The sequence below is a fragment of the Odocoileus virginianus genome, chromosome 10 (assembly GCF_023699985.2).
Source record: "Odocoileus virginianus isolate 20LAN1187 ecotype Illinois chromosome 10, Ovbor_1.2, whole genome shotgun sequence".
In the NCBI taxonomy this organism is placed as follows: Eukaryota; Metazoa; Chordata; class Mammalia; order Artiodactyla; family Cervidae; genus Odocoileus; species Odocoileus virginianus.
Genome location: NC_069683.1, coordinates 49,764,226 through 49,836,314, shown reverse-complemented (window position 1 = coordinate 49,836,314; position 72,089 = coordinate 49,764,226). Strand labels below are relative to the sequence as shown.

The 72,089-nt window shown below is 44.9% G+C and overlaps 1 long non-coding RNA gene across 2 annotated transcripts; it reads right to left on the bottom strand.

Moving 5' to 3' along the window:
* Positions 1 to 20,437: 20,437 nt before the first annotated feature.
* LOC139037029 (uncharacterized) lies at positions 20,438 to 49,394 on the bottom strand. 2 transcript variants are annotated; one of them, XR_011489811.1, is made up of 3 exons: positions 49,166 to 49,394; positions 27,900 to 28,057; positions 20,438 to 21,411 (listed from the first exon to the last, which is right to left on the bottom strand). It is a non-coding gene; the product is annotated as an uncharacterized lncRNA (long non-coding RNA). The 2 variants fall into 2 exon arrangements; XR_011489810.1 differs by lacking the exon at positions 20,438 to 21,411 and adding an exon at positions 23,618 to 25,232.
* Positions 49,395 to 72,089: the final 22,695 nt, after the last annotated feature.

Below are 72,089 nucleotides of genomic sequence, written 5' to 3'. Positions count from 1 at the left end.
GCAGATGCGGGGTAGATGGAGACATTCACTGAAGGATCCACGGAGCAAGATCCCAGATTTAGGAGGTATATATCCCCAAACCATTGGAAAGCAGTCTCTGGGGAGAAGAGCTGGGTTGGGGCTGGATGGAGGAGGGCAGATTTTCTTATCTGCATGGGTAAAAGGAAGTGCCATATGTTGGTGAGAGGCTACTTATTGGGAATTTGGAATCTATTATTTCAATCAGGTCTTTTCTTAAATATCGCTTCCCTGGAGAAAGCTTCCCTGAAAACACCATCTAAAATGGAACTCTATTTTGTTCTCTGTACACTTTCCTACAAATATCCAATGTTCTATTGGTTTAGTACTTTATTATTAAATTCCCCACCAGACTATAAGCTCCCTGAGAGCAGGGGTTTCCTCAAAGCAACAATGGTCGTGTTGGACACTGGCTCCAATGGTTTTCTGCGCACCAGCTAACTGCTATCTTGTTTGAGTAATTTTACTTCACAGATCCCAGTTCAGACTGACCGGATCTGGTGCCTGGATGGGCTGGTATGATCTGAATCAGTCTGGCTCTCCTGGGATCTCCAATCAAAGCCCTGCTGAGTTCAGGGGAGGGAGAATGAGCTGAAGAAACCTGCCCCCTCCATACTGTTTCCTTCTTAACAGCTTGAAATGGAAGGAAAAGAAGGTGTCAGTTGTGGAAAGAAGGAAGTGGAAGGCTCAGTCCCTCTCGGCCTTCCACAGGCTGCCATCCAACCTGTTTATCCTGTTTCGTTGATTTTTGTTTTTTAAGCCTTGTACCAAGGAAAGCTCTGTCATTGGCTCTTTCTCCCATGAAAACACAGCTGCTGTGTCTTCCAACTAGCACCCTTGTTTTGTGAATGGCTTAAAGCTTAGGAAGACGCAGAGACATGAACTTGAGCAAACTCGGGAAGAGGGTAGAAGACAGAGGAGCCTGGCATGCTGCATTCCATGGGGTCACAAAGAGTCAGACACAACTTTTAGACTTAGCAACAGCAATAAGACACAGGGAAAGAGTCTCTGACTCTCTAAAGGAAGACGTTCCTACTTCACACTTAAATCCAAAGTCAGTGTGATCCTGGTTGGTCTCCACTGAGATACCTCGATCCCTAATAGCAGCCATCCACCCGTATGTTCTGATAACCTAAACCTAGGGTACCCCAGACTTGTGTACGAATTTTTCAAATCCACTTTATATAGTCTATAGTTGCTCTATCTCTATCTATTGTTGTTGTTATTAGTCGCTACGTCTGACTCTTTAGCAACCCCATGGACTGTAGCTGGCCAGGATCCTTTGTCCATGGGATTTCCTAGGCAAGTAATAACTGGAGTGGGTTGCCATTTCCTTCTCCAGGGGATCTTCCTAACCCAGGGATCAAACCCGAGTCTCCTGCATTCTTTACCACTGAATCACCTGGGAAGCCTTATTTCTATGTATACTTTTTTCTAATTTTATTTTTTTAAAAATTATACTCTTTTCCCCCTCATTCCCCACCAAACACTGAAAATTCCAGAAGAACAGGAAACTTTACTGATTAGTTCACTGTATCTTTAGACTCTATGGCTGGTGCATAGTAGATGTTCAATAAGCACTTGTTAAGTGAATAAATATATTTCTATATCATCTGGTCGTTTGAGATTTGTAGCTTTTAACCGTGGATACCCTAGAGTCACCTAATGCACTTTTAAAACATTCCTATACCTGGACCCCATCCCAGACCATTTAGTCAGCATTTCTGAGGATATGGTCTAGCTGTTGTTGTTCAGTCGTTCAGTTGTGTCCAACTCTTTGTGACCCCATGGGCTGCAGCACACCAGGCTTGCCTGTCCTTCACTGTCTCCCAGAGTTTGCTCAAACTCATGTCCATTGAATTGGTGATGCCATCCAACCTTCTCATCCAGCTGCTGTCCCCTTCTCCTCCTGCCTTCAATCTGTCCCATCATCAGGGTTTTTTCCAATAAGTCAGCTCTTCACAACAGGAGGCCAAAGTGTTGGAGTTTCAGCTTCAGCTCTGGTCCTTCCAATGCGTACTCAGGGTTGATTCCCTTTCGGATTGAATCAGTGTATATATATGCACGCACGTGCGCGCGCGTGTGTATATGTGTGTGTGTGTGTATAATATACATATATAATTGGTTCATATGATTATGGAATCTGGCAAATCCAAAATCGTTTGTGAAGGCTAGAAGGTGAGAGACCCAGGAGAGTACACAGTGCAAATGAAGTCTTGAAGGCTGTCTGCTCCCTGGAATCAGCAATTTTGAAAAGTCTCAGGTGATTCTAATCTGAGCAAGGATTGGGAGCTACCACTCTAGATGCATCAGTATGTGTTTGTAAAGAATCTCTAAGCTTAAGTGGGACCATGTTTCAGATATAGCACTGAACACAATTGTCATATCTTGAGATTCTGTGGCCATGGTTCAATATACAGAGTGGGTCAAGAGGGATGAGATTTTACCAAGACCTACTCTTTGGAACTTGTGATGGGGGACCTAACTTATTTACAAGAAAGATTGAAAAACAGTCCTTTTAATAGCACTGCAGATGCTAAGTCAAAAACAGAGGGTCCATGGGAAAGTTGCAAAGTTACTTACCTGTCAAAGGAAAAGAATATGGTAAAAACAAGATGGTGAACTGGAGTTGGGTGTTAAAAATCAGACAGATGGGCATCAATGAGGTCTCTCTACAGGATTCGGGCATCCAGACAGCGGATGAAGTTTAACATAGAACTACTTTCCTTGGGTGGTTAGAAAGGGACTTATTAACACAGAGTCTTCTAGAACATGACTGAAGTGACTTAGCAGCAGCAGGGCAACTGGAGATTGGTCAGGAGGTGGAACAGGAACCCAGGGTGGAGGTGAAAACAGAGACCTATATACCAGAATAATGGGCTACCAGTGAGCTGAAACTCAAAAATAAAGCTGGAAGTATATAATTATTCTGTTGGGTAGCTCAGCTGGTAAATAATCCATCTGCAATGCGGGAGACCTGGGTTCAATCCATGGGTTGGGAAGGTCCCCTGGAGAAGGGAAAGGTTACCCACTCCGGTATTCTGGCCTGAAGAATTCCATGGACTCTGTAGTCCATGGGGTCACAAAGAGTCGGACATGATTGAGTGACTTTCACATTAGGAAAGTAAACCTGAGTATTAACGTAAAGGGATACTCAATACTAAAACCATCAGTTAGTTAGAAGAAGGAGATGTAAGCTACTTAAACAATTCTTGCTGTGTCTGTTCTGTTCATCCATGTGTAGCAGAGTACCTGGCAGATAAAAAGTTCTCATCGAATGAGTAAGGAAGAAGCTGAAAGAGTCTTGAATCTGCCTGCAGCTGAGGGTCATTAGTAGATTTCTTTTTTTAAAAAAATAGCTTTATTCCTATGTAATTTACTATACCATAGAATTCATCTATTTAAAGTATAGAATTCAATGGGTATGCTTCAGTCTATTACATTATTATTTTTCTTAATTGTGAGATATAGATAACATAAGATGTGTCATTTTAACCATTTTCATGGATACAATTCAGTGGCACTAATTATGCTCACAATGTAGAATCATCATGTGCATTTCCAAAACATCATCATCAACCCAAATAGAAGTTCTGTAATGTTAAGTAATCACCCACAGGCCCCCCAGGAACCTCTGATCTATGTCTGTCTCTATGAATGTGCCTACTTTAGATATTTTATGTAAGTGAAATCACACACTATTTGTCCTATTGTGTCTGGCTTATTTTGCTTAGAATACACAGTTGTGAGGTGTCAGGAAGGCTGGAGGCATGGTAGGACTTTGAAGCTGACAAGTCCATTTTTTCATATTGGCGGTAGTTTTGCTCTTATTGCTGAATCTGCTAAGATCTTATTTTGTTCTGCTAATGCTCTGAGGGTTAGCATTAGCCCCTTCCAACCTCCCCGCTACCCACCACCCCAATCACCTTGGACTGGATTTTCTCCGCAGAGTTCCTTTTCAAGCCAGTAATAGAGCAAGTATTAAGAAGCTGCTGCAGCCTACCAATTAATACACATCTCCATAATAATTAGTTGAAGGAATCCTTTGAAGTCCTGGAACAGAGTGTTGAAACCATTCTCTTTCTGAAGGAAGGGATAGGGCTTCCTCTGCATTATCAACCCAGAGGGAGAGTTACTCTCAGCTCATCACAGGCTGCTTCTTCTGGAAGGTTCTATCACAAGGACCTCTTCCCTCCGCTCTACCTCCCAACCTTCTGCCTGCAGCTCTGTCCTGCCCCTTTGGCTCTTTCTGTCTCTTAGGATAGCAGCCAAGTTCCCTTAGGTCTGCTGAGGGCCCGGCTGAGCTGCGGGTATTCATCCTGGGTGCTTTGATGCAGAGCTGTTCTCACAGCAGTTGCTGAGGCCTTAATGGGCAGGAGGGGTCATCATGGATAGTTGTCAGTTACAGCGGAAGGTCAGGGTCCTTTGTGGCAGAAAGGTGTTCCCATTTAGTCAGGTCTGGTACACTGGGACATATTCAATGTGATATAGATTAGGAGTCCAAGGTCATCCTTTCCAGAATCTCTAGACAAGGAAAGCCAAGGACTTGAGCTGGAGAAGAGGATGGGAAAGTGAGAAGGAATCTGAAAGATGGGATTACTGGGGGAGAGAAAGGAGAACAAGGTAAGAAAAATGAGAGTTGATAGATGACTTTCTTGGAATGTAGGTAACACTTCCTAATCTTACTGCCCAAATCACATTTATGGCTGAGACATTTAACTGGGCATTCTACAAAGGCTATTTGTGGGGTAAGAGCTTTGATAATCTAGAGATTTTTTAAAGAAATTATATAATATGTGCAACATACTCGCAGAATAAAACCTGGTAGTATTCTCATTCTTTTAGAGTGCTGTGGGGTTGAACACAGGAAACCTGATTGCAATTTTCAGCCAGGTCCACGGGTTCAAGCATCCATCTTGAATGATACCTGATAAAATTAACTGTAAACATGCCTCAAGCAGGATGTCATGTTTAATGTGGTTCTAACTCCACTTCCCTTTTCAGGAGGAAATTTAAAAAAATCTTTAATCAAACAAATCCTGTTTTGGTTTGAATTTTTTTTCATCTTCTTTTGTTCTGGATCTTTGACTATATTCCTTGCTACTATAGACAGTACACCTCATTTTGAATGGTTGTTCCCTTTTATACTAATTGTAAAAAATTCTCAGTCTCTCTGGCAGCAACTTCTTAGTTTTCTCTGTAAGTACAGAATCTGCATTCACTCTATTTCGGTAGGTCTAGCTACTGCTGCTTATAATAGCCACTGTGTTGATCCATGCACTACAGAACCATTTCTATAATCATTCTATGAGTTTTCTATGAAATTACCTAAAACCCCAAGAATATTATCTTTTTACAGACCACAGCTGAACTCTGTGCTTTGTGCGCTCCATGAGCTAATGTGAGGAGCACTGGGGAGAGATGATGGTCTCTGACTTATTTTGGGGCAGGGCATTTGGTTAGAAGCGAATCTCTGCTCAGTTTAGCTGTAGCTAGACAAGTTTCCCCTGACATCTAGAACTCACTGACTCTATGTTATGTCTCCTGTGAGTTCGTTTGTTGTTGTTCAGTCGCTAAGTCCAACTCTTAGTCGCTAAGTCCATGGGCTGTAGCACTCCAGGTTTCCCAATCCTTTACCATCTCCTGGAGTTTGCTCAAATTCATGTCCATTAAGTCAGTGATGCTATATTCTGCCACCCCCTTCACCGTTTACCTTTAATCTTTTCCAGCGTCAGGGTCTTTTCCAATGAGTCAACTCTTTGAATCATGTGGCCAAAATATTGGAGCTTTAGCTTCAAGTCTTTCCAATGAATATTCAAGGTTGACCTCCTTTAGGATTGACTGGTTTGATCTCCTTAACAGCCCAAGGGACTCTCAAGAGTCTTCTCTCATTTGTTACTTCATCCCTCGGTGGTTTTTCCTGAATAATTTCATGGTCACATTCATGTGAACATTTATGTGCAGCAAAAACAGAATTAAATGACTTGTTTTAGTTGCTTATTTCCATTTAGAGACTTTATTTGTAATTCCATCAACTGGGCATCAGAACAGGCAATCCAAAATGTTCCAGAAGAGATAATGAGGCTCTTCTAAGTTTGAGAGGGAGTGGTGGAATCTATATTCTTCCAATGGGAGAATGTTCAGGGAGAGAAATGGGCATTTTATGCACTGTGGTGCTGCTTCTCCTCTGAAATCAGACAGCCTGGCATAGAGTAAGACTCTTCTTGGGGCTTTTTGGAGTGAATTTGGTGAAGGCAAGCTGTGTATTAGCTGGGATAAGTAGGGCTGGCTGCTGTAACAGATAAGCCCCCATATCTCAGTAGTTTAACCAGAGAAGTTCATTCCTCACTCACACTATATGTCAGTGAAGCTGCTTCTAGTCTAGGTGATCATGAAGGGACTAAGGCTCCTCCGCTCTTATGGAAGGAGAACTTCAAAATCCTCTTCACGCAACTGGAGAAAGGAAATGGAGACTGTGGATTACAGGAGAAGAGGTCTATGGGTCAGACCTGTAAGTGGAAAACATATTCTCTGTCCACATTTCAGTGCTGGGAATTCAGTCGTATGGTAGTACCTCTCTCTAAGGAGCTGGGAAAATCTGCCTAGGAGGAAAAGGAAACAAGATTTGCGAGTATAGAGCAGTCTGGGCTGCAGGCTGGGACAGGCTTTCCCACCCCGTTTATAATTTACACATACAAAGGAAATCAGTGAATTGCCATCACTAATCCCGATCATCTGTTTTGTCATTGTTGTTGCTTTTTTGTTTTTATTTTCCTTGAAACTTTTCACTTCAAGTGGTGACCCTCCTTCCCTCCAGCCCAGAGTTACCTGGCAGGATAAATGATCTGTGACTCAGAATTCTGCATCCTGGCACGTGCCATGCATTGACTGGCCATGGAGGGTAGTGAAAAACCAGTCCTTCCCAGCTGGTCAGCGCGGCTTTCTCTGCAGCCGTTCCACATTCTCACAAACACATCCGGATGGCTTATACCTCAGAGGGAGGAGGCAGCCTCGGACACGTGCATGTGGAGCCTGATTCTGGATGTGGGCTTTGCTGCCTTCACTTCATATGCAGAGAAAGGAGGCTCCATCATAGAGACCAGAACTCCTAGTCCTGCTAGGCTGGTCCAGGTGCCTCTGGGCACTCCAGAAAACATGAAACATGGCAGAAGGTTTTCTTCATGAAGCCTGAGAAGCAGTCTACACGATGACTGCAGAACCATAAGTTTCTTCCTTCTTTCCTTCCTTCCTTCCTTCAGCAAATCCTTATTATGCCTAACTATTATAGACATCGAGGTTACAGAAATCAAGGAGGCCCAAACCCTTGCCATCTTCTAGTGGGAAAAAGAGAAGCTGAGCAAATACACTAAAAAGAAACATAAGAAGCCACATATAAAATGATTTCAGCAAGTGAGAAGTCCTTTCTCAGTCTTGATGGAGAAGTCACATTCTTCCCACAGATGGTGGACTTACCTTCTTCTGGGTCTGAATCACAGGTCTCTCAGATGATAAGGCCCTCTCAGCCCCTCAGGACATCTAGACACTCTGACAAACCCACATTCACTTCCCCCTCTCCTACTCCTGACCAGAAGCAGCTACCTTCCAAGGCCCAAGTCAGCTCACTCCTCATCCTTCCTGAACCCACGAGCAAGAGGTCAGGCTATCAGAAAGAGCCGGAGCAGAACTGGCACCCTTTGCATCCCATCAAGCCTTCCTGGTTCCCAGACTCGGTGCCCCTCTCCTCCCAGTGTGGAATCCGCTTGGCTGCCAAGTCTGCAGCCTCAGCTCTGCCCAGGTTCCGGGAGCAATTCTGACTTCAGGCTGGGAGAATTCAAGCTGCTGTCATCCAATAATGTCGATTTGCTCTTGTCACCCTGGCTACTTGCTTGTTTTCCCACATCTTGTGACTCATTCTGACAAGTGGATAGTCTGACGTATACCTCTGTCCCCAAATCACTGCCTTGGTTATTTTCTTGGTTCTCAGGCCTCAGAGGCTGAGGACATTCATTCCTTGCTTGAAAGCTCTGCCCTGGTTTCCAGTCCCGTTTGGGTCTGCATCTTGCCTTTTGCCCTTGTACCTGCAAACAAACATCTCCAGAGATGGCCTCCTGTCTCCTAGGACTCCTGAGTGCTGCCCTTATTTATTTCTCAGGTGCATCGCTGTGCCCATCCACCCAGGAGTTTGCACCCAGTATCTCCCCAGGAAGCCCCACAGCTAACTTCCTATTCCCACTGGCATGTGGCCTGTTACCACATCTGTCAAACTGTGCATTCTGTGTCCCCCGCACTGGGCTGGTCATTCTGCTCTCCCCTCAGTGTTTGCCCCACCTGAGTAGATGAACCTAATTCCAGATCTCAGCACTCCTGCTGTCTTCCCTGTCCTAATGTAGTTAATCAGTCCATGCCCAGCTGTGTCCTCAGATATGAGTCTGCCTCTCCCTTGGGACTTACCATCCTTCTTCTATCTTTTAAGTTCCCACAGAGGTCTCAGTTGGGTAATCAAGAGGTACTCAGGGCATCAGATATCCGAGGTACAGAGAGAGGGGCTGACAGAGTTCCTTTAGCTCTAGTTGAAAAAAAAATGTCAACAGAAGGCTAGGGCAGCTGTAAGCGAGACATGGCAGCCTTGCTAAGTAGGGATCTCAAATCCCTGTGGTGTGAAGGCAGATGTCCCATAAACCTGCGTGCAGCCTAATTTATATTGGATTGTTAGTTCTTCCATGGGAAGGTTATCTTGCCTGGGCTGGAAGCAAGGGTGGCCAGTGGAGCCCTCCTCTCTAAAGCTTGCCCTGTACCAAGAAGGGAGCACCAAACCTTCCCTCCAAGGGATACTACTGCAATCCAGTATTTGCAGACTTTGTCTTAACAGCCCTAGCCTGATAGCCCTTGTTCCTTCTTTAGCTGATGTGCGTCTGACCCCAGGCTTTGCCCTTCTGGTTTCCTGTTAGCTCCAGCCAAGACTCCAGCTTTGGTGCCTCAGTTTGCCTGCTTCTCTTGCTTCCAGGTGCTGCTTCCTCCTCCCCGCACCCCTGAATCATGGCAATCATTCATTTGTTCAATCAAGATTCCTCCTCTCCAGGAGCTTATAATCTAAGAGAAGAAAATGATACAACTGGTTACTGGGTACGATTGTGTTAAATATTACATGGGGAAGTTTGAAGCTGTTATGGAGAGATGATCAACTTTATCTGGCAGATCAAGAATGCTTTGAGGAGGAAGGGAGTTAGGGAGCAAGGTGAAGGGATTCTGGGCGCTGGTGTGGGAGACAGGAGGACATGACAGTGTTTTAGGCTCAGTGGAACAGCATGGACAATTGCCCTGGGGCAGGTCAGTCCTCATCCACATCTTTCCTCCAGACTCAGCATTACTCACACTCTCTGCCCAGTAGCCGACCACTCAGATTCTTTGGCCCAAGAACCTTCCTTTTTGCACTCTGTTGCAGAAGCTCTGTTGGTACACTCTGGTTTTCCCAGGATGCATCATGGTCTTGACTTTGGCTCTTAGGGGTTGGAGTGAAGGTTTATGGCCTCAGGAAGTTCACCTAAGACTCTGACTTTCTTTACTCCCCCTCAATCTGACTGCAGTAGTCATATACAGATGTGAGAGTTGGACCATAAAGAAGACTGAGTGCCGAAGAAATGATGCTTTCAAATTGTGGTGCTGGAGAAGACTCTTGTGAGTCCCTTGGACAGCAAGGTGATTGAACCAGTCAATCCTAAAGGAAATCAACCCTGAATATTCATTGGAAGGACTGATGCTGAAGCTGAAGTTTCAGTACTCTGACCACCTGATGCGAAGAACTGACTCATTGGTAAAGACCCTGATGCTGGGAAAGACTGAAGGCAGGAGGAGAAGGGGGCGACAGAGGATGAGATGGTTGGCTGGCATAACCGACTCAATGGACATGAGTTTGAGCAAACTCCAGGAGATGGTGAAGGACAGGGAAGCCTGGTGTGCTGCAGTCCATGTCGTCCCAGAGTCGGACACGACTTATCGACTGAGTAACGGCAACAACCTGATTGCAGAGGCTCCCTCTTCTCTCTGCGTCTAGTGCACTGCCTGGCTCACAGCAGACACTCCAGGAATGCCGGCTGATTTGATTAGCTTTGATCTGGGTCCATGTAAATACGTACAGGAGGAGAAACAGAAGCGAGAATCAAAGGATGATGACTATAAGGGGAGCAGTGATGTAATTTTAACCTGAAAATTATCTGTGAATAGACTGCACAGTGTATTCAAACTTCAGTCTTTCATAATCTAATTGCATGCAAATACCTCATGTGGTCTTCCTTACAAGCTTGTGTACCTGGATAGAGCATTTTGGAGAATCCAAGCGGAGTTCCTTGGGGTAAGAAAACGTTAAAAACAGGAATTTGGAATCTTTGAATTGAAAGGCGGCAGCAGCCATTTAATATGAAGCCGTGCCACCCCCACCCCCCCACCCCCCAGCCAAGATAGTAGAGTCGCCTTCTTCAAACATCCCCTAATCCTTTCACTCGAATCACACACACTGCTGACTCCATTTTTTGAAATCTCTAATTGGTAGAAATGCCTCATCATGGGGCAAAGTCGTCATTTCTCTGGTTGGTCTGAGTCCGGCCTTTCACCGTCCCCCCCACCCCCACCCCCCGGAATAAATCTGATTCTTTTCCCATATGATTTCCATCCAAATGTTTGTATATCCCACTGTGTTGGGGAGCCCTGTCCTGCCAACTCAGCTCTGTTCAGGGGCTGGACTGCAGGAAGGAGCTCGGAGGGTCCTTGAACTGCAGGTCCCAATTCCTGCACTGCCCTTGCAGCCCCATCACTAGGTCATGTCTGCTCATGATGAGGTCTGGCTCCAGTGCCTAAAGCCATGTTTATTTTCTCATGCCTAGATGCCTGCTTCAGCTCCCTGCCTGGGACTCCCCACATTGGATTGGATCTTCCCTCACGAAACCTTCCTAGAGCAGGAGTCAAACCCCATCCCTGTGGCGGAGTCCCATTGTTTGATGCCAAGATTTTCTCCTTTGTCCCTTACCTGCTGCCAGACTCCGCTGATCCTTTCTGGCCTGGCTGTTGACATCAACTTCCTACTTGACCTCTGATTCCCTGTTTCTAGCCCATACATAGAATGCATTTGAGTATATCAGTGTTATAAAAACTAGCCACAACTCAGGAACAGCAGAAGCAAACTTTATGCATGTTTGTGTTAGTTGCTCAGTCGTGTCCGACTCTTTGTGACCCTGTGGACTGTAGCCCTCTAGGCTCCTCAGTCCATGGGATTCTCCGGGCAAGAGTATTGGAGTGGGTAGCCATTCCCTTCTCCAGGGGATCTTCCCAACCCAGACATCGCACCCGGGTCTCCAGCCCTGCAGGCTGACTCTTTACTATCTGAGCCACCAGGGAAGCCACAACTTAGAAACAGCTGAGGGAAACTTTACAGAGTACCAGTTTCCATGAGAAGGACTAGGATGCGGTGAATCAGGCCCTTAGGGTAATAGGGCATCACTCTTGGGGCCCACCTCTCACTTGTATGATCCCAAGAATGATATTTCCTTACATTTTGTGCCCCAGGAGTCTGGCTTGCCTCATCCTAGTCCCAATTCTGCCAGTGGCAAGGCCAACACCCAGAGATTCTAATGAATTTGGTTCAGGAAGATGCCCAGATACCAGTATTTTTTAAAACGTGATGCAGGGGGTTAATATGTGCAACCAGAGTTGAGAATCACTGGACCAAATGACCTCTCTGGGGTCTCTCCCCCAGAAGTACACACCAGCACTGTGGGGATCTCAGCTGCCCTCCCCAGCCCACGGTTAACCTTGGGACTTCACTGATCACTTGTGATGCGCCACTGTTTCCTGCTGGGTCTCTCTCAGCTGCAGATCCCAGCCAGGCTCAGTCTAGCCCATCCTCCTCCTACCGGGGCTTTGCTCCAACCGATCTCCTCTTCTCCAGGCAAAGCCTCTCTTAGAAAACCGAGGTTCCAAATTTAACACCCCGTTAGCTCTCCTTTGGAAATGTATGATGTGTGGAAATTCACAATGTGATCTGGAGAGTTTGTGATCCTGTTGTACTCTGGAGTGTTCTTTTTCATTCATTCAATAAGCATGCACTGAGGACCTGCTTTGTGCCCTGCCCTGTGCTATTTGATGAGGAGGACAAAGATATATAGAATATAGTTCATGCCTAGTGTAGTTTAGGATAGATCTGTCTTTCCCAAAGCCTGCTCTGGTTGTTAATAAATGTCACACAAAAAACTATGGTTTTTCCAATAGTCATGTGCAGATGTGAGAGGTGAACCATAAAGATGGCTGAACGCTGAAGAAATGATGCTTTTGAATTGTGGTCTTGGAGAAGACTCTTGAAAGTCCCTTGTACTGCAAGGAAATCAAGCCAATCAATCTTAAAGGAAATCCTGAATATTCATTAGAAGGACCGATGCTGAAGCTGAAACTGAAGCTCCAATACTTTGGCCACCTGATGCAGAGAGCCAACTCATTGGAAAAGACCCTGATGCTGGGAAAGATTGGGGGCAGGAGGAGAAGGGGGAGACAGAGGATGAGATGGTTGGATGGCATCACCAACTCAATCGACATGAATTTCAGCAAACTCCAAGAGATAATGAAGGACAGGGAAGCCTGGTGTGCTGCAGTCCATGGAGTGGCAAAGAGTTGGACATGACTTGGAGACTGAACAACACAAGAAACAAAACAAAAACCAAATAGACATTTCCTGGCAGAATAATTTAGGAAGGCCTTTATTACAGCACTTGTCACCACCTTTAATATGCTAATAAACTCTGTGCATCTCCTAAAGGGGAACCCAGAAAAAGTGAGTCTCAAAATATGTGACCATCAAACTCCCATGTAACATGGAATATTCCAGAAGACTTTGGAAAATTCTGTCATGGGTCATAAAATGCTGTATCTGGAATCAAGATTAAATCTAGAGAGAAGAACTCTATTAATGGGACTCAAGATTGCATTAGCTTTTCAAGCATCTACACAGTTCTGTGGACTTGTCATGAGCTTCAGGCTGGCTAAATTGCTTGGGTCTTTTTCATAGCCCATCCTTAAGGAGGTCTTTTTCTTTGAGAATCTGAGCTGTAGATATTTTTGGAACTTGAGCATAGTACCTATAAAATTTAACTTCATTGATTTTGGTCCATAAAATCTGTTGAGATCTTTTGATCTGAATTCTACCCTCCCACATATGAGAGAGGTTTCCCAGTTATCTGTTGCCTACAACTTAAGTACCTAAGTCTTTCTCCAAGGAAGGTCTTCATCTGAGCCTCTGAAGCACATGCTGAATGAGTCAAATCCCTCTATTAAACCACTGGAGACTTTCCTCGGCGTTGACCTTTTAATCAATACTATTTAGATTTAGTAATTTAACAAAAGTACCCAGGGAAGCCATCATTGAGTCCATAACTCTCCATCTAGGTCAAAGGATAACAGGGGAGGTTTTGAGAAACACTTCATGGAAATCCACATTCCCCTGGTTTACCAGTAAAATGATACTGGTTGTTTAGTCTCTAAATTGTGTCCGACTCTTTGTAATCCCATGGACTGTAGCCTGCCAGACTCCTCTGTCCATGGGTTTTCCCAGGTAAGAATCCTGGAGTTGGTTGCCATTTTCTTCTACAGGGGATCTTCGCAACTCAGGGATCAAAACCATGTCACCTGCATTGGCAGGCAGATTCTTTTACCCCTGAGCCACCAGGGAAGCCCACAATGATGCTTATAAAGAGAATAAAATGAAGTCAGTTTGTTATGACTCTTTCAAAGAGGATAGTATTTTTTATTTCTGTGGTTACAAAAGCAACCTAGTCTTATTATAGAAAATATGGAAAATAGAGGGAAAAAAAATCCAGTATTAAGAAGAAAATTAAAACCAACCAAGCTCTAACCACCCAGGGATAATTTCAATTAATTGTTGCTATGTTTCTTTCCAGTATTTTATTATGCACATAAATTGAGTTATTCAAAAATATTTATTGAGTACCTTCTATACTCCAAGCATTGGTTTTAGGTGTAGTAATGAACAAAATAGGATCCCCCCACCCCACAAAAAAAAATCCCTGCCCACATGAAGCTTACATTCTAGTAGAGGTTATTAATGAATGAATAGTATTTTAAATACAATCTTTAGTAAAGACGCTTTAAAAAGCATCCTGCTTGTTTCTTCCAACTTGACATCCTATCAGAACAACCATTCCTGGAATGACTTTGTGTTAATGGCCCCAGGCCAGTGTCTGAAGCTTCTTGTTTGCCTTACTAACTGTTCCCAATCTTCTCTTTAATCCTGCAATCTAGAAGTTTGTGAGGGGTTGGTTATGAAGCTCAGCAGTTTGTGGTTTCCAGCATGCAGCATTTCCCTCTCTTTGAAAATTGGGACAAATGTGCTTATTGCCAGTCACTTGGCACCTCTTCCTTTAGACTATTTCTCTAAGATTACAGCTTGTAGTTTCCTCAGTCCCTCCTGTCTGGGAGGCAATTTTTCTAGGCTTGAAGACTTGAACTCTTTTACTGTCTCCTCACCCATTGTAGGTTTCAGACTGTTTCTACTTGAGTTCATACTACCCTTCCCAGACCTAGATTAGTCTTTGTGGAAGAAGAGAAGGCGGAAATAAAAGGAACTGAGAGGTTCTGCTCTCTCTCTCTGCTGTCAATTGACATGATGTCACTTGTTCCTCTTCTCCTTTTCTTCCTACGCTGAATTCAAAGATGAAAGATTATGGAGGAGCCCCAAGGAAAAGCTTCTTAATTTTCATTAGTCTCAAACGACTCTCTTTCCAAAAAAATTCCTGATCATGTTCTTGTTGGGCTGAGTGATTTGTGTTTTCCTCTTGGATTTGCCTTCTCTGTCATTTTACAAATAAGGAAACTGAGGCTTATGTTTATAAATCTGATCTCAAACTGGAATTATAATATCCATTTGAGTCAACCTTGCAGTAGCTGAGAAAAAAAAAAAAAGTCTTGCAAAAAACCAAATCACTAGGGGAGAAAAGGGAGCACAGAAGAAATTTAACTGAGAACCCCTATCATGGGGAGAGGACAGTGGATTTCACTGAATAAGCCCTAGATTGTAGCAAGTTTTCCCTGGTTGTAGACGTCCCATGGGGCCCATTCTGGTCCATTCTGCCTGGGGGGATGGCAAAGCCCAACCCCTTTACCTTCAGCTCTGGGGTCCCACCTAGAGGCCAAACAGCTGATTCTTCCCCACATGTGGGCTCCCCAGCCTTACTCTCTGCATTAGTTGAAGCCCTTCCTCAGGGGAGCCGCTGACAGCTCCCTTGGACTGGCTATTGATGATCATGCTGGGGCTTCTAAGCAGCTCCTTGTTAACGCTGAAGGGTGACTATTTTAATTTTTTTGTTTATTGGAGTCTCTGTCACCACCTGCAGACTGAAGCAAATGATTTAAGAGGTGAGTGAGTAGGAATTCTGTGACCTTTAAACAGAGAGCCCTAGAATCAGTGGACACAGCTGAATTGCTACCTGACTTGCCTGTCTATATGCCCTGGCTCTATCCCCAGTTCATTGTGTTAGATAAGAGGTTTTCTGTTACCCTCCGAAGGGCTGAAATTACCAGGCAAGCTCAGGAGACATCTACAACACCATTCTCTATAAACATCCTTTGCAAGTGCTGTGTTAGTACCAGACCTGGGCAGATGCCATCTTGGCATTGACAGTGCCATCGTTTAGGGCAAAGGGTGGGAGGGGTAGGAACACAAAACATAAAAGTCGAGTTAATTTAGTCTAGTTAAATGTATCAATAAATAAAGCGGTTTTGCTTGTGCATTTTCTAAACCAAGATCAGGAAACATAAAATTCTCTGTGATAAATAATAAGAGAAAAATGTTGGTTTAGTTTTATAGCCAGAAGAGTCAGAAGAAAGCCAAGAAAAGGAGAAAAGATAGGGGTAGGGAGAAAAGGGAAGGAAATTGGAGACTGTGTGGGACAGGAAGACAGATGCTACGTTTTTAATCTTCTGTCTTGGAGATTATATCCATCAGCTGTTAACACTTGAAAGGTTTTCCCCCCCAAACTCTAAACTCTTTAAGAACAGAAACAAGGAGCATCAGTTCAGGCTCTACTTTGTGGAAAGAATAATATGGTTTATCTCCAGGTAACAGCTCTACCGAGTACACCAGTAGAACTCTGGTTCCATCCTATGTCTGATACCCCCAGACCCCTGGTCCTGATGCTCACTAAATTGTCTTCTGCTGGATCAGCCCTGGCCACAAGTCCCCTTCTGCATCCCCAGCCAGTGGGATTTGGACCCATCCCTTCCTTGTGGCAGAGTTGATAGGGCAACTGCAGAACTGTACTCAGCTTCCAACTGTTCACTCCAGAGTATACAGATGCCTGAATTTCTTCCACTTTAGCTCTTTCTGCTCCTGTTTGCTAGTGCACGTATTCATGCAAATGCAGGAATTTCAGGAGATGCAATTGTCTTCCAACCTAAACTTGTTCCATGAATGCCTTCTGCAACAAAATGCCTCTGTGAAGTGTCTGTGAATGTCTTCCCCAGCTGTTGAAGAAGGGATTTTATCATCTTCTGTGGGTTTAGACAGGAAAAGAGTTAACTTTGGGGTACAGAGCTGCCTGAAAAACTCCCCCTTTTATCAGTAACAGTTTCCATCCCCAAGAAGGTTGAATCCTGCGTCCAATCATGGACCTCAGACACAACCCCTGTGGCTGAAGCTTGTTTTGTTTTAATTAACTATCTCCTCCCCATTATTTGTACTCTTCTTTTACACTTTCCCCTGATTCCTGGTCTTGTTTGCCACCCTTCATCATTGGTTCTATCAGGCATTCCCTCCTTTCCATCCTGATGGCATCCATCTTTGATACAAACCCAGGCCTCAAGACCTCAATTTCTTTTCCACTGGCAGCCTCGAGTCTCCATCCACCTCTCATTAATACTCTGATGCTAGGGTTGTCCTGGTACTCCAGGTTCCAGGGCTTTAGCCAACGCCCCCTGCCCCCAACCACATTAATCAAGCAGTTGGCTCTTGCAAGATCCCTTCACTCCCTTCCTTGCACTTAATTCCAGACTGCAGCTGGCCCAGTATCCCATGAACTGCAAGTACCAGGGACTGGGTTAATGCCATGGACAAACCCCTCCTCTTTCTTTCTGCCTCCCCCCGTCCTTTGTCAAAACCAACTGCTGAACATTTACCAACATCGTTCACAGCTGTGCTTCCTTTGAGCAGCTGAGGATGAAAGCTTCTCTACGCAGTAGAGATAGGTGTGCATGCAATCATATTGCTCTTAATCTCCATGAGATTGTCAGGGGCAGGGAGCAGAGAGAGAACAGATGTATTTAGCAAAACTTAGAGGCATTCTAGGGGCAATGAAATCAGGAGGATCCTGAGGTTTGACTAAATAATCTAATTCCTTAGGCCAATGCTTCTCCAACATTCACTTGCAGACAAATCACCTGGAGATTTGTTAATAGGCAGATTCTGATTGACAAGGTCTGTGGGAAGAAGCTTTGACGTGATGATAACATCAGAGGTCCCACCAGCCTGTGGACCAGGCGTTCAATAATAAGGGGCTAAGTCTCCTTCCCTACTCAGTTCTCAACTTGTTGCCACTGCTGGTTCCTCTAACCTGCCCGAAATTCACGATTTGTGAAATGAGAGTATAGAACTGCCTGGTCTCTCAGGCCTATGAATATGAAATGTTTGATATAATGTGTTATATTTTGGTCAGCTCACATGTCACTTCTTCTCTAAAATCTTTCCGAATTCTCCAGTGGACGTTCTCACTCTGAGCTCCCTTCATGCTTCAGTTCAATTCAGTTTAGAATAGTTCAATTCAATATAACTCAGAAGCCTTCACTGAACATGTCAGGTTGTAAGTTTCTTTCTTTGAGCCTGAAGAGATGATGATGCCATTTACAGAAGTGGAAGATTTGGTTATACAAATGGAAGAGGAGACTTGGGGAGAAGATAACCAAGTTTATTTTTTCCCCCACACATATTTATGTTATTTCAGTCCATAAATTTTCTTGATAACCAATTTATACTTGCCTAATATATGTCATATTCCTGTAATATGTAGAGGTGGAGAGGCAGCTTGGCATGACACCCTCTAGAGCCAGACCACATGTGTTTGGAACTCAGCCTCAGTGTTCCCTAGCTGTGTGATCTTGGACAAGTTACCTAACTTTTCTGTCCTTTAATTTCCTTGTCTTTAAGGTGAAGATAATAATAGCACCCACCTCACAGGGTTGTTACGTTGTTAGAGTTGACATTTGTAAAGCACTTAGAATATTACTGATATTGGTATTTTAAAGAAATGTTTGTTCAAAAAATATATGCCCTGGAGGTGTCACCCAAGAAAAGTGAGTGTAGGAGATATAGATTTGGGAACTGTCAGTATATACATGTCAGGACTTAGGAGCAAAAGATATTTCCCAGGAAGAATGTCAGCTGCAGAATGAATGGTAAAGAGAGAAAATGGATTCTTTAGGGAGTACCAATATTTAGGGGGTCAGCAGAGGGAGAGGATTCAATAAAGGAGACTTAGGAGTGGTTTCAGAAGTAAAGATAACCCAGGAGAAAGTGAAATCAGAAACTAAGTAGGTAGAGAATTTCAAGAAATAGGCTGTGGTCAGCAGTGACAAACGCCATAGCAACATCCAATAAGATAAGGAACAAAGCAGGGCCAGTTGTTCATACGGCTAATAAAGCGTGTTTCAGGCTACGTATAATTCCTCTTTCTGCCTGTCTTCACCCACTAAGCTTTGAGTCCTCAGCGTAAAGGTTCGAGTTGATTATTCAGCCTCGTCCACCCAGGGGCTTGCACATGCCTGCAGCACAGCAGGGCTTGCTCTGCGTTGCTGAAACCTTATTTTCGTAGCTAGACTTCCTAATGACCCTGGTTCCTTAGTAGCCCACGTCACCCTGCTTGTCTACTGAATAATGGGACAATAAACAAAATGGAGAGAATTTCAATTCTTTCTTCTTGAGGTCTGCAAGAACAGTCTTGCTCAGTACTGGGTATCCTTTGCATTGAGCTTGGACCATTGCAGAAATTGAAATGAGGTCTTAGGAGGACTGGGGTGGGGAAGAACCGGGGGGGAAAATCTCAGACAAGACCATCTTAATGGCATTCCTAGCATCTCCATGCAGTAACTGCAGCTCTCCCTACTCGCCCTGTGTGCACTAGCGTGTTCTCACAGCTTGAGTGCAAGTCTGGACCTGAAAGTCTGTTTGCTTCCAATGGCTTTCTGGTGGCTGCCATCTCTGCCCCATAGGAGACCAACTGACCACATATGGGTGGTGCTGACCTTTAAGGCCCCATCCAAACTCAAGATTCTGACCCGGGTGGCAACCTGAAGGTGATAGTGGAACAGAGCCCAAGAGCCTCTCTAGGTGGAGCCCGACGATGGCTAAGGGGGATCTTCTGGGCGTGCAGCTCTGCGCTGGGTGTTCCGGCTTCTGAAGGGTTGTAGGATTAATTGAGACAGGCAGGGAGGGAGGCTGGAGAGCTGGAAGAGGGCGGGTGGGGGGTGGTTGGAGTGTGTGGGTTGTAGGACTGCAGAGCCCCCTGCTGAGAAATTGTAAGGAATGGGGGTGTGGGCTGGGATGTGTGGGGAGCTCTGACTCACGCAAGTGTTGACAAATAGGCTAGATTCCTTTAACGCCGCTGGACTTTGCTCTTTCAGGATGTACAGCCAGCGTCAGCACACTGCTAATGGGGCTTTGAGAGTCTCCTTTTGATGAGCGCGTCCCAGAAAGCAGGTATTAGCCATTTCTGCTGGGGAGGCAATGAAGGCATTTGCAGCTGAAATCGGCTTTCCTGGATGCCCTAATAAAGCAGAGACTTTCAAAGCCCCATTAGCAGTGTGCTGACTGCAGCTTTACATCTGTACTAGCCCAGTTCAAGAGCGGAGCGTTGGACACTCACATCCCAAACCCCTAGGAATGAACTACCTTCAGACAGAAGTCAGCTGTCCATGAGCTCCTTGGGAGAGAGACTTATTCTCCCTGTCTTGGGGGATGCTAGTCTGGTACCTAGCCCAAAATAGACTCTTAATAAACACTGACAGAATTGGCAAACATCTTTGGAAGGTGGGGAGTCTTCTGTTCAAGGGAGTTGGAGCATCACATTATGAACAGTTCCTAGCATGGTGTTGGCCCTTGGTAAGCACTCAGTATATGCTTATGAGATGAATGAATGCAGGGAGGGCTAAAGGGGAAGGGGAGGGCAGAGATGGGGAGTGATAAGGAAAAGTAGCTTTTCCCTTGGGCCTCCATCTGCCAGGGCGTGGCTGCGTGCTCAGTCGCTTCAGTCATGTCTGACTCTTTGTGACTCCATGGACTGTAGCTCTCCAGGCTCCTCTGTCCATGGGATTCTCCAGGCAAGAATACTGGAGTGGGTTGCCATGCCCTCCTCCAGGGGATCTTCCCGACCCAGGGATCCAACCTGTGTGTCTTACGTCTCCTGCATTGGCAGGGAGATTCATCACTGCTAGCGCCACCTGGGAAGCCCCGCACCTGCAGTAGGAAGACTTTATTTCTCCCTTAGCCAGAAATAGCTAAGCTTCTCTACTAAGTAGAGAGCCCCTGGTCTCCCTGTCTCCCTGGAGTGAAGGCAGTGGACCTTTCTCTAAAGGTGGGGAGTGGAATTCGGGCAGAGGGGCCCTTGTTGTCGGACTCTTTACAAATTGTGTGTGCCAAGGAATTAACAGAGATGGGGTGATATTCCTTCTGGATGAGATAACTAAGCCTCTCAGAAGCAATGTGCCTTGTCCAGATGAACACAGATGTAAATGATGGCGCCAGACTTGAAATCCAAGTTGGTCTGCCTTCCAAGCTCCCATCTCTCTAACCACTTCCCACTTTCCCTCTGACCACAGATCCCTCTGAGGCTGTCACTCTGCATGTCAACTGTTTCTAAACAGATGACCTTCTCTGCCTGCTTGACTCATGGGCACCTGCCCTTAGTTAGGTAGTGGTCTAGAGGGGGATCATCCCAGGTATCCATCAACTTCTTCCCTGTCCATGATCCAAAGCAAATTCTTGTGGGAGGGGGTGACAGATAGACCAGTGTAGCAGGCCTTCTAGTCATCAGTTTCCAGGGACCAGACAGTATTTCTCCAGGTGGATATGCCCTCCTCACCTCTCATCTCTTCTTTCTGAATGCATGCAGTTCCAGACAAGACTTTCCAAGAAGTTCTGGAGAGGAAAATAAATAATAAACAAATAAATGGACTGAAATAGATAAACACCTACCAGCTTGCCCTTGCATGCTCATTCTTTGACTCAGAACGTGCTGGGTCCCCGAAAGGTCTTGTGTCTGCCGCTGGTGTGTGACTGCGGCTCTGGGCCCCATCATTCTGCCACTTGAATATTTCCAGTCAGGCTTTAGTCACTGCACATCTTTGAGAGTCCTGTAATCAGAGAAATTAACTCTCATCAGACACAGGAATTAATCTTTGTTAGTGTTGTTGTCAGTCTAACTTTGCCTTCCTTGGTGCCAGAAGAGAGGGGTGTCCTAGGAGGTGACACTGCCACCACGGCCAAGGGCCTCCATGGGGACATCGGGGGCTTCACCCACAGAATAGAGCCTGGCTCCTCCTCCTGCATACAGGGTATGTAGTTCCCCAGAGGAGTTCTGTCCTGGGGCTCAGCGCTAAGCCGTGCTATGTTGAGTGACTACAGTATGCGAGTAATGTAATGGTGGCGGAGGAGGACTGGGGCTTTGGGAAGGATGTTCCCAGAGCAAAATGGCAACCAGCTAGGACTCTTAGATGATGATCCACAATGGAGGGAATTCTTTACCGTTTACCACTTTGCCAGACTATAGACCCGTCTTTTGAAGCCAGCCTTCAATGAATGTGTGTGTATATGGTGGGGACACCCTCGGTTGCATTTGTGAAGTTTGAAGCCAGCTTTGGGTTTCTCAGCATCATACCATCTCCAGGCACAGAGAAGGCACAAGGCAATGAATATCAGGTTGCTACAGCATAAACAAACATGACATGAACACAGTCTCCTGCAATATAGATTTCCTATCGTCTCATTTGCTCATGAAAACTGTATTATGGAGAGTCGTCTGTTAGCATCACACTTATTCACACCTCAGCACTTGCTTTTGTCAGTGTCAAGCTATCTGCAGACGCATCAGTAGTCACCAGTTGTCATCAGCGTTCTAGAGCAGATTTCCATTTTAAATTACAACATTCTCCAGCTTAAATGCTTCTTTTCTCAGGCTTAGAAAATCTCGGGGTCTTTGTTTCTGAGTGGGGGGTGCTACAGAAAGCACTGGGAATCAGAAAAGAGGACATTCATCTTGGTTTGTTACCATGTATTTTGTGACCTGGGTAAAGTCCCTTCCTTTCTCTGGTCCTCAGCTTCCCCATTCGTAAAATGTGGTTATTTGATGAAGTTTGCAGTGAGTCTTCGAGCAGCTACTGGGAAAGCAGAGCAGGGGAATGGCTTTAACTATTTGTGATGGGGAAAGAAGGGGGTCATAACTGCTTTATAATTTGGGGCACAGTGACTGGAACTTATGCCACTTCCAAGGCCACAGGAAGTAACCCACCTGGATACTTCTGTTTCACACTCTCCATTTCTTGGTTGATTGCTTTCTCCGCTACTGAGATAAAAAAGAAAAAAAAGAAAAGAAAAAAATTCTTCAAGACAAGTCACTTTCTCATTGGCCTGTGACATGCTACTGAACCGTCTACATTATGGATGCAACCATGGATGCCGCCAACGTTGATTCATACGTTAGTGACCTCACGGATCACTGACAGCCATGCCACCTGGCAGGCTGCCTGGAATTCACCAGGGCCTGTCAGAAGCCCCAGCTGTACCTCCGTTTTTGCAGGTGACCACAGGCCGCGTGGCCACCCTTGAGTTTCAAGCCTACCTACCATTGTCAGTCTGAGGAACAATTACATCCTCAAATCAAAAGTCAGGAATTCTAAGAGGAGCATTGCCGCTCATGGAAGTGAGTGGCAACTTGCAGAAGTACAATGAGATAACAAAGTCTCTTTCAGACATCTTTTCATAATTCAAAGCCCCAGGTAGCTGATAAACAATGCACCGCCAGCCTGCCGGAGTTCTTGCTATCTTGTTGACTGAAGCATTCATTGTGAGGCTTCCCAGGTATCTTATTATGGGGGAATGGAGGACTCTGACCACTTCTGCATAGTGTAGATTAATCTGCAGACGGCACGACATCTTTACTTCGTGGTCTTTGTCTCATCGGGTGTCGTGAGGGAGGGTGAGCAGCTTTCTCTGGTTTTGAACACTTGCTTTTTCATCTTTTTTGCTGCCTTTGATTTTTACTTTCAGCTCCAGGGAAGACAGGTTGTCATGGATAGAGCCTCATGCCCAGCGTAGCACGCTGTGTGCTGGAGGAGCATCCCTCTGAACACTCACCAGTGGGTTCAGTGCCAAGGTTACCAAATCTCCTTCCTTGGCCTTCATGCTCAAATGATCTCATCAGATCAAACAAGGAACACAGCTACAGACCCACCCAAAACAACCATCTCTGCCACCAGTGCAATCCTGAAACTCCTCCCACACGTCGAGTTTCAGGCAATGGAAGAAGGATCAAAGGCTGAGTAATAACAGATCGTTGTCATTTTCTGAGAACACGGGTACCACTGGCAGGAGAAAAAGTCACTATTTCCCAAACTTGCAAACTGACCCCTTGTTCACGGCCTGGGTCTTAAATAATGCTACAGATGTGAAATATAATAGCAATGGGACTAACATCAGTTTGAAATAAGCTTTCCCTTTTTCTTTTTCTGTGATTTTTGAAAATCAGCAAGCAATGCTATAGAGGAAAACAGTGGTTTTGAAATCAGAGTGGAAACTGTCTGAGTTTCCACCATCTCTGTGTCCCTATTTACAAATCTGTAAAGTGGGGATAGTAATGCCTTCTTTTCTCTTGTTTAGAGGTTAAAGTGTATGTAAAGAGTCAAGCACATAGTAGGTGCTCAGTAAATGGAAATGCTACTTGTATGGGAGCACAATGAGAATATATGATTCCAAGATATTCTGTAGTTTTTTGGTTCAGATTTGCCAAAAGCTACCAGTATAGGTTTAGTAATATATTTGGTCTGTGAGTAACAAAGTGGGCAGATTTCTCTGCCTGGGGGCTCCCTGTGATTTTTCAGGAAGATGCAACCAGTAAAGAAATCCTTCTATTTTTCTAGGTCAGAAGGACTATTGCTGGTGTGGGTCCTGCATTGTGAGATTTGTCTGATTTGAAAAAGAATATTGGCCACAATCCCTTATCAAACCCCCATGGGACCAGATGTGTTTCAGAATTCAGAATTTTTTAGATTTTTGAAAAGTAATATGCTACAGATCCTAGATGTTACATAAAACCTGCAGCAGAGTCAGGAGCAACAACTTGGAAGAAAACACTGTGCCGATTTCTGCAGCAAATATTCATCTGAAGTGGAATAAATGAGGTCTACAAAGAAACTCAGGTCAGTTTGGGTCAGGTTTTATTGCCAAATGAGTTACAAGGGATCTTTCAATATTCAGAGCTTTTGGGTTTCAAAATTGCAGATTGGTGGTTTATAATAATACTAAAGATGATGATGAATAATAACAACAGTTGCATGTAATAAGTATTCTTCTTGTACCAGAGATTCTAAGTGCCTTACATATATTTTCTTATTTACTCTCCAACAACAGTCCTGGCAGTTGGTATTATTACCTTCCTTTTAGTGAGAAAGCAAATCAACTCAAGACATAGTAAGAAACTTGACCAGGGACATATAGACAGTCAATGGCAGCCTTAGGATTTGAACTTAGATCCAACCTGATTGCAAAGTCAGTGCTGGTAGAAATATAGATTAATGCTTTTCTCTGCATGGTGGGAGGTTGCCTCACACTGGAGTGCAGAGAATTCATCTTGTGGATGATGGAATATTTGCAGGGCTATTTTAGCTCTGTGATTTGAGCCAGGCTAGAAGTGTCTTAAAGAGACTAGTGTGTGTGTGTGTGTATGTGTGTGTGCGCATACACATGCACTCAGTTGTGTCCAACTCTTTGCACCTCCATGGACTATGTAGCCCACCAGGCTCCTCTGTCCATCTGATTCTCCAGGCAAGAATACTAGAGTGGGGTGCCATTTTCTCCTCCAGGGGATCTTCCTGACTCAGGGATGGAACACACATCTCCTGGATTAGCAGGCGGATTCTTTACCACTGAATCAGCAGGGAAGACCTAAAGAGGCTAGTACCTGAGAGGAATAAAGGGAAAAGTGGTAAGTGGGGCATAGGTGACCTAAACCTGGCTGTTGCAATATTGGAAGCCAACTACGCAAGCCCATCCCAGACAGCTTTTGACCTTGGTCTGATTTCCTACCCTTAAAGAAATGCTTCCTTTAGCATCAAGTGGCCTTCCTGGTAACTCAACTGTTCAGAAAGGGTAAGTGACCTGCCTCAGCCTCAGCCCTGTGTGTGACCTCTATTGTGTGGGTTGAGTACTACAGAGGAAAAAAAAATCCTAATGAGCCTTAATGGGGGAGGAAATGGCCATCCTAAAAATAACGCTAGGCCCTGTGGAGTAATGACATCATTAGCCAACCCCAGCCTTGACGGATTCTAAGCACTTTTGACCAGACATTTTATTTTAGCACAAGATGTATCAAGCAGCTCTATTATGCTTGTCAGCCCAAGCAAGGGTGGTGAGGCAAAAATTAAGTGAAAGGCGCCTGGGAAGGGCCATGACACTTGCTTTAATCACATTTTACATAATTGGGAGAGTTGCTATTTCCGAATCTTTGGTGACTGTAGGTCTTCATGACCACAACAAAACAGATCTGGGAAGAGAAGAAATTCCATCCTCTGGAGAGGAGTTGATGTTCTGATTTAATTCTAGGTCTTGGGGAGGAGAAGGGGCCTGGGGAACTGGGTTAACCAAGAGCTGCTGAGACAGTAGTGGGCATCATGGTGATTTCCGCCTCCCCAGGGTTATCCTTCTCTATTTTTTTTTTAATTTTTAAAAAGATTTATTTACTGTGCTGGGTCTTTGTTGCTGTAGATGGGCTTTCTTTAGTTGAAGCAAGTGGGGGCTACTCTCTCTAGATGTGGTCCTTGGGTTTCTCATTGCAGTGGATTCTCCTGTTGTAGATCACTGGCTCTCGGCACGCTGGCCTCAGTACTTGCAGCCCGCAGGTTCAGTTGCTCCATGGCACGTGGAATTTTCCCAGACAGGGATCAAACCCATGTCCCTGCATTGGCAGGCGGATTCTTAACCACTGGACCACCAGGGAAGCCTTCTGTCTCTCTTTAGCTAAGAAGGTGTGAGCATCTTCCTGTGGTCCCAACCCTAGCAGGGCTCTTAGGACTATGCATGAAATGGCAGTTCGTTATTTCATCTGTCCTCCATGAGATCACAGACTCCATGAGGGCAAGATTGGGTTCATCCAGATCTTCCTTCCAGCACTCAGCAAAATGCCTGGCAAATAGCAGGATGCTTACTAAAATATGCTCATTTAGATTAGTGACTATGAATTCATTAATATTAATAAATGGTGATGGGTGATGTTGGACATCTATTTGTTCACCTATAAGGATGGAAGAGGAAGCCAGTCCTTCTCCAAGATGGTAGAGTGGTGACATATCCCCTGGGCTGGGAGCAAACAGCCTGGAACCTGTGGTTTTAGTCAAGTGGTTCTGGCAACTCAGGCTACCTTCATGTAAGTAATGATAAAACCCTTTGTGTCTCCCAGCTTCACAAGGGGACTGGAGGAATAAATGACATTCAACCTAATTATGGTTTCGAGAGAAATCAGCCTACTATTGAATCTCAGATCTAAAGGATCTTCCCTTTTCCATCAGCAAGCATGGCCATGGGGTTGTTACCCGGCCCGTGGGGCAGGGAAGGTGAGGAGTGGCCACTTTGTGTCTTCTAGCCACGTCCTTGTTTCTTCTCCCCAGAACAAAGCGACAGCTTCAGCGCCTCCCTCTCTCCCCGCTTCCTGTGCCCTCCTTTCCCACTCGCAGTCCTCACTCAGCCTTCCCCTCTCTTCGTTCTGGCCCCCTGGGGCCTGTCATAATTAGAAGAGGAGGAAGGAGGGGAGCCATCCTAGCCCACTGGGGCTTCCCAGGGAGTTAGGGCTGCGTGCTGGGGACACGGGGCTGCCAAGGTGTCTGTGTCTTTCTTCTTTTCCAGCCATGGTGCCTCCCAACACGGGCAGACCCTGTCCTCAAGTCAAGGAGGATCCAAGGCCAGGAACACATGGCTTTGCATATAGATATGTGTATAGAAAAATGTGTGTGTATTAAGATGTGTTACAACTGCGGGTGTGAATATATGATGTGCTGTGCCACTGGGGAGCCGTGTAGCAAAGGTTGTTTTTATCCGGAAACTTTAATCTATGTCAACTTTAGGAATTCAGATTCTCTAGGGAATCCCTATGGACCATCCCCTTTTTCAGTTTTCTCACTGCTCCCCCAGATCCTCCCTTCTCCCTTAATAATAAAGGAAGCAGTAGACAGAGTTGATGCTCAGAGCCACTCTAAATCTCTCCCCCTCCTCCCATGACTATGTGTTGGCCTGAGCCGAGTACATCAGGCGCGGTGAGTCACACGCAGGGACTGGGATGCAGGCTGTTAGAGCTTCCGCTGGACCAGTGTCTCACCCTTGGGCTGGCATTTTCCTGGGGGTGCTAAAAGGATCATTAATCTGTCTCCTTGCTATTTTTCTGCCCCAGCCAAGGGAATGACTCTGGCCTATAAATCAGCTCAGTACAGAGTGAGAAACTCAAGGAGGGATCCAGTAAGAAGGAAAATAACCACTTAGGAAGGATACAGACCTGAGCTGTGAGACCCAGAAAGTCAGAGGAAGGAAGAAGAGTGATCTTTTGAGGAAATAACAAGAAGAGAAAAAAAATTGTACCAACCCAGCAGGGCCAGATCTGGGACAAAGGAGATCTAGATTCTGGTCTTCAAGATGTTATTCTAATCTTCTTGTTTCAGCTAATCTCACTGGGCTACAACTAGGCCATCTGTTCAGGTGGGCTCTCTCCAGGTCTTGCTCAGCCTTGAGCCTTCATGGGAACTAGAGCATGTGCAGAGAAAGAAAACAAATTCATACATGCAAATGACTCCAACCCTACATATTTACTCCTGCAAATTAATTAATCAAGAGTACCCATGGTAAAGATTTCTAAGGTGCACTGGGAATGCTGGGGAGCAGTGTAGCAAGTAGAATGTGTCTGGATTCAGGTGTGTTCCTAGTTTTCTCTGGGTTTCTGGATTTGTTGTTGTTCAGTCGCCAAGTTGTGTCTGACTCTTTGCGACCCCGTGGGCTGCAGCATGCCAGGCTTTCCTGTCCCTCAACATCTCCCAGAGTTTTTTCCAAGTTCATGTCCATTGAATCAGTGATGCCATCCAACCATCTCATACTCTGTTGCCCTCTTCTCCTCCTTCCATCAATCTTTCCCAGCATCAGGGTCTTTTCCAATCCATTAACCCTTGGCCAACACCTCAGTTTCCTCATCCTTTAAGGTTAGTTTGAACTCCAGATTTCTGTGATGATGGCTGTTGTCTCCACAGTGATATGAAGCACTCACATCTCTCAGTGACTCTCCAGCATCTTGGCTGTGACTGACAGGAGCCACAGCTAGAAGGGAGAAGGGGAGGCCTTGATGGGGTCCAACACTCCACATCCCACTCAAGCTCATTGCTCTCCAGGCTGTATGGCTGGACCACTCCTTCCTGGGGCAAAGTCTGCTCTAGGGGCTGTTATCATCTGAGAGTCAGCTTGGTGGTTTAAAGAGCTCAGGCTCTAGAAAGAGAGGTATTTGGGCTTAAAAGCCACCCATGAATTATGTGGCCCCTGGGGAGATCCTAAGCATGCCTGATGGCCTGTAATCATATCTGTAAATTGAAAGTATTAGTCACTTAGTCATGTCTGACTCTTTGTGGCCCTATGGACTGTAGCCTGCCAGGCTTCTCTGTCCATGGGATCCTCCAGGCAAGGATACTGGAGTGGGTTGCCATTTCCTTTGCCAGGGGATCTTTCCAATCCAGGAATCAAACTCAGGTCTCCTGCATTTCAGGTAAAAAGGGTCACAATACCTGCCTTCTTGCTTTCTTGTGTTAGAGAGAAAGTATAAAGACCACCTAGCAGAGTGGCTTAAACGTGGAGTCACTCGAGGAACAATTATTATTACTATCATGGGAGTAGTGGAGTTGAAACTGGGAAAGAGAGAGGAATAATGGAAATGAAGGTCCCCTTCAGGCAGCTATGTCATAGACCAAGTAGTGTGTTCACAAATCTGTGCATGCCCATGGGTCTGACTGTGTGTGCAATTGTGTGTGACAGTGAGTGCATATGTGTGTTTGAAAAAATGTGTAAGAACAACACATACATGTGCAGGGAGCTTAAGTCGTGCTCTGTGACGACCTAGAGGTGTGGGATGAGGAGGGAGAGAGGCTCACGAGGGAGGAGATATATGTATACACACAGCTGATTTACTTCCTTGTACAGCAAAACTATCACAACATTGTAAAGCAATTATACTCCAATAAAGAATATGTGTATGTGTGCACACATACATGAATGTGTGAATACAAACTTGGCTCTGTGTGAGCATGTGAGTGTGTCTGTGTGTGTGCTGGGGAGGAGATACTTTCTAGTTCTCCAAATGGACCTCACCTCTTTACTCACCTCTCCTTCTACCTAGAGGGCGCTTTGCTCCCCATCCTTTTACTAATTTATCAAGATTCAACTCAGGCTGCCTCTTTGTAGCCATCTCTGCACTCATCCTTTCTTCTGTTTTCCTCTGCCTTTACCTAGGGAAGCAGCAGCAGGTGGAGGAGTTGATGGTACAGGCTCCAGGAGTGCAAATCATGGGTTGGAATTTCAGCGCTTTAACTTGTAGCTAAGTGATGGCAGACGAAAAGAGTTCCTTGACCTGGACCTGTGGAAGCCTCAACATCCTTATCTGCAACATGGAAATAATAATGCTGTCTTCCTCATGAGGGGGATAGGAAGGTTAAAGAACCGAGTGCATTTACAGCGTTTTCTAAGGTACCTGGTGCATCATAGGGGCTCAGTCCGTGTCAGGTGTCATCACTACAGTACTGCTGCATTTGTCATGTGGTATTGTACCATTAGGATGTTCCATTTACATATTCGTTTCCCCAAATCTGTGGACTCTCTGAGAGCAGAGGTTTCTCCTGTAGCATCCATGCTATGCTTAGTTGCTCAGTCATGTCTGACTCTTTGCAACCCATGGGATCTAGTCTGCCAGGCTGCTCTGTCTATGAGGATTCTCCAGGCAAGAATACTGGAGTGGGTTGCCATGCCCCGCTCCAGGGGATCTCCCCAACCCAGGGATCAAACCCAGGTCTCCCACATTGCAGGTGGATTCTTTACCAGCTGAGCCACGAGGGAAACCCAGCTAGCATCTACCTGGTAGCTTTACATCCAGGAGTAATGGAGCAGAAATTTAAAGAAAAGGAAAGCATTGCTTATTTTTTCTCATCCCTAGTTCTTAATTTTCCCCTCCCAGGCCTCTCTCCTTCATGCTGCTGTCAGAAGGCAGAGAGGAGCCTGGAGTGCAGCTCACTCCATGAAAGACGTCCTCAACACATAAAGATCCCCGCTGTGTCTATACTTAGCATTCGGTGCCCACATTTATTACATCACCAAGGCTATTTTTTCCTGATGTTGTCTTCAATGGACTCAATTGAAACACCAGAAAGCCCCTCCTGGCCCATCCATGGGTCCAAGGCCAAAACTTCTGGCAGGACAACATCCTTCTGTTGCTGCCCATAGAAAGTGCCCTGAGGCACCCCGGGCGACTCATTCCTCAAACATGTGACACCCAACCAAACTGCACACAGGGGGAGAGAAGGCCAGCTCACCACAGAGAGCTGACCCCCGCATGCCACAGTGCAGAACGCAGACAAGTCACCCATTGTAGGGCACATGGGCTCTCAGTCTCCCGAACTTGTTATCCTGTCTTAGTTCGCTCCCATCCCTCCATCTTCTAAAAGGGATTGCAGCCGAAGGGAAACTTCACTGATACAATGGCATCAGTCCGACCATCTGCCGAGATTGCTATTGATTTGTGTTCCCTTCAATGAGTCCTGGGTGCCCAGAAGCCTGCTAGTCAGAGCATGTCCTTATGTGTCTGCTATTACTCAGTCCATTGTCTAGGATTTCTGCTCTAATGCCACCCTTTGGCATCTTCTCTTCTGGACTCCTTGTCTGGAAAGACCAAGCTTTCTCCAACTGGGACCGCTGCCCTGAAGCTCATTCATGTTGGGGTCTAAAAGTTCTTGTTTGTGTTCTTTCCTGGGGTGGATTCCATCTCTTTACATCCCTCTGCCCATTACTAGAGTCTTGTCACATGTGGCTAGATTATCAGTGCTGTATCCCTTCCCTTTGGCCTTGCTGATCTCTGATCTTTGAGAGCCCTCAGCCCAGTTTTGTGTGAGCAGCCATATACACAGTAGACTTTTGGGGTCCATCTCAAATTTCCAGCCAGCAAGGTTTGTCCAGCTGCTCTCAGAGCTCTGGGGATTATGTGAAGCAGTGTGACACCTGCATGGCTATTGATTTTCTTTCTCCACCCTTCCCCTGTTTAATGGTAGCTGATGGTGTCATTCCTGAGCATGAGGTTTGGCTGATGTGGGTGTGTGCATGCATGTACGTGAGTGTGAAGAGAGCAAAAGAGGACTTCAGTTTGAGATGTAGTCAAAGTGACGTGGTTCTAGAACATTCACATAGAGATCATTCAATAGATGATTTGATATATGAGGGCAGGACTCAAAGCAGACCTCAGACCTAGTGGTCATCAAGGCATGGAAGAACATTGAAACCGGGTATCTGTTTGGGAAGACCACACAGAATGAGAAGAGGTGACTTCTGAGGCCTGACTCTTGAAGTTTCCCAGCACTTATGGGATGTGGGGTGGGAAGGGAGTTGCCATGGGATCTGAGAAGTAACTGGAGAAGTTGAAGTAGAATTGGAAAAGAATGGCTGCCCTAAATCCTTGGAGAAAAAGAATTTCCAGAAAGAGGAATGGTAAGTAACGTAAGGGTGAAGCGTGGCTGCTGGATTTAGTCATATGACGTCATTGGTGACTTTCAAAAGAGCTGTTTCAGTGGTCGAAGGGCAAAAGCCTACCTGAAGTCAGCCGTGGATTCAGTGTAAGAAGTGAGGGTGCTTTGGGAAAAGCTGACTGAGAAAAGAAGGGATGTTGGGAGATAGTAGCTGAGGAGGAGTTTAAACTACAAAGAGGGCCCGTTTGATTGTTTTGATTTTAATGGAAGGGATCGGTATATTTTTGAGCCCTGAAGGAAGTTCAGTTCAGTCACTCAATCGTGTCCAACTCTTGAGACCCCATGGACTACAGCATACCAGGCTTCCCTGTTCATCACCAACTCTTGGAGCTTACTCAAACTATGTCCATTGAGTCAGTGGTGCCATCCAACCATCTCATCCTCTGTCATCCCCTTCCCCTGCCTTCAATCTTTCCCAGCATCAGGGTCTTTTCCAAGGAGTCAGTTCTTCACATCAGGGGCCTAAGTATTGGAGTTTCAGCTTCAGCATCAGTCCTTCCAATGAACACCCAGGACTGATCTCCTTTAGGATGGACTGGTTGGATCTCCTTGCTGTCCACAGGACTTGAATGAGTTTTCTCCAACACCACAGTTCAAAAGCATCAATTCTTTGGCATTCAGCATTCTTTATGGTCCAACTCTCACATCCATACATGACTACTGGAAAAACCATAGCTTTGACTATAGGGACTTTTGTTGGTAAAGTAACATCTCTGTTTTTTAATATGTTGTCTAGGCTTGTTGTAGCTTTTCTTTCGAGGAGCAAGCGTCTTTTAATTTCATGGCTGCAGTCGCCACCTGCAGTGATTTTGGAGCCCAAGAAAATAAAATCTGTCACTCTTTCCATTGTTTCTCTATCTCTTTGCCATGAAGTGATGGGACCGGATGCCATGATCTTAGTTTTTTGAATGTTGAGTTTTAAGCCAACTTTTCACTCTCCTCTTTTACTTTCATCAAGAGGCTCTTGGTTACTCTTTGCTTTCTGCCATATGGGTGGTGTATTTTGAGGGAAGTAGAGAGTTAAATATAATGGTTATGAGACAGGCTGGAACCTGGGGCCTGGGGCCCTTTGCTGCAGTGGTTATGCCTGCAAGATAAATGTCTCCTTGAACAACAGAATACAAAGAAACTATAAGACACTAAAAATAACTGCATGCATGCTCAGTTGAGGCAAACTGTGTACAACAAGATACAAAAAGACCAAAAACCCAACTGCCACCTCTGAAGAGCCCAGTGCAAAAGCAGGGTGTTGAGAGCAAAAGCAGGGTGCTGGACATGACCTGTTCATACAACGCCATCAGAGAGGTGCGCAAACCACATAAACCACTCCTCCAACCCAACCTCTGGACACAGCCCTCCCCCGACCCTGTATAAGGAACAATGTCTCTTGCCCCACCTCTTAGGGAGCAAGGGAGGGAATCTGTTACTTATTTTCACTCCTTCCTGCTGCAGCAGGAGCCCTAATAAAGCCTTGCCTGAATTTCTTGTCTGGCCTTTTATCAATTTCTATTGATTAAGGAAGGCCAGGAGCCCTGGTCGGTAACAGTTAAAGAGAGCATGACTGATGGAGAGAAATGGTGCAGCAGCAGGCCTGGGATGCTGAGCACAGGTGATGAACTACACCTTCACCAGGAGAGGGCCACCTCCTTGACTTTGGACTCGACCTAGCAACCATTAGATGAAGCAAGGGACCAGAGGATGTCAGGTGGCCGATCAGCGGCCTACCGTTTGGCAGAGAGAATCCACAACAGACAGATAAGTGTGGTCTGAACTTGATATATCTCAAAGAATGAAACTCTCCAAGTAGCACATCAAGGACTCTGACCCACATTCACAGTGACCCATGCTGGGACAGGAGGGGTGGCAGGTACCGGGAAGTGCTCCATGGGACACTTGCCTGATGCTAATGGGAGACATCAGTCTCGCCAGGAGTTGAGGGTCACCGTGGGTGGCATAGCTCTCCTAAGGGAGGTGCTGGCCAGGAGGTTTCCCCTTGGGGACTGATTGCAAGGCTCCTCCATGGGGCCCTTCTTTGCTCGCCACCATTTTTCTTCATTATTTCTGCTATGTCAGCCGTCATGTTGTCAGTTTCCTCTCAGAGCGGCGATAAATGGCGCCTCTCATGTTGTGTCCTTAGGGGACACCTGTTATTTATTTCGATGATGGGCAAGATGCCATAGCTAATTAAGAAAAATTGTGGGCTGCCCACAGCCAAGCCACAGATTCATTTCAGTTCAGTCCCACAGTCCTTCACCCCACACTGGAGCCATTTTCCCCTAGAGCTGGTGGCAGGTGGGAGCATCACTCCCTCCTTGTATCCCTGAAAAGAGCCCCATACCCCTCTTCCTGCTCAAGGACATGGGGCGTCACGGGACCCAGCTGGGCTTCTCAGTCTTGGGCCTCTGTGGGGGGAGTCATTCAAGTCCATCCCTTCTTTCCCCCAAGAGGAACCTGGAGAGCCAGCCAGCAGAGTGCCTTCTCCTTCATGACTTGGCAGGACAGGAAAGGCAGCCTCTGTGACCAGGGTCACTCGGACACAGTGACCCAGATAACTGAAGTGACACCTGGCTCACGCCCCTGTTACCTCGGTCAGCCTAGTCTGAGCCGCTCAAAACAATGGATGCTGCTGGCCCTACCCGTATGTGGCTGGTTTCTTCTGAATGTCCCAGATTTCTGGGCCCTGTTACAGGTAGTGGAAACTTTGTGTATATGAGGGGAGACGATCTTACTCATGAGATGCTCTCTGGGATCAGCACGGTAGGGAGGGGGCTCAGGGTGAGAGGTGAAGGGTTATGTGGGGGTCGTAGGTGTTAGAATGGGGTGCAAAGTGGGGGTGGATGAATCTTTGTGTGAAGGCATATCACCAAGGTGTGTTTTTTTTTCCAAATATTTATTCATTTATGTGGCTGCATCAGGTCTCAGATGCGGCCTGAGGGATCTTTGTTGCCGCATCTTTCATTGCGGCACATGGCCTTTGCATTTGTGGCATGGGACATCAGTTGCTCCGTGGCCTGTGGGATCTTAGTTCAGCCCCACAGTCCTTCACTCCAGATTGGAGCCATTTCCCCCTAGAGCTTGTGGCGGGTAGGGGACCAGAGGTGTGAGCATCACTCCCTCCCTCTGTCCCTGAAAAGAGCCCCACCAGGGATTGAACTTGTGTCCCTTGCATTGCAAGGTGGATTCTTAACCCCTAGACCACCAGGGAAGTCTCCCCAAGGGGTTTAAGAGGACACTACCGCAAGGACCAGTGAGTTACACATTCCCTGTGTTCCCTGATCCCTAGATCTTATGGAATTCTTGGAAGAAATTTTCTTCTAACTTCGGGTGCCCACATCATTTCTGCGTCTGGAGGACTCTTTACAGTCCCCACCAAAGCGGCAAAGTATGGCTGGGATTCAAGAGCAGGCGAGGGGGAGGCAGGCATGGCTGCACTTAGAGGAGGTTAGCTGGAGATTGGGTTCAAGCCCAGCATGAAGGCACCAGCAGTCTTTGTGCCCCAAAGGGGACCCAAGGGGAACCTGAGCCCAGGGCTGGGGCCGGCAACATCAGGCCCACTGTACCCTGTCCCTCAGTCAGGGTGCCTGGCATCCAGCCCTTCCTGCTGGTCAGGCTATCAGAGCCCTGCCCAAGAAAAAATTACATTGTATTTGGAGCCCTGATAACTTCAGAACAGGCTGTTTTCTTCACACTGGGAATCAGCACAGCTTTCCCTTTTATCTCTTCTTTGATGTCACATTTGTACTCACTTTAATGCAGAGTCCAAGGGACAAAGGGCCCCTATGTGTGACTCCCTCCCCCATCTGGCCCTGACATACTCCTGGCAGACCACAGAGATGCGATCTGGGGCTGGTTTTCCAAGGACCCATGGCTTCAGAAATTGCAAATGTCTTGGATTAAAACCAGTAGGGCTAATCTGAATGTAAGTTGCTACAATACTGAAGAAAATAACAATTTTCATCTGACTCCCCAGTTCTGGGAAAGAAAACATTCACAAGAAGACAAGGAACAAAGAAGAAAAGGGAAAGGAAAACACAGGGATGCTTGACTTTCGACCCCATTTTGTCTGGACTGGCTGTGTTGCACTCTGTAGGATTAATGCTTATTCCGCGTCTTGCCTTTACTAGATTCCTGGTCAGATGCAACCTCTGGAGATCACTGGGATCACCCAGGGGATCCTCAATGTTCTAGATCCCTGAGATTATACCAGTCCAGATCTAACTGGACTAGGATCAAGCTGCTGACCTTGATCCAGTTAAATCAGACTTGATCTCCTGATCAGAGTTGATCAGGCTTGCTCTTCCAAGTCCAGATCAGCTACGGATCAAGAGTCCCCCTCTTGAAACCGCAGGGAGAAACGGTTTTGCAGTTATGGAATAAGATTGGTTGTTTAGTTGCTAAGCCCTGTCGGACCCTTTTGTGACCCCATGGACTATGGCCTGCCAGACTGCTCTGTCCGTGGGATTTTCCCAGCAGCAATACTGGAGTGGGTTGCCTTTTTCTACTCCAGGGATTCTTCTTGACCCGGGGATCGACCCTGCATCTCCTGCATTGGCAGGTAGATTCTCCATCACTGAGTCACCAGGGAAGCCATCGAATAAGATAGGACTTCTTTATTACCCCTGGAGGTGTAAACACTTTGAAACTTTCAGTCCCTGTGTTTTGTTGCTTTTTTAAGCAACTTTGCCTCTGATTATTGACCATTTCTTGGAAGGTCAACTGTTAAGCTGAACAGGGTCAGCAGAAAACAAAGGAAAAGGAGTAATCAAAGAAAGAACATCAATACAGAAACCCAGTGTCCCTTGGAAACTCTGGGAACCCGAAATTCATCCAGCAGACTTGAGATCTTTGACTATCATGGCGATGAGTGTGTTCCAGAAGTGGTGTGGGATGCTGGGGATGGGCTGGGGGGTGGTAGCAGAATTCACCCTCCAAGCTCTCCTAGGACCATAGTCAGCACTACAGTGTAGCTGTCGTTTTGCTTGTCTCTGCCATTGTGCAAGATCTCAGAACACCAGCTGCTCTTCCAGTCATGTTCCAGCTCTACATGTATAAATGTAGAGTCCAGTTTGGCAGAATGTTTCTGAATCTCCATGATTTCAGAAACATTTCTCCAAGAACTAGGATTTTTTCATCCAAGTCCTTCATTACTTCTCTCTTCAAGCAAGAATTCTGTATTCTTTCCTTACTTCATTTCATTTAGAAAGAACTGGCCTGAACACATGTCTAAGAGTTCACCGGACAGATGGTATTATTTTCTACCACACATTCAGCAAGCGTTTATGCCTGATTCAGAATGCCATGTGCTCTGCAGGTATTGCGTTTACAAAGATGAGGTCACTGACTTCAAGGAAGATACAGTTTAATGGAGGAGACAAACCTAGAAATAATTAACTATGATAGAAGGCTGGACGGAATAAAGGCTAAATAGCAGCATTTGAAATGACTTCTGCCTGTAAATTCAATCAGCTGCTATCTGAGTCTGGGCTGAGCTGCTGGCGACCTGAGGAGTATGGTCCTTTTCCTCTAGTTCTTCTGAACTCACTCAACATCCTTCAACATTTAATTCCCTCCTCTGAGCGTCTGCCTTATTCCTTCTGCCAAGATTGTCTTGATGCGGTATTCCAACTGAATGACAACAATGACCATTTCTGAACACCCAGTGCCTCACAAATATCTTTAGACCTTGGAGAAATCACTGTGCAGGAGACACAAGAGAGGTGGGTTTCAACCCTGGGTGGGGAAGATCCTCTGGAGAAGGAAATGGCAACACACTTGAGTATTCTTGCCTGGAGAACTCCATGTTTCAGAGGAGCCTGGTGGGCTGCAGTCCATGGGGTTGCAAACAGTTGGACACAGCTGAAACAACTTAGCATGCATACACACACACACACACACACACACATATACATCTACCATTCAATCAGCATTTATGCCTGATTAGGAATGCCATGTGCATATATTCTTTTTCAGATTCTTTTGTGTTATAGGCTATTACAAGATATTGGATATAGTTCTGTCTGCTATACAGTAGTCCTCGTTTATTTTATATATAATAATGTGTATCTGTTAATCCCAAATTCCTAATTTATCTCTCCCCCACTTCCCCTTTGGTAATGATAAGTTTCTTTTCTATGTCTGAGTCTATTTCTGTTTAGTAAATAAATTTATTTGTATCATTTTTTAAGATCCCACATGTAAGTAAATGATATATGATATTTGCCTTTGTCTGACCCACTTCACTTAGTATGATAATTTCTAGGTCCATCCAGGTTGCTACAAATGGCATTATTTCATTCTTTTTATGGCTGAGTAATATTCCATTGTATATAGGGGCAGATGTAATTTTAAATCTCTAATTCTTATAATGAGATCTAACTCTCATGAGTTAGATCCTGATGTATACATTCCTGGAAGTACAGAGACATATTGTGATAATAATACTGGAAAAATCCCTAGTGCTTTAAAGTTTTCAAAGAGCTTGCATTCACATTTTACCATTTCATCCAATTAACCACTTACATGTACAGTCAGATGGCAGAAACATTAGTTGCCCCAAATATATCATCTGTCTGAGTGACACTGAGTAATGGCTCACCCTAATTCACGAGAGTCTCTTTTCTAAGTGTTTTACATATATTAACTTATGAGACCCTATAGGGAATAATAATTGTGATTGCCATTTCAAAGATGAGGAAACTAAGACATAGAAAGATTAAGTAACTTGCCCTGGATCAGTACAATGCAGAGCTGGGGTTTGAACTCAGGCAGTTTGTTGCTTAGATACTGTGCTATGCCGAGGATAATGCCTTCAGCTGTTTTGAGTCAAGTTTGCAGCTCTAAAGTGTCAGGTTTTAACCCGGTTCCCAGTTAGCTAGAGATCCAAAGTCTGTATGTGTTTGACTTATTTCTTAGGGGTTTCCAGGGGCAAGATGTGCTGTCTTGAATCGTGACCAGATGGCTTCAGGCAAAAATGCTTAGACATGAAGTTGTATAAAAGCATGACATTTGGAGGGAACAGTATTCAGTAGGACTGGCTGTGGGTGCAAAGGCTAGAATAGTGTAGAGGAATGTGAAAGTAACTGGGAACAGCATTGCACAGGGCCTCATGTGCAATGCTAAGGACGGTCAATGTTACATGGGAGGTGATGGAGAGACATTGCAGGACTTTGAGGGGATTGACGCCACTATATTTGTTTTTCCTATTCTGTATCAGGATAGAAAAATATTCCTGAGTCAGGATGGAGGGTAAAACAGAGGAGGTGACAGCTGGCTACCATTAGAAAGCTTTTGCAGGGGTTCAAGCAAGAGATGAGATTAACATGTGTTGACTGCCAGGCTAAAGAAGTGGCAGGGAGAATAGGGGAGATGGGAGAGACCTGAGGGCTCTGAGAGCAAATGGACAAGACTTTGTAACTGGATTAGAAGAGGCGGGGGAGGAGACATGCTTCTTTCTATTTGGCTGACTTGGGAGATGGTGATGCTTTTAACAGAGAGAGGGGAAACAGGGCTAACTGGTCTTTATGCAAGAGACAATCAATTTGGCTGTGGAAATTTTGGCCTGAGAGTGCTCTGGGAAAACCTAGTTATTGCCAACTTGTAAGTATGCAAAAAGAGTAGGTGTTTCATATAGCTCCATAAATAAAAGAACATCTATAGAATAAGATGGACCAAGAAAACAGAAAGGCAATTTTCAAAGAAATATATACAAATGGACAACAAATAGGAAAAATTAAGAAATGCTATTGAAATAATGAGAAACATATATAGATAAGATTAAAACCAATACTGTTATCTATTCTTGGTGAGGTTTTGGGAAAACTGGTACTCTTATTCACTGCTGCTGGTATATATATTGATACAATCTTATTTGAGGGTAATTTGACAATATCTATAGATGACCTTAAAAATATTTGTATGCTTGCTCCCAGAAATTCAGTCACAAGGATGGTTACTCTGTGTTGTTTATAGTAGTGGAAAATGTTGAAATGAGGTTAATGTATAAAAATTGGAAGAAAAATCTAAAAGAATTTTTGATACAGTTGTACCTTAGAATGCTGTATAGTCTTTAAAATGACGTAGAATTATATTTAGTAATTTGAAAGATAAAAATGAAAAAATATTACCAAATCATATATAAAGTATGACCAAAATTTTTTAAAGTGAGAAATTTTTATGCCAAAAATTCAAAATTTTGCACAGAAAAAGTCCATAAAGTTAGGTATGGACTAACAGATGTATTTGATACATCAGAATATCATAGCACTTATCCCTGGAAGTTTGAATTTCAGTTTTTTTGCATTTTATATTCTTTTCGCTTTCCTACATGTCCCAATCTTTGGTAGCAACCAAGTATTACTGGTGTTATGTTTTAGAATGGCTTAAAATCGAAAGCATTGGATGATCAGACTATTTTTTACGAAATGAACACATCTGAGTCTTAGGAAGAGATGGGGACTGAAGACAGAGAGTTGGGAGTCCTTGACTTACATGAAAGTGGATGAAATCAATCAGGAGGAGCAGAGGGGAGCAAAACTGAGTCCTGGAGAATATCAGCCTTTGTGGAGCTAATGAAGGGGAGTCAGCGACGAAGCCTGAGAAGGAACAGTGGAGAAATGATGGCAGAACAAGAGCGAAAATGTGCTGTGACAAAGAATAAAAGCAGGAGAGGTGTCTTTTCTGAAAAATTGTTTTATTGAAGTGGAGTTGATTTATAATTATGTTAATTTCTGCTCGACAGCAAAGTGATTTGGTTGCACATTGGTTTTCACATTCCATTGTGATTTATCATTGAATATAATTCCTTGTGCTATACAGTAGGACCTCGTTGTTTATCCATTCTATATATAATGGTTTGCATATGTTAATCCCAAACTCCAAATCCATCTCTCCTTCACCCCTCATCTCCCTTGGCAAACACGTCTTAGGAGAGGTGTCTTAAATAAAAAAGTAATCGATTGTACTGTGTACAGCAAGGAAGTCAGGGAAGTTGGAAGAGCAATTTCTGAATGTAAAAATGAGCAGAAAACTTTAGTGAGTGAAGATTCAGGAGAGTTCAGGAGGCAGAAGCCAGACAACTATGAGTTGGGTGGTAAATGCATTGTGAGGAATTGGAGATCACATGTGGGAACTTCTCTTTGAAGGATGGTTGTGGGCAGAATGTTGAAAGGACATTAGCATTAAAGCAGAGATGAATAATGGGATGTTTTTAATGAGAGGAGATTTGAGAACAGTAGGACATCTCCCATATCCACAAATTCAGCCAACTCAAATCATTCAATTATTTACAAAATACTTTAATCCAGAAAATTCCAAAAAACAAAACTTGAGTGTGCCACTCACCTGGCAACTATCTATGTGGCATTTACATTGTATTAGGTATTGTGACTAATCTAGAGATGATTTAAAGTACATGGAAGGATGTATGTAGGTTATATGCAAATACTGCATCATTTAACACAAGGGACTTGAACATTTGTAGATTTTGGTATCTACAAGGGTCCTGGAACCAGTCCCCTGTGGATATTAAGGGATGACTCGAGGCTTTTAGGGTGAGTGAAAGGAGCTGGTATGGGAGAAGAGATTGAAGAGATAAGGAAAAGTGGGGACAATTAATTGGACAAGATTTGAGGGAAGTGGAGGAGGAAAGACATCTCTTTCAGGGGGCTTGGGGTGGGGGTGGGGGGTGTCCTGGATGCTAGGTTGTGCAGCCCACAGCTGCCCTTCAGGACTGAATCATTTATCTTTTCCACGGCTGGGCATTCCCAGCTTCTTTGAGAATTGCCTCAGTTGAAAAGAGTCGCTTCAAGCAAGCCCAGTCCGGTTCTGGGGCATTCTGCATCCAATGATGGTTGACAGCTCCATCCTACTAACCCGGACAATTCTAAGGACCATCCCAGCCCCAGAGCCTCTGCAGGGTTGGGGCTGAGACCACACAGTCATGGCGCAACAGCCTGGTTTCTCCCTCTGCCCAACCTTGATTGCTTCCCTGCCCACACAGGTGTTGTCTCTGAGACCGAGTTCCTCTAATAAATCTCCTGAATATTAAGTTCCTTCTCAGAGTCTGCTTCCCAGTGAACCAAGCCAGTGACAGAAAGAATTCACTTAGATGCAAATGGATCTACATTTGGGAAAGAAGTATTTCGTTCATGTAATGTTCCATTTTCTTCTGTGAAATTGAAGGCAAGTTCATCTCATAAGGGATGTGTGCCTTTCATTGCAGTGCTGTAGTGTTAAAAGAAAAAGTAAAAATAACTTAAATAGACAGCAATGGGTAAATGGCTGAGACAATTCTGGTATACCATTTGGACAAAATATGTGGTAATTAAGAAAACAATGTATCAACACAGAACAATTGTGGTTTAGTAGGAAAGAGGCAACTCAAATCTAGAGAAGAGGTTTGAAAACTGGTTTAGGATCGCCACCATGGAAACAGGAAAGGAGGCTTGCTGGAGTCTGATAAATGGAATGCCAAGTAGCCTGATGGTCCCAAACAACTAGTGATATGATTATTGCCAATAATTTTGACAAAGAAGCAGTGATGAGCAGGACAAAGCTAAATTAATACTTTTAGAAAGCTGATATAATTGAGAGAGTATGTAGCTATTTATAGTGCTTCAGAGCCTAGGCTCTGGACTTAGGGTTCAAATCCTGACTTGTTTGCGTGAGTGCTAAGTTGCTTCAGTTGTGTACGCAACCCCTATGAACTGTAGCCCACTAGGCTCCTCTGTCCATGGGATTCTCCAGGCAAGAATACTGGAGTGGGTTGCCATTTCCTTCTCCAGGGGATCTTCCCCACCCAGGGATCGAACCTGCATCTCTTTCATGTCCTGTGTTTACCACGAGCACCACCATCTGTCACATCCTGATATCACCATTTAATTAAGACAGTGCTGGATTATTGGGTGCAAAAAGTGCCCTTGAAAGTGTCCTGCTCTCCAAAAGGTCCTGCACTTGGTTAAAAGCCCTGCTGACATTGTCTTGAAATTCTTAATAATTATGTCTTTGAACTTGTATTTTGTTAAGGTGAATGGGCCCACAGAGTGTGCACATGAGCAGAAGAAATAGCAATGTGCACAGCCCTGGTTACTTGTCTCGCTTGCAGGTATCATTCCAGATGCCCTGCAGCTTCCATACCAGAAATTTCTAATCACTGAGTCTTGCTGAATTCACATGCATTGAGGGTCCACTGAATTGTATTCTTACGCTGCATACCAACAGATCTAGAACTGAGCAGATGGGGCACTGACAGCCACACCAGGTGTGGCTTTCTTATCAACCAGAACTTGCTGGGAACACAAAAGCAATGGAGTTTTTCAGAACAATGGAGCAGCCCACTCACATCCTTTCTTACTTGTACCACATTCCTGCATGAGCCAATCACTTACATTGAAAATCATGACCTATGAGGAAAAGGTAGAGTTGCTTGTAGTTTTAAGTCTTTCCAGTTGAAGATAAGAGGTGTTGATAGAATGTGTGCATATCAAGAAGTGAAATAAAAATAGCTAGTTGTGTGCAGTGTTTTCACTATTCTGGTACAAGTGAAATACAAATGCATGCACAAGCTGCATAAGAGTTAAACACTTCTATTTGCATTTAAAACTGGCATCACACAATATAAACAGTAAAACTTATGTTAATAATTTAAACTTCTTACCTTATTTAGAATGATGACTTATCTCATTATGTTTTGTAAGTAATAAAATCTTTCAGAGGAAAAAACCTTATGTATTAGTATTTTAGGGGCTCTTTCTCCCTCTCATTTTTGAAAGGGGACCTGCATTTTCATTTTTCACTGGACCTTACAAATTATGTAGCTAGCTCTGGCTGGGGCCTTGGGCAAGTTACTCAAGTTCATTTTCTTCATTTGTAAATTGATGAAAAAGATGAGGGAAGTTAATATATAGACAGGGTGCTCACTAGGCTTAGCCACAAATAATGCCATGCATTTGTCGCTCTTTTTAGACAAATGGCTATGTAGCTGAATGGGAGCTAAAGGAAGGGAAATCAGAAAGACCAGCCAAGAGAAGATGGGAAGAATTTAAGAGATTAGAGGTCTTGGAGTCTTGGCATAAACCAAACTGATCAAAAAGAGAGCCTGCTTTTATTGGCTTTGTTGATATATAGTCTTGTGTTTTTAAACATTTTGAATCCTGATTCTACTAATGTAGTTAAAAATATCTTTCCTAAGCTCACTGTCTTGTTTTCTTCTGGAAGGTTGATCCCCTGTTCCTGCCATCATCAGTGGATTTATGATGTTGTTTTTCTTAAGCGGCAGGTTGAAACAGAAACTTGGGGTCAAGGTTCCCTGGAGTAATACTTTTGGCCAAAGATTTGGGCAGATCTTTGTTCTGATCTCTAGGTGACTGTCTGGGGAATGTAGTCAAGGTTTCTTCCAACAACCAATCACAAATTCCATTATCTGAGTTGGTTAAAGAATCTTTTTGGAAATCCTGTGAATCTATCAGTTTCCTGGGGAAAAAATTTTTTTACATTTGATCCACAGACACACAATGAATAAATAAGTTTTAAAAGGATGAACATTTCTAAAGAAGTCATACATGAAAAGATAAGAGGTGGGGTTTGGAGAGAGGGCTTTTTGAACTTAGGAGGTGGGGAATGAAACAATTTTAGGTGATGACAAGTTCTAGGGTGCTGCTGTAAAAGTGGATCACTTAAATGGAATGGAGGTTAAATTTGTCAAAGTAAAAGAAGTCAAGAAACTTCAGAGTTATTAGATGAGTCATTCACTTGAAGACTGAAGGCATGAGGATGATGACAGAGGTCCAGGTGGGAGGAAGCCAGGGGTCAAAGATCTATAGAAATCTGTGAGAGTGACTGAGGTCAGCAGATGGTCACTGTGGGTCCCAGAAGTATGCTTAAAGGCTCCAGAGAGGAGGAAAGCTGAACACAGATATTTGTTCCAATGTGAAGCTAGGCTCCAAAGGCTGAAAAACAAGAGTAGCTAAAATTTAATATAAGAAGGACCCAAAGCATATATTGAATCCTAAAGGCAAGTAAGTTGAAGTCAGAGACTAATAGGGGAAACACCGAGATCTAATTGGGAGGTAATAGGATCACAGACACAAAGATCAGAGAATAACACAGACCAGAAAGCAGCAGAACAGAGAGAGGAAGTAAAGATGGCCAAGTCCAGTAATCAGGTGAGAAGTATCAGACTAACAAGGGATCCAGTTAAATGCCTGCTGTGTCTAGCAGCAGACGTCCTGAAGCAGCTCCTGGGAACTTGTGTGACTGTTGAAAGCCCCTCTTACTCTTGCCCCAGAGGGCAGCCACTGCTGCTGGGTCTCCAGAGACAAGCAGCAGCCCCTAACTCCCTGGTTCTGCGGTGTAATGTAATACAAACAGCCCAGAACAAACTCCCGGGCTGCCAACGTCTGTGTGTTTTTAGGGCATCCTCCCATTTAGTAAAAATGCAGGTGTCAGAAGGTCGAGGTGAGGTGTCCTTGGTCAGAAGTTCTTGTTCTGTGGGGTCACATTGATCTTGAGTAACCTCAGCTTGCAATGGTTTGGAGCAGGGCTTGGGTTCCCAGCCAGAGACTGAGGCTGGGACATGGTGGTGAAAGCACCAGATCCTAGACACTAGACCAGCGGCCAGTGACAAGGGCCCTGGACTTCGACTTCGTAGAAGAGAATTCCCACAAAGATGGAAAGCAGTGGAACAAGTATTTTTTTTTTTTTCAATTGGAAGATAATTGCTTTACAACATTGTGTTGGCTTCTGCCATATATCAACATGAATCAGCCACAAGTATACATATGTACCGTCTTTTGTGAACTTCCCTCCCATTTCTTACTCCATCCTACCCCTCTAGGTCATCACAGAGCACTGGTTTGAACTCCCTGTATCACATAGCAAATTCCTGATAGCTAGCTATTTATTGCTATCTATTTTACATATGGTAATGTATAAGTTTCTATGCTATTCTCTCAATTAATCCCACCCTCTCCTTTCCCTACTGTGTACAGAAACTGTGGTATATATACACAATGGAATACTCAGCTATGAAAAAGAATGGATTTAAGTCAGTCCTAATGAGGTGAATGAACCTAGAGCCTATTATAAGAGTGAACTAAGTCAGAAAAACACAAATATTATATATTAACGCATGTGTACAGAATCAAGAAAGATGGCCCTGATGAACCTATTTGCAGGGCCGCAATGGAGACACTGGTGGCTCAGACGGTAAAGTGTCTGCCTACAATTCGGGAGACCTGGGTTCAATCCTGGGTCGGGAAGATCCCCTGGAGAAGGAAATGGCAACCCACTCCAGTACTCTTGCCTGGAAAATTCCATGGACTGAGGAGCCTAGTAGACTATAGTCCATGGGGTCGCAATGAGTTGGACACGACTGAGCGATTTCACACACAGACTTAGAGGAAAAACTTGTTAACACAGTAAAGCATTTATTAAGAGGGGAAAAATGTGCTGCACTCAGTATGCCAGCAAATTTGGAAAATTCAGCAGTGGCCACAGTACTGGAAAAGGTCATTTTTCATCTCTATCCCAAAGAAAGGCAGTGCCAAAGAATGTTCAAACTACCACACAATTGTACTCATTTCATGTGCAAGCAAAGAAATGCTCAAAATTCTCCAAGCTAGGCTTCAACAGTATGTGAACCAAGAACTCCTAGATGCTCAAGCTGGATTTAGAAAATGCAGAGAAACAAGAAATCAAATTGCCAACATCTGTTGGATCGTAGAAAAAGCAAGAGAATTCCAGAAAAACATCTATTTCTGCTTCATTGACTACATTAAAGCCTTTGACTATGTGGATTACAACAAACTGTGGAAAATTCTTTAAGAGATGGGAATACCAGACCACCTTACCTGCCTCCCAAGAAACATCATGCAGGTCAAGAAGCAACAGTTAGAACCGAATATGAAACAATGGTTCCAAATTGGGAAAGGAGTACGTCAAAGCTGTATATTGTCAACCTGCTTATTTAACTTCTATGCAGAGTACATCATAGGAAATGCTGGGCTGAATGAAGCACAAGCTGGAATCAAGATTGCTGGGAGAAATATCGATAATCTCAGATATACAGATGACATCACCCTTAAGGCAGAAAGCAAAGAGGAACTAAAGAGCCTTTCGATGAAGGTGAAAGGGAGAGTGAAAAAGCTGGCTTAACACTCAACATTCAAAACATGAAGATCATGGCATCTGGTCCCATCACTTCATGGCAAATAGATGGGAAAGCAGTGAAAACAGTGACAGACGTGACTGCAGCTATGAAATGAAAAGACGCTTGCTCCTTGGAAGAAAAGCTATGGTCAACCCAGACACCATATTAAAAAGCAGAGACATTACTTTGCCAACAAAGGTCCATATAGTCAAAGCTATGGTTTTTCCAGTAGTCACGTATGGATGTGAGGCTGAACACAGCAGAACTGATGCTTTTAAACTGTGGTGTTGGAGAAGACTCTTGAGAGTTCCTTGGACTGCAAGGAGATTCAACCAGTCAATACTAAAGGAGATCAGTCCTGAATATTCATTGGAAGGACTGATGCTGAAGGTGAAGCTCCTATACTTTGGCCACCTGATGTGAGGAACTGACTCCTTGGAAAAGACCCTGATGCTGGGAAAGATTGAAGGCAGGAGGAGAAGGGGACCACAGAGGACGAGATGGCTGGATGGCATTAGTGACTCAATGGACATGAGTGTGAGCAAGCTCCGGGATATGGTGAAGGACAGGGAAGCCTTGCATGCTGCTGTCCATGGGACACGGCTGAGCAACTAAACAACAACAACAAAAGGGAAAAGAAGTACAGTACATGTGGATAGACACACTCAGAGAGTAAGTCTCTTAGTTGTGCCCTCATCAGTTCAGTTTAGTCACTCAGTCGTATCCGACTCTTTGCGGCCCCATGGACTGCAGCACCCCAAGCTTCCCTGTCCATCACCAACTCCCGGAGCTTACTCAAGCTCATGTCCGTTGAGTCGGTGATGCCATCCAATCAGCTCATCCCATGTGCTGTCATAGCAGCTTGAATTACTTTTTTGGGATATTTCTTCAGGTTTTCCTTTGGCCAATCATTTTGATTTGCCTGGTTCACAGTTTATGTTTGGTATATCTCAGGATCCTCCCATGTGTGCGCAGACATCTCTTAGCCAAACTGGATTCTACCAAATCCAGTAGATTTGTGGGTAGCCTGGCATTAGTTAGCATCATTCCCCTTTGACCTCCAAGGAGCTCTTCTGTGCCTGTGTGGTTGGGGAGTTCTCCTGACTTTGAGAATGAGAACTATGTAGTCTGGGCAGGATCCAGCCTTTTTCCTTACTTGTCCTGCTATTCTTATCTTGGAGTTTCAGTCCATAGTGAATGAATCTCCGATCGCTTTACCCTGGGAGGGGGGCCGATCTGCCGACTGCCTCATGGTGGTTGTGCTCCTTGTCCAGACCCACACAGGTGAATGGATGCAGGAGTGCTAGCTCAGCCATGGGGTCCCTTCACGAAGGTTCCCAAGGACACAGCCAGGGTGTTTGGTCCTCAGAGGCACCCAGGCAGCTCTCCTGCTCTGACTCCTCCCTACCCAGAGGTCTGTGTTCTCTGGGGCTCAGGTCTCTGCTTCTCTGGAAGCTGTTGGCCTCCTCCTTCTTCTCCTTCCCACTCCTGAGCATCAGTCATCCTCCCTGGGGTCAGTGACTGGCCCTTCTCCTCCACCAGCCCTTTCTTTTCAAAACCCTGAACTTGGAAGCCACCAGGCTCATCCCCTGGAGGACAAATCCCATTTAATCACTAGACTGTCCCCGAGTTTTAACAAATATAATAGCCCCTGGCAACTCCGCCTTTGTGTTACAAAAAAAAAGGTAAATATTATTAACCAAGTGAAGAAATTCAGACCTCAAGGACACAAAAGCCTGGGGAGGGGCTGGAAGGAGAGTTGGGAGGAGGGAAGGAAATACCTTTCGTGCCTTTGTGTTGAGCCCACTGCAGAGAAAAACAATACTCAGGTAATTTTGGAAATCAGTTATTCTGCTTTGTTAAAGTCTCAATAAATTGCCCTACTCTCTGCAGATTCCTTGGTAAGTGAGGTGGTCTTTGGCAGATTCCAGATTCCAGACTTACCCAGGAGGGGAGCAGGCTGGAGATGTAGAACTGGTTAGGTGTCCTGGAGGCCTGTCACTGGGGCTGGGAGGAGGTGGTTGAGCCTGAGACAGGAACTGGCCAGGCCTCGGGCATGGAATCCCCCAGAGGGGCCAGGTTCGCCCTGTGCCCAATGACCTTCCGCTTCCTGCCGTTACCCAGAAAATGACATTAAACCCAATTGCTCCGTGTGTTCAGGCATATAAATGGATAGCAGAAAGCATTTGCCTGAGGTTGGGGGTGATAAAGGGAATGTATTTCTGAGCCAAATACAATAAGCAAAGTGCACAAACCTTCTCAGGATTACTTATTAGCCAAGGGAAAAGGGAGTTGGGGGAGGGGGAGGGCAGAGAGAGCTGAGGCCCGGAGTCCTGCAGCCATGGAATCCAAGCAGAATGTGGGCTTTCTCTTCATTTCTGATAACAAGAGGGAAAAGTTACAACACTTTTTTTGGTTTTGTTTGTTTTTAATTTTATGGAAAAACAACCCTCTTGGGTCACTCATTCCCAGTCAACACTCACCACACCACCTGAGCTCTTAATTCAGTGCCAGGGTCAGGGAGAGACTTAGAAAATAATAGCAGCTGCTGTGTTTTGCTAGAAACCACGTTGTTTTTTCTCTGTGTTTTCCTTATTTGCACCTCATTCATTTCCAGAAGTGGTAGCAGGCCCATGTTTTTTGGTTTCTGCGGCAATCTGTGTGTGTGTGTGTGTGTGTGTGTGTGTGTGTGTGTGTGTCTTACATCCCTGGCAATGGGCATTAGTAAGGAAGTCAATATTTTTTCAAATGTGAAATTTACAAGAAGGACTTGGGGAAGGAGAGAGAAGTTGAGGCAGAGAGCTGGAATGCTCTGGAAGAGAACCTTCTTGGAGAATGGCCAGCCAATGGAGGGAGAAAGTCACCCTGGGGGGCAGGGCTGCTCCTCTGGCTGGCCAGACAGCAGGCCCTAAACAGAAATGGTCCCTGAAGGTCCGATGCATGGAAGGGCAGCTGAGGATGAGGCTGGCAGGTGGACTGGGCGGTCCTGAAGGGTTTTTTCTAGAGCAATGATGGGTGTAGGAATCCTAGGCCCACACCCCCAGGGCTGAGGTCAGATTAGCGCCACGCTGGGCCTTTCACCCACAGCCGGGTGATGTAGACAGTGGAGATTCTGGACATCGGTCAGGGGACAGAGCTTCGCCTTCAGCAGGCCTTTGGAGTCTGACACAGAGCTCTCGGCAGGAGCTCAGAAACAGGAGTGGGCATGTTGCAGGAAGGGGGACCCCTTCCAGGGCCCGAGACCAGGCTCTTGTCTAATACCCGGAAATGAATTGTCCGAGGAGACACAAGCTGACAAAACAAGAGATTTTATTGGGAAAGGGCACCCGGGTGGAGAGCAGAAGGGTAAGGGAACCCAGGAACAGCTCTGTCACATGGCTGGCAGTCTCGGGTTTTATGGTGATGGGATTAGTTTCCGGGTTGTCTTTAGCCAATCATTCTGACTCAGAGTCCTTCCTGGTGGTGCACGCCTTGTTCAGCCAAGACGGATGCCAGAGAGAAGGATTCTGGGAGGTGGTCAGACAGGTGGTGTCTCCTTTTGACCTTTCCCGAACGCTTCAGGTTGGTGGAGGCTTATTAGTTCCCTGTTCCTTACCAGGACCTCCTGTCATAAAATAACTCATGCAAATGGTTACTGTGGTGCCTGGCCAGGGTGGGTGGTTTCAGTCAGCGTGCTTCCCCTCACAGGCACAGTCCTTAAGCACGGCCCAGGAAATCAGCAGAGCTGGGTAAGGTGGTGGAGCCTTGGCCAAGTGGGGAAGGGGTCAGAGTCATTCTCCAGCCCCAGAGTCAGGCAGGAAGTAGGAACAGGAGCCCACTGCATTGCCCAGGCCAGCACGGGTAGGGTCTGCGGAAGCTCGGGGAGGACGTGGGGGACCTAAGCCCCTGGGACACTGGGTTGAGGATGGTAAAATCCAGGCCACGCCTCTGGGTGCAGGTGGAGTTCTCACGTGGCCCTGGGTGAAGTCAGCTTCTACACAGAAGCAGAGTAGGAGAGTCTGGGCCTGCAGAGTAAAGGTCCTCAGAGCACATGAATGGAATGGAGACCCTGCCGGGGCTGAGAGACCCAGCAGAAGGCGAGGACTGAGGAAAATCGGCCTTGGTGGTTCTCTGGATGAGGCAGTGGCAGGAGCCCCACCTGCCTCTGCAGGTGCAGAAGGATGTGGAGAAAAGCAGCAGCCATCCAGGCTTGACCACTGCTTGTGGGTCCTCAGCAAGTGGACCTCAGTGTTCCTCAGTTTCCTAATCTCAGGGAAATCATATTTCACAGATAGGAATCTCATCTGCAGTTTAGGATTATAAGACATACTCTAAATATTTCTTTAAATCAACTTGAATCCAAATCTGAGTGCTCATTCTTCTGAGCAAGGTGGAAATTTAGTCTTAGTCATCAATGAGACTCCCCATCCCAGGATGATGCAGAAACCCTGGGGTGTCATGCCGGGCCAAGGCACTGGGACATTGTTTCATTTATTCAACAGACACTTTCTGACTCTTACTTGAACCATGTACTGTTCCAGGCACAAGGTCTATGTGCAAAAGAGAATTCCTGCTCTCAAGGAATTATTTTTCTACAGAGGATGGTAGAAGAGGGAGGTGTTTATGTGTTTGTGTGTGTGTGTGTTTGTGTATGTGTTGGTGGAGTGGGGAGGGTGTGCATGTAAATAATAGATGTATAAACAAATGAATCAACCAATAAATATGATGATTTCAGGAAGAGGGAAGTATAGTGGTTTAGTGGAGCCCATTAATGACAGAGCTGTTCCCAGACCGAGTTCTGAACCACTGAGAGACAGACACATGAGTCAGAGGAGACACAAACAGCAGCTTTATGGCTCATCAAAGCTAGGCTGGAAGACGAGTCTCCGGAGTGCAATAACAATGGGTTGACATCATGGTGCTGACCCTGGAATCAGAGAGACTGGTAATCCAGTCCCAGGTAGAGATGGTCAGTCACAAGCCTTCCTCCAAGGGGCAGAACCTTTACCATGAAGCCTACTTCTTGGTCCAGGGCAGAGCAGTGCTCATGCCCTCTGCGTGCAGCAGATCCTAGAAAGAGAGGGCCATTCCAGGTGGTCCCAGCACCTTCTCCAAGCTCACCAATCAGGTAAGACACTTGCCCTGTGGAGAAGTGAATAAAAGCTAGGGAGAGAGATGAGTAGTGTTACTCTGTCTAATGCAAGGACCCCCCTACATGTAAGGAAACATCAGTGGTGTACTCTCCTGAATCTGTGAAGAAATAATATAAAATAAGAGGCTAGAAAATAACAGGTGGGCATGGGAATATTGGGCTTATTTTAGTTAGAGTGGTTAGGAAAGGCTCCTGAGAAGGTGACTTTTGATCAGAAACCCAAATAATGGGCAAGAACCACTCCTTGAATAATTGGGGAAAAACTCTCAAGACAGAAGTCAACCAGAGTGAAGGCTCTACATAGTGAGTAAGCTTGGTGTCTTCAAGGAATAGAAAGAAAGCCAATGTTGCAGGAGCAAGTGGCAAAGCAGGGAGTGATGGAAGACATAATCAGAAAGATAAGTGGGGTCTGAGTCACGGGGACCCTTTGTGGGTCCAGGCGAAGAGACTAGGTGTCATGCTAATGGAAAACAGAATCTCTGGAGTGCTGTAAGTGTGGAAGGATGTAAGAGCAAGGGAATGGGCCAACATGGGGGAGAGGACACCTCTTGATGCTTCATTTGATGTTCTTCCTGCTCCTCAGTGCAGACTCTGCCCAGAAAGGGAGGGGCTTACCACCCCGTGGAAAGGCTATGCCTGTGACAGTGCTTTGGAAGGTAGCAAGCTCTGTTTACAAATATGGGTATCAGCTGTCGCCTTGTGGTCCTTGTTCAGCTGCTGCAGACTCTGGCCAGACCTTGTGGCCAAGTGAGGTCGGGGCTGAGAAGCTTGGGAGGTTGAAGAAAGAAGAGATAGGAGATTGAAGAATTGGAAGGTGCCCCCTGAGATGGTAGAACTTAACTACCCCATTTTCAGATGAGCCTGGTCCAGCCAGGTGAGGCAGCAGGTCAGGGAGTGCAAAAGTGGGGATATCCCCCAGGATTCAGGTTCCCAGTCTAGAGTTCTTCTATTGTGCTGTTAAGGTAATGATCTCATTTCCTAACACAGAGTTCATCTTCTGCAAGACAAATGATGAGTGAAGCTCAAGCATTCCTGAAGCATCTATTATAGTCAAAGAATTTCTACTAGCTTGACATTCACTTCATTTCCTTTTTCTCTTCCGTTTCTCCTTTTCTTTGTTTTCTAAGTATTTCTTCTGAACCAACTTGGTGCTGAGCTTTCTTTGGGATCTGGAGTCTCCCCAGTAGTTGGTTCCCCGTCTATCCACAGGTCAGTTGTGACCACCTCACTGTGTTGCTGGGCGGTTGTGAGAATTAAATGAAGTTTAACAGGTGCAGAACACTTTGCAACCTGTAAGGCTTGACTAAGATGTAAGGAGACATGTTTTTATCATTAGCTGATTTGGTGGTGGTGTTCAGTCGCTCAGTCGTGTCTGACTCTTTGTGACCCCATGGACTGCAGTATGCCAGGCTCCTCTGTCCTTCACCACCTCCCAGAGTTTACTCAAACTCATGTCCACTGAGTCGGTGATGCCATGCAACCATCTCATCCTCTGTCATCCCCTTCTCCTGCCCTTAGTCTTTCCCAGCATCAGGGTCTTTTCCAGTGAGCTGGCTGTTTGCATCAGGTGGCCAAACTATTGGAGCTTCAGCGTCAGCATCAGTCCTTCCAATGAATATTACCTGACGAAAGGTAAGAAACCTTCAGGCGTCCCATAATGTCACAGCCTCACCCACACTCCTTCCCTGGACTTCTCCTCCACCCTGCTCTCCTGCCTGTTTTCTTTCCTGCCTTCTGCTCTTACTCCCTCAGGGGAAACTCAGCCAGGACACAGCAGCTGGTAGTCAGCCAAGTGCCTGTTTTTCTAACCTCATTATCTGAATGGTCTGGCCTGGGAGGTCAGGGCATGAACAAGAGGTCACACCACAAACCTCCAGGTTCCCTGGGAGTAGGCGTTCCCTCGGCCATCTCCCAGTGCTCGGACCCACCCCACCTACACAGGATTTCAAACCTAGGCAGGCTAAGAGGACAAAATAAAAATAGAGGAGTAAGTGTATAGCAGGGTTCCTCGGCTTACTCTAATTTGGGCCAGATAATTCTTTGTTTTGGAGACAAGGTTGTCCCGAGCTCTGTAGGATGTTTAGCAATATCCCTGACCACTGAATGCCACAAGCACTTCCTGCAGTTGTGACAACCGCAAGTGTCCCCAGACGCTGCCGCGTGACCCTGGTGGTGGAGGGAATTGTCTTGGATCCACTGGTCTAGAGTATTACAGATTCAACTGTAATAAACAGTGAAGTCAACAACAGCTCAGCTTTATTTATTTATTTAGTATTAACCTATGGCTCTATTTTTAAACTTAGCTCTTGTGAGGTACTCTGTGTGTGTGTGTGTGTGTGTGTGTGTGTGTGTGTGCCGGTGGTTGCAATAGTAAATGCCTGAAAGAGTCTTCTCTGATTAAAGGTGGATTTATTTCAGTGTGATTGGTATTTTAGTGAACAATTTCAGCATCATGCAACATTTGCATTGCTTATATGTGATTTCATCCTCCAGAACACTGGTTGAACACGGAAAATGGAACTCAGCTGAACTGAGCTGCATGCATAGGAATCCACAAACTATATGCCAAGTGCATCAAACACCAACAGAGAGAGAGAGATGGGCAGGGGAGATATAGAGGGAGGAAGGCAGTGCTTCCCATCTTGGCATTACTGATATCATGTTCTTTTTACAATCAGTCTTCTGCCCCTTTCCTTTCTTTACCTAACAGATGGGGGCAAAGAGGATAAAAGCTGACTTGAGGCAGGGAGAGGCTGGGTGGAGTGCAATCCGAGGGCAGAGAATGTCTCTGAGGGGTTAGGGAACTAGACAAAAGCAATGGAGGAGAGCAGTAGGAAGCGGGAATAGAGGACTTCAACCAATGGGTGGAAATGGTAAGATGACAGTCAAAGCAGCTTGAGAAGATTTTTCTAACAATCAGGGCCAACAATGGAATGGGCCACTTGAGATGGAGTGAGTTCCTCATTTCTGGGTAAATTCCAGAGGAGGCTGCCTGGTAGAGAGAAGGATGGTGATAATGGGCAGGGGTTTTGACTCAAAGACCCACATGGTTTTCCCTCTACTGTAGGACTCCATAGTTTTGAGCAAGCTGCTGTAATGAGAGGGTGTGAGTTCCTGGGGCTGGTGAATTAGGAGGATTAATTGGGAAGGTCTGCAGAACAGTTTCTTTAGGAGAGTAAGTTGTTGTGGAAAAAAGTGCAGAGGAAGGATCTCAATTGCAGAGACCCCATCTTAAGGTACTGAGGGCCTAAATTCATGTGCCAAGGTGAAGAGGAGGAAAGGATGGGTACAAGGGATGCTAAGGAAGAGGCACCAGCAGGATTAGGGAATTGATCAGATTTGGGGCAAGGGTGGAGAAGATGAAGAAGTAACAGACCAAAAAACAAAACAAAGCAAAACAAAAAACCACTCTTTTTTGTTTTTTTAATTGGTGTGGTTTTTAAAACTTCATGTTATAAACATGGATGACTGAAATGATGGTCAGCCAAGGGGGAAGATAATGAATCTGGTTTTATATGATGCTATTTTTGAGATGGCACACACTGTAATCTGCTTGATGATAGGTTTTATGTAGCAGTCACCATTGTGTCTTAAGATGTATCTAGCACAGTACCAGGCATGGAGTAGGTACCAAATGATTTCTTGACAATTTGTTGACGGAGTCCTAGTACAAAATACAGACCCTGATATCTCAAGCAAGAAACAGATATGGATATAGATATAGGTATAGGTGGCACCAGTGGTAAAGAACCCACCTACTAATGCAGAAGACATAAGAGACACAGGTTTGATCCCTGGTTGGGAAGATCCCCTGGACGAGAGCATGGAAACCCACTCCAGTGTTCTTGTCTGGAGAACCCCATGGACAGAGGAGCCTGGCAGGGTAAGTCCATAGGGTCTCAAAGAGTCGGACATGACTGAAGAGATTAGCACATAGCACATAGATATAGATGGGCTGCCCTGGTAGCTTAGCTGGTAAAGAATCCACCTGCAAAGCAGGAGACCCTGGCTCAATTCCTGGGTTGGGAAGATCCCCTGCAGAAGGGATGGGCTACCCACTCCAGTATTCTTAGGCTTCCCTGCTGGCTCAGATGGTAAAGAATCCACCTGCAATGCACGAGACTTGGGTTTGATCCCTGGGTTTGGAAGATCCCCTGGAGGAGGGCATGGCAATCCACTCCAGTATTTTTGTCTGGAGAATTCCCATGAACAGAGGAGCCTGATGGGCTACAGTCCATGGAGTCGCAAAGAGTTGGACATGACTGAGCGACTGAACTGAACTGATGATAGATGTAGATACAGCTATAGGTATGTAGATGCGCTTCCCTGGTGGCCCAGGTGGTGAAGAATCTGCATGCAGTGCAAGAGACCTGGCTTTGATCCCTGGGTCAGGAAGATCCCCTGATGAAGGGAATGGTCACCCACTCCAATATTCTTGTCTGGAGAATTCCATGGACAGAAGAGCCTGGTGGGCCATAGTCCATGAAGTCACAAAGAGCTGGACACGATTGAGTGACTAACACTTGATATAGATATAGATCTAGGTATAGGTATAGATATATTATATCAAGATAGATCTAGATCTAGATAGATAGATACTAAGACAGATCTAGATAGGTCTAGATATCTTCTTGAAAAAGTGAACATTCTCATCTCAGCTGACTCATTTGGTAGCATAAACAAGTTAATGTGATGGTTTAATAGAGACCAGGTTAGTGTGGACTAATGAAAAATGAGAGAAAACTAATTAGTTTTTCATTAGAAAAACTAATGAAAAATTTTATATTTTCTCAAGATATTTGCAGATCTTATAGAAAAGTAGCACTCACAGGGTCCAGAAAGATTGAACGCTAAGTGACAGTGAGGTATCTGAGTAAAAATGTCCAGAAGGCAGTTGGAGAACGCTCAACTGGAGATAAGGAAGGAAGACAGGGCTGGAACCTGAGGTACAGAAGATGTTGCACTTCACGGTAGAGAGTGTGCAGACTGGAGGGTCTAGGATTATACTCCTGAGCCTTGGGCAGGCCCAGGGAGGGGGAGTGCGGGAATGGAGAGGGAGGGCCAGTGGAGGAGGGATGTCCGATGAGGGGGGCAGGGGGGCGGGTCCAGGAGGCAGAGTCAGGGCTCTCCAAGTGCTGAGACAAGCAGGCAGCAGTACCCTGGAGGATGTGTCAGATTGGCTCTGAGGATGGCACTGAGGCAGGGCTGCAGCTGACATCACGGAAAGTATTTCTAATGGGGTGGTGAGGAATACAATCTATATTGCAGGGTGCCAGCCAATCAGTGGGCAGTCAGGAGATGGAAGTGGATATATAAATCAACAATTTCATCTGTGAATGGAAGGAGAAATTTAGAGGCTTTAGTTAAAATAAGTGATTCCGAGTATAAAGCCTTGAAGAATACAGGAGTGTTTAAGTAGATGTCTACAAGGAGACTGCGTTTGAGTTGGGTCCTCAGTCAATGAGGCCTGGCTGGGCAGAGAGCAGGGTAGGCAGATTAACATTGTACTTGGCCTTGGGGTAAAGTCTGGGAGACCTGGATTGGTCAACCAATCTTCACTTGGAACTGAATCCAGTCCAAGTCAGGAAGCTGTTCTTAGGATGGTATCCAGTGCTTTTTACTACCAGGATCCTCTGAAAGTGGAATAATCAGTAGCCTCTAGCAGTTTATACATGCAAATTGTCAAGGTGTTTAAAAAGTCTGGCTTTAGGGACCAGAAACAGACCTCTGAATGCCTTGAACTCTCCCACCTGTGAAATGTGCACAATAAACTTCAAAGGTTTGTTTCAGGGATTAATGTAAACTCCTTTAGCTCGAGTGCCCAACACAGGGTCACCACTCAGCTACTGTTATTATGTGTGATCATCAGACCACCCAGCTAGGTATTATCTTTTGTGACAGAAAATGGAAGTTGTCAAACAAGGTAGCTCAGTCTGAACAAGTGGCTGAGATGCAAACCCTATTTCTCTGTGCCAGTGTCTGTCTCCTTCACTTGCATTCCCTTCCCCCCTCCCTTAACATTGGGTATATTTAATGCTCCCTCTTAGGTGAAGGGATCGAGAGGTAAGACTACTAGGTATAAAACAAGTAAGTTACAAGGATGTAATGTACAACACAGGGAATATAGCCAAGGCTTTATAATAACTTTTTATGGAGTTTAATCTATAAAAACATTGAATTACTATGATGTACACTTGAAACTAACATCATACTGTAAGTCAATGTACTTCAATTACAGAAAAAGAAAAAAGTTCCCTCTTATATTTGTTAATTACTTGTGGGTTGGATGGTAGCTGTGCAAGGTCCTAACTCTTTTTCTCTCTTTGTGCACTTGTTTACCTATATGTGGTCGGAGTTGGGCAGAGAGGAGGATACGAAGATAAACAAGGCAAATATTCTGTCCTTGAAGTGCCCACGGTTCAGGCTAGTGGGGAAGGCATTATGTAGACAGGTAATTAAAATAAAATGTGATAAGCACCAGAACAGACCATAAAGCATATTGTGGCAGCCCCGAAGTGAGAGAAGCTATCCCTGGCAAAGCTGGGAAAGGCTTCCCAGAAGAGGTGATGTTCGTCTCGGATCCTACAGAATAGAGCAGCATCTGTCAGGTGCGGACTGGGGAAAGGCAGTCCACGCTGCAACTGCACAAGGTGGAAGTGCATGTTCTCAGGACACCAACCGCACTTTCTGCTCCAGGACAAAAGAGGCTTGGGGTTTGGGTGCTTGTCACGTAGAGTGGAAGATGAGGCTGAAAAATAGGGTAGAGCCGAACTCTTAAGGGACTTTTTAGGTGTCAGGCCAAGGAGCTTGTTTTTTTTTTATATATATATTTATTTTTATTTATTTAGCTGCACTGGGTCTTAGTTATGGCAGGTCAGATCTTTTAGTTGCAGCATGTAAACTCCTACTTTGGAGAAGGAAATGGCAACCCACTCCAGTAATTTTGCCTGGAAAATTCCATGGACAGAGGAGCCTGGTGGGCTACAGTCCACAGGATCGTAAGAGTCAGCCATGACTTAGCAACTAAACCACCACAACCAAACTCCTTGTTTCCCAACCAAACAGGGATTGAACCCAGTGCCTTCTGCATTGGGAGCCCAGCGTCTTAGCCACTGGGCCACCAAAGAAATCCCCAGAAGCTTGGGTTTTATTTTTGGGTGATGGGAAATCAGAAAAGTCTTCAGCAGGGATATGAGCAGATTTAACTTTTTAGCTCTATTTTTTTTGGTAACAGTTATATTGAAATACTGCTCCTTGGAAGAAAAGCTGTGACAAACCTAGACAGCATATTAAAAAACAGAGACACCCCTTTGCTAACAAAGATTCGTATAGTCAAAGCTATGGCTTTCCAGTAGTCATGTATGCATGTGAAAGTTGGACCATAAAGAAGGCTGAGTGCCACAGCATTGATGCTTTTGAACTGTGGTGTTGGAGAAACTCTTGAGAGTTCCTTGGACTGCAAGGAGATCAAACCAGTCAACCCTGAAGGAAATCAACCCTGCATATTCATTGGAAGTACTGATGCTGAAGCTCCAATACTTTGACCACCTGATGGGAAGAGCTGACTCATTAGAAAAGACCCTGATGCTGGGAAAGACTGAAGGCAAAAGGAGAAGGAAACGACAGAGGATGAGATGGTTGGATGGTATAACTGATTCAATGGGACATGAGTTTGAGCAAGCTTCGGGGAGAGATGGTGAATGACAGGGAAGCCTGCTGTGCTGCAGTGCATGGGGTCAAAAAGAGTCAGACACCACTGAGAGATTGAACTACAACAATATTGAGATACAATTTGCACACCATACAATTTACCTATTATGCAATGTTTTTGTGTGTGTGTAGTCAACCACTAATCTACCTTTTGTTTTTATAGCTTTGCCCTCTCTGGATATTTCATATAAAGGGACTCACATGATATGTAGCCTTTTGTGACTGATTTTTTTCATCAGCATATTGCTTTCAAGATTCCTTCATATTGCTGAGTAATATTCTATTGATGGATATACCACATTATAAAAAAGAAAACCTTTGGCTGCGTTGGGTCTTTGTTAAGGCACACAGGCTTTCCCTAGCTGTGATGCACAGGCTTCTCACTGAGATGGCTTCTCTTCATGCTGAGCTCAGGCTCTAGAGCGCGGGCTCAGTATTTGTGGCGCACAGGCTTAGCTGCCCCATGGCATGTGGAATCCTCCCAGACCAGGGATCAAACCCCTGTCCCCTGCATTAGCAGGAGGATTGTTAACCACTGGACCACCAGGGAAGTCCTATACCACATTTCATTTATCCATTCATCAGTTGACGGACGTTTGTTTTTTTTCCACCTTCTGTCTGTTGTGAACAATGCTGTTGTCAGCATCCATGTACAAGTGTTCTAATGTAAGCATGTGAGATGAGATGGTTAGATAGCATCACCAACTCAATGGACATGAATTTGAGCAAACTCTGGCAGATACTGGAGGACAGAGGAGCCTGGCATGCTGTAGGCCATGGGGCTGCCGAGTCAGACATGACTTAGAAACTTAACAACATTTTCATTTCTCTTAGCTGGGAAGTAGTGGAATAGTTGGGTCATATGGTAACTCTGTTTCACCTTTCGAACCTTTGCCAAAACAGCTGTACCATTCCCACTGGCAATGTATATTCCCACTGGTAATGTATAAGGTTTCCAGTTTCTCCATGTCCTTGCCAACACTTGTTATTATCTGCCAGACTTGTTTCTCAGGAGTATTACAGGGCAGCAGTTTGAAACATAGACAGGCATGGGAGAGTCCTGTTAGGAGCTCTTTGTCACGGCTTATATGAGTGATGATGGCAGAATGGCTGCTTATGTGGCTCAAGTTATTACTGACTGAAGAAACTTCTTGACTTAATCTCTAAGAAATTTACAAATGGGGAGGTGCGTGTTCTATCATGACAATGAAGTTTCCACTTCCTTTATGTAGGTGGCAGCATGTGCCTTCAGGGTCCTTTTTAAGCCAGCAGGAAGGGCTTTTAATCAAAGAAGAAACATCTTTCTGGGTTTACTATTGACAGATTCTGGGGTCAGATGGTGGTTGTGAGAACTTCCGTAGTCCAGCTTCGTGACCAGGGATTAAGGTGGCAGGCCTTGTCTTCACATGAACGGGCTCAAATAGACAGCAGACTTCTTTGGATGGAGAATGAGATGCAATAAATCATCAGCACGTTGGATAGCAGGATGTTGAGTTCCTTCTGATTGGGTGGAACCCAATGGATAAACTTGCCTAAACCAGTCTCAGCAATCCTCCCCATCAGCATTAGTTTCCAACACATAGCATTTGCTTCCCAAGATGCTGACCTGGTTGAGAGAATGTCACGTTCCACTTAAGTCCTCACTGCCTTGCCAGTGTCCTCTGAGGCTCTGGGTTAGCTGCTGCCTCACCAGTATCCCCCTTCAATGCGGTGGCCACATGATGGTTTTCTCTTTTCCTCTGAGGACAAAAGCTCACCTACAGATCCATCTCTCCTGGCATAGCAGAGGCTCAGGAGATACTTAGAAGCATCATTAAGGTTCAGCTGGGCAGTCATCCATTTAAGCAACTACCCTGTGCTGAGCTCTATGATATGTATTCGGGAGACCCTGAGCAAGACAAAGATCCTACCTTCAGGGACCGCTTAGTTCAGATAAAACCACTTTAAATGGAGTGTATGTGTATGTGTGTGTGAGGATGTGTGGATGCAGACTTTGAATACGGTGTAATCACTTGCCCTTGAGTTGGTTAGAATTGCACCCTTGCTATACAGTACTCTTATCAACACCAGAGGGCTACGGTGGAGCGCTGACTTTCTTCTCCGGAAACAAAACCTAAAGATGTGTGGGTGTGTTTCCTCCCCACATGAAAATCCAGAGTCTAAAGCCTCCTCCCCCCTCAGTCTCCATTTCCCCACCCGGAACAAAATATGCAGTGGACTGCAGAACAAAGGGAGAGGAAATTGTGGGTCAGCAAAACCCGAAGTCTATACAAATACAGCACACCCGATGCCATGAAGTGTGTAAGACAAAGGTCCCCTTTAAGAGCCGGAGCTCTAAGGTGCGGGGATCACAAAAAACAAGGAAGCGGAGCTTCGCGGCCAATTACTGTGCACTCTCAGCTGTATTTTGTTGACCTCGCTGATTTCAATCAGCTTTCAGCACATCCAGCCTTCACCTGCTATGAATCAAAACCTGGAGGGCTCTCTGTTCTTCGTGCTCAGAAAAAAACCCTTTGATAAGGTTGTTATGGATGCAAGGCAGAGCGGGTTGGGTTGGGTGCCTTCCTTCGACTGGCATTATACATTTATGATGCAAACCATCGGAGAAGACAGGGCTCCAGAACAGGGGCTGAGAGGGGCCGAGTCAGAGGCTCTGGAGGGTGGAATTTGACTTGGGGGAATTGGAATTTCCTTACCCTGTTGGAACAAAAGGCTGGTGAGGGAAGGGAAGGGCAGCTCTGAGAGTAGTGACAACAGGTGCCATATGCAGAGCTTAGCACCTAAAGCTCCAGCACTGTCTCTGGGCTCCTTGGTGGATTGACTATTCTTGGACGAAGGTAAGTGGGCTGACGGTCCCCAGTGCTATAAGCCTCTTTAGTAGAACATAATCTCCATGAAGGCAGGGTCTTTTTTTTTTTTTTTTTCTTTGTTCACTGGTCTGTTCTGGTACCTAGAAATGTGCCTGGTACATGGCAGAGATTCAACAAATATTTGTAGCATGAATGAATGCTGGGCACCCTCTTTTTTAAAATTTATTTTATTAAAGTACAGTTAATTTACAATGCTGTGTTAGTTTCTGGTGCATAGCAAAGTGATTCAGCTATATATGTACACATGTATTCATATATATATACTCTTTTTCATTATGATTTATCACAGGATATTGAATATAGTTCCTTGTGGTATACAGTAGGACCTTGTTGTTTATTCATCCTACATATATATACTGGTTTGCATCTGCAAATCCCCAAATCCCAATGCATATTCCCCCCACTGCCCCTCTCTCTTGCAACCGCAAGTCTGTTCTCTATGTCTATGACTCTATTTCTGTTTCATAGATAAGTTCATTTGTGGGCACACTTTTATAGAAGCACCCAGTTGTGGGTGCAGAGAGTGCAAAGCTTTCTTCTTGGCTCTGGTGAGATTAGGAGCTACTGTGGGCTCCAGGCTACTATAATGATGGGCTGCTGAGGGGGTAGGTAGGAGGAAGATTGTGCGTCTGGCACACAGATGGTGGAGGAGAATCAGGGTGTTCAGTTAGCTTGTACTAAAAAATACAGATGCTCAAGTACCTGTCACCCTCCCCATAACCCTCTCCTGCTTCCAGGGGAAAGGAAAAACCCTCTGTCCTTACTTTCTCCCATGTTTAAGGTCCTAAGTATGATTTTAAAAAAATTATTTTTTCTCTTCAAGGCTACCCATAACATTTATTTATTCCTATTTGAATGCTGACTCTTTGTATAACCTTGGTTTTAACCTCTAATATATCAGTTTCCTCATTTGCAAAACGGTGTTCATAAAATCGATCTCGTAAAGCAGGTGAGGAGAATAAACGAGTGAATGTAAACAGTTACTAACACATAAGAAGTGCCCTGTGAGTGCTGACCGGAGAAGGCAATGGCAACCCACTCCAGTACTCTTGCCTGGAAAATCCCATGGGCAGAGGAGCCTGGTGGGCTGCAGTCCATGGGGTCGTGAAGAGTTGGACATGACTGAGCGACTTCACTTTCACTTTTCACTTTCATGCCTTGGAGAAGGAAATGGCAAGCCACTCCAGTGTTCTTGCCTGGAGAATCCCAGGGACGGGGAAGCCTGGTGGGCTGCCATCTGTGGGGTAGCATAGAATCAGACACGACTGAAGCGACTTAGCAGCAGCAGCAGCAGTGAATGCTGACTCTTACCACTACCACTGCTGCGAGTAAAGTTGATGAAGGCTTCTAGATACATATGTGTGGCTAGGACCCCCCTTGTGATTCAGGCCTGAGGCCCAAAGAGGAAAGGAGAAGATAGTTATTGCTCGTGGCTGGGACCAGGGCATTTGCTGAGCTGAGCTGGCACCCTCCTGAGAACAGAGAGGCTCCCCTCCAATTCCTCCTCCAGGCTCAGAATCAGTAGGAGCGACCCTTGAAACAAAGAAAAGCAAACTGTTAGTCGCTCAGTCATGCCTGACTCTTTGGGACCCTATGGACTGTAGCCCACCAGGCTCCTCTGTCCATGGAATTCTCCAGGTAAGAATATGGGAATGTGTTGCCATTCCCTTCTCCAGGGGATCTTCCTGACCCAGGGATGGAATCCGGATCTCCCATATTGCAGGCAGATTCTTTACCATCTGAACCACCAAGGAAACCCAGGAGCCACCCTTGAGTCGTCCCAAACGGTGGTGCCCATGACCTAAGCTGGTCTCAGTATTCTCTAGGGAAACAGTTTGCGTCTACTTGGAAACCAGCTCTCACCCTTTCAATGTTTCTTCAACTTTTGGAGGATTCCCATTGCACCTGGAGCAGCACAGGATCCCTTTGCCCCCTTTTTTTGCACATAGGGTGATCAGATTTCGTAAATTAGAAACTGGAGCACATGATCTTTCAGGTGGAAAAATACATCTAAGAGCCTTATGGAGAAACAGCAGAGTGGGGGGTTAGAAATGCAGGCTGTGCCGGGTGGGGATCTAGGGGGCAGGTGGCAGTTAGGTTACCTGGGTTCACATCCCACGCAGCCCTTATCTGTTGTGTGATGCTGGACATGCTATGAAATCTTTTTGGGGTCTAGTCTAGAAAGCAGGGGTGATGTTCATTTAACAATATTTTTTGATTGCTTCTGTGAGCTAGGTACTTTTAATAATAGTATCTGCATCACAAGTAGTTGCATGGATTAGATGAGATGGTGAATGAATTGCACAGAACCTGCCCACAGAGAGCCTGGAACAGATATTAGCTCTTGTTATTTTTTCATTTGGCTCAGATGCTTGATTGCGGACCTTCCAATACCTGTCATTGGTTCTCTTCCATTAAAGAGAATGTTTAGAATTGGAATTGTCCAGAAAAATCTAAGCAATGTGGTTCATGAATCTACCTATCACATGATTTAAAATTAATTTTTTTTCTTTAGCCCCTAGTACCTTAAAGACACTCAATAATTGCTTGTGGCTTGAGTCTCCCATTATTTCTGGAGTAGGAAATGGCAACCCACTTCAGTATTTTAGCCTGGAAAATCCCATGGACAGGAGTCTGGCAGGCTACAGTCCAGGGGGTCACAAAGAGTACCTTAAAGACACTTGTGGCTTAAAGATTGCTTGTGGCTTGGGTCTTCCATTGTTTCATCTCTAACATATTCCTAACTCCTCCCCACCAAGTCATCATCTGCATTTTTAGGTGAAACCTCATTACTGTAATTGCAGCAATGATAACACCGCCTTGTGAGCATGCTGCACTGAAATCTCACCATTTTCAAAATGCTTTTGAGACACAGAACTTCATTTGTTCTAGTGGCTGGGGTTGGGGGTGCCTGTGCCTGCTGGAGTCTGTCTAAAGATGATGGTACAACTCTGTGACTTTGCATAACCATGCTCTGGTTCAAATTTGGGAGGGTGCTGATCTATCCCATGTCACTGCCTCTAGTATCTGGGCTCTTCACTGAGAAGAGCTTCAAGAATTGTACCCACCACCCACTCTAGACAGAAACATTGTAGTGAACTGAATGAGTGAATGTCTTTGAGGATCAAACAGACAAGGGTTCAATACCAGGTCTCCTAGTTAATAAGGAAAAGACCAAGTAGATTCCTGACCTCAGTTTTCTGAGAGAAAATGGGGTACAGTATACATTCCGAGGAGATGTATGAGTATCATTACATAAGAATCTAGCAGAGTATGTGTACCCCTCAATAAATATGACTTCACTTCCCCTCTCACCTCCACCATCCTTGAAATTCTGCATTCCCTGTTTCCCTGTGTGTCCCCTGATGTTCTCTGGGTTTGATCCTTATTTTCTCACCTCCACCATGCCCTGATTTGCTGTGGATTGTGTGTGTGTGTGCACGTGCGTGCGTGCGTGGAAGGCAGCAGGCAGGAACGACAGGGGGCCTGGCTCCTTCTCTGATATGTCCTGCGAGAGGAACCCAGCCCAGCAGCCCCACGTGGCTCCCATAATACCACAAGCAAAACACAAACAAAACAGGGGTTGTTCTGCTTGTCAGCCTCCGAGACCATATGGAGCTGAGACATGATTGTATTACCTCTGCTAGACTGCAGTTGAGCTAGACAGAAAAGCCATTATAAACTATTCTGGGGAGGTCCCCGAGCTCTGTGCCCAGCGCACAAACAGATAAACAAGAGGGTGACTGAAAATTTTTTAAAGAAAGGAGCACCAGAGAAAAACAGGGAAAGAGAGTAAGGAAAAATAAAGGGGGAAGAAAAGGGGCAAAAGAGAAAGAGAGAAAGAAGGAGAGCGTGCTATAGAGCTAGAGCAGTGGAAATGCATCAGTGGACATTTGCTTCCCAAAGGATTTATACCCCGTGGGGACTCTGTGGTGTCCCCTAGGTAGATGGTAAACCTGACTGTAATTTTGGCTTCTCCATGGTATCTGGTCTAGGTTTGGGTTGGAGTTGGAAGTATCGAAGAGAAGATGCAGAAGGGCATTTAGGAATATTTGAAGCAACTTAAAATCCCCCCTTAGTTTCCTTTTCTTCTTCCTCCTTGAATCCTCACTCTCATGATTCCAGTCCAAACAGGTTGATAAGACTCCTGTCTTCTGACACTGACCAGATCCTTCTTTTGTCTTCAACAGGATTGGGGCTGAGTGCCCAGGAGTCTGTGTATTTGTGTGAGTGCAGGAGGAGCGGGGGCAGGTAGGGAGCGGTGTGTGTGGTTCAGATAGAAGCTACGTTGCCTCTCTGCCTGGGCAGACTATATGCCCACTGGAAATCTTCCTAGACCTCAGGGAAAAGGTAGAGAAAATAAATAAATCAGGGAGGGAAAAACACCCCACAGCCACCAGATGTTGCTTCTGAACAAAGCCTTACAGTAAGAAAGAAGGATTCCCAAAGTGGTAACAAACTCACATGGAAATGTCTGCGAGGTTAAAAAAAAAAATTCCCCATTTGCATGCTGTTTATTCCAGGTGTGAAGAGCAAATCCCAACACTTTGAGAACTGTCATCAGTTTTGAAAGTTTGTGCAAGTGTAGAGTTCAGAAGCAACACAACCACCAACAGTAACTATTTCCATATAGTAGTTGCCTTCTGCTCAAACTTTATAGTCACTCTTTAGGATGCTTGAATTATAGAAGCCATATAGCATGGTAGCTATGGGTGTGGGATTTTGATGTAGCCACACTTAGGTTCAAATCTGAGGTCTAACACTTACTTGCTGCGGGATCTTTGGGTATCCAGCATAGGAAGATGCTAAGAGCCAAGTTTTGGGGCAATAGTCCTGCACCTACCTCAAGGGGAAAAGTCCAGGTTGTAATGGGAGGGTGGAGGACCATGGGGAGAAAAGAAACTGGCAGATATAAAGATTTTGAAAATTATTGCTAGGTGATTGATCAGTTGGAACATTTGGAAGAAAGAACAGAATAATGGGTTCACATAAAGCAGCAACTTTTTCAAAAAAGTAGGCAATTAGAAGCTCCAGGAAAAACAATCTATGAGAAATGACACATAATTATGGTAAGCTACCTGGCTCAACAATGAATAATACTCATGCAGTCATGATGGTATAAAAACAGGCTACTAATTTAACCCCTAATTGTTATATAATTACACCAGAAGGATAGAGGAGAGACAATAGAAAGAAGATGGTAGTGTCCAAGAGAGTGAAATCCTCAACTGCAATGATAGGAATTTAGTAGAAACTACAAATCTGATAACTCAAGAAATAGCAGTGTAAGCATGTTATTTAAAATTGGAGGTAAAGGCCAGCAGAAAGTACTGAGTTGAGAGAGGTTAATTCTGTGGGACAGAGGAGATGAGGAGGTGTAGAAGAGATGACTGCTGTTGTCTGACTTTTTTATTAAAAAAAAAATTCATGTTTGTTTCTTTAAAGACTTTTTTGATGTGTACCATTTTTATTTTTAAAGTATTTATTGAATTTGTTACAATATTGCTTCTGTTTTATGTTCTTTGGCCCCAAGGCATATGGGAATCTTATCTCCCCAACCAGGGATCAGACCTGTACCCCCTGCATTGGAAGGTGATGTCTTAACCACTGGATCACCAGGGAAGTCCCTGATTGAATCTTTTAGCACTATTTATTTTTTTAAACTTTGATAAGGTTACTTGGTATGCAGATTACTTTGATAAATAACCTCAAAAGCTATAAGATGCTTAGCATGGTACTTGGCACATAATAAATGCTTAGTAAGTGTTAGCCATCATTCTAGACCTGGAATGGATGTAAAGTTTTCTTTCATCTATTCTCGTGCCTCTAGCCAGTACAATACCTAATACAATACAATTACCATATCATGGGGTATATCCAGCGAATCTGCCAGCATCAGCTGGTTATGTGCCACTGGCCAAGACACTCTCCCAGGATCCATGGTGACCTCAGTGATGTAGAGCATCAGGCTCAATCCTGATTCAACTGTCAAATGGGCAAAGTTGCTGTTATAGTTAATCCGTTCCTGTGGAAGGCTGAATGATGCCCACCCCCACCCCCCACTATATGTCCATATCTGAATCCCTAGAAACCAGTAAGGTGACTTTATATGGCAGACAGACTTTGCAGATATAACAAAGCTAAGAACCTTGAGATGATCACCATGGGAAGGATGTAATCACAGCAGTCCTGAGAGAGAAAGAGGAGGAAGCGGAGTCACAGGTAGGAGATGTAACGACAGAAGGAAAGGACTGGGGTGATGAACTCTGAGGATGGAGGAAGGGGCTACCAGCCAAGGAATGCAGGCAGCCACCAGAACTGGAAAATGTCAAGGGGAAGATTCTCCCCTCTGAGGCCGCAGACTGAGTCAGCCCTGTTGACATCTTGACTTTAGCCCAGTGAAACTGATTTCAGACTTAGGCCTCCAGGACTGTGAGAGACTAAACCCATGTTGTTTTAAGCCCCTAAATTTATGGTAATTTGTTACAGCAGCCATAGGAAACCAGTAGAATTCTAACCCCCAAAATTCCTCTCCCTTTCTATTTAACTTCTACCCTTTTCAGCAACATACAACATGTCTGGTAACCAAGGCCTCCCTGGGAAATGTAGCAATGTATTTGCATTCAAGTGTTGTGAGTTGTTGTGTATCTTTCAAAGACATTTTACTTCCTGCAAAAAGATTCCAGGAAGAGAGTCTCAAAGGCAGATAATTAGTTTTTACTCATATTTGTGTTTCTAGTATCTGGTTAATAAATGATTGCTGAAGAATGAATAAGTAGCTAAACACATAAATGAATAAATAACTAAATAGGCCTCTGGACTCAGAGAAGACTCCATCGCCCCTCACTAGTTAAAGAATTTTAAAAAGTCTCCTTGCTGCCTAATTGAAATCCCCCACGTTGAATTTTAAGTGCTGTCTTTTTTATCCTCAGTGGGTTTAGTGAACAGCTGGTCATCAACCAACATTTATTAAGCCACTCTTAGCTTTCTTTTTTCAGGCTAAATAATCTCAATTCAACGAATTATTCATTCCAATCTTCTCTTTGCTGTGGTCTAAGCAGGCTAGTCTCCATGTTGGGTTTTCCTTTGGGCTCCAACCAAATGGAACTGTGATGGGCTGAGGCTTCTAGTAAATTCTCAGTCTCTAATCTTTGCACACACTTGATTAGGGACAATGAACGAGGGACTTCTCTGTCTTTGTTGCCAGCAGCATGCTTCGGAAAAGTGGAACAATCTGAGTCCATCAGGGATGGGCCTATATCAATGGTGCATCTCTGTAACCTGTGGAGGCAACCCAGTGAGTGGCTAAAAGCACAAATTGTATCCTCTGATCAAACAAGTACCAGGCCTGGTTCTCTCACTTATGATTTGTGTGACCTTGGACAGGTCACAAAACCTCTCTGAACATTTCATATTGTGATCTCTTAACACAATGGGCCTTATAATATTGGGAGGGTTAAATGAGATGATATAAGCAGCACTCTTAAATGTGCTCAGTACAAGCTTGTGCTTCCTAAATGTGAGCTATTACAGTGAAAGCATGGGAAAAGGATGTGGCAAAACTTGTTTTCCCCTTCCATAACATTCTGGGCCATTTCTGCCGTGGGGCTCGGGGGATTCAGATCAGGCCATGTTGGGCAAGGAGGATCAGAAGTCATTTATTCAGCGTGTAGGCATTTATTTTGTTCTCTAAAGGGATTCACAGTGTAGTGGGGAAACATACAGATAAATTCAACATTGCAATGCAATGTGATAAGAAGTTGTGGAGTGGCTTGGAGAGGGGGACACATCTGAATGAGTCTTGGAAGATGAATAGCTGCCCTCTGGGAAGAGATAATGGCATTCCTAACAGAAGACACAGAACATACAAAGCCACTGAATGTGAAACAGCGTGATGGGCCCAGGGAAGAGGGCAGTCGTAATATTTATTTATCCTGTTTCCAGTTCTGTAATTTCTAAACACATGGTGGGACTGCACATCTTGACCTCCTTAGAGCTGGGTTCGAATGTTTGATCAGGTGACAATGAATTGTGAGCAGAAGTCATGAGTGTCACTGCAGGCTAGAGCATGTTATTACTGATGCAGGATCTTCCCAAACTGGCTTTTCTTTGGCCACACTGACTGGTAATATTTGCAATGGTGACTGTGCTCTTAGTCTAGTCCTGGAGTGAGGATATAAAGAACAAAGTCCCCAGCTCTGTTCTACATTTTATGATATTGCTTACAAAACAATACCCTTTGTTGTTCCAGGTTGGTAAGACTTTGTGTTTATTTGTTGCTTCAGCATAACCTAGCCTATTCTAACTGATGGAGTAAAAGCAGCTGGGGAAATAATGACATGCTTTATTTTCCCTCTTCTCCTAAGACCACCCCACTGCTAACCCCAAGACACAGTACAGACAGAGTTAAATAAATGTGAAGGACAGCTTTAAATGGAAGAGATAAAAAGCAAAGCCTATCCATGTATGTATTCACCACCTCTTTGCCTTTGCGGAAGAAAGGCATTGTTCAGGGATTGGCTGTAAGTATGGGTGCCTTCATTTTCCTTGGTCCCTACTGCCTGCCTGAGTCATTGCCCAGTAGTCTGGGTTCTTAGAACTGAGGCTCAAATAATTCCTTGTAATAATGATGACTTACTTTCCTTTTGCATGTTTCTGCCCATGATAATGTGCTTTCACAAATTTTATTTCTTTGACACATCACAATAGTCTAGGGAAGCTGGTATTATGATCAGTCCCATTTTACAAATGGGGAAATGAAAGGTCAGAAAGATTTCATGACTTATGCAAGATCACACAATTAGTAAATTTAAAAGACAGATTTCAGTTTGAGGTCTGTTGACACCAACTTATGAATTCTTTCCGCTCCACTGCCTCCACTTTTCTTACCCTAAGGTTGTTCAACCTGCCTTTCTAAATACACCCAGAAACACAGGGTTTTTCAACTCAGAGTTGTGGTAATTTCAGGGAAAGAGTGTTAAAAAATATCAACCTATAGGAAGTTTTCCCAAGCCATTGACTTTTTTTTACTATCAGAAGGAATGTGAGGAGGATTATTATGACCATCAAAATGCTTCTAGTAACATGCCAATGTCTATTGCTTCATACCTACACGGATTTAGATGTTAGCATTGTGGAGCTTAGTCTTTTTTACCTC